Here is a 71,646-nt window from a genome sequence, read left to right on the forward strand (position 1 = left end):
GTGTTCCCTAACTTCTAACTCTCTGCCAGGCCAGGCCCTGTTTCTTTTACTGCCAACCCCCCTGACCCCTCGTCTTCGACCGACTTCCCGCTCTATTATGCCTTCTCCTTTTTTGCTCTCTTCTATGGCCCTTTGAAAAGGAATGCAGGCCGAGCTAAGCCTCATGAAGGAAATCTACCAACAAAAGATGCACTCTTCACTTATGGGTTGAGCTGTGAGACGAGTAAGAAGGGCCGAAGGGGTGATTGGGTTGTTCAGCTGGGAGGCACCAGAGGCGTAGCCAGTATTGCCTACCAAATGGGGGCCAAAGCTAATGTAGTTGGGCCCACTGCACTGACAAAAATATCTGTAAATGACCACACAGCGCTGCTGATTGGGTATTTGCAGAATTTGGGTGGGCCTTGCCCCTCAAGCCCTACCCTGCCTCTGCTCTCACCCCCAGGGCAAAGTGTGGGAAAGGCTCGTTGCAGCAAGAGTCTTTCAAATCTTTCACTTTTGAGAACAGAGTGTTTACATTTAAAAATCATGAACAAGCAGCAATAAGAAGGCATGCAGTAACCTAGGACAGGAGACTGCCCTGTGCATATCAATACACCCCAATGAGAAAGGCAAAGATTTAACTGACCTGCTTAGCTATTAGTGGCTCACACCTCTCAATGATTATCATCTCTGCGTGAAGCAAAACATCCTCTGAATTGGGGTGAAAGACAGATCTAATGTGCCAAAGGAAGGCAACATTGAAATTCAGTTTCTTGCTCTCTGAGGAAGGAGGGTCGACAGCCCAATGGGTTAATGCACCTCCTGCAGCCTCCTATGTGTTGCCTGCAGGCGACACATTCAGTGCTGGTGAGATGCTGATACAGGTTGGCTTGCTATGCAGGGGCCGGTGGTCACCTCACAGCGACTCGACAAGGTGTCCTGTTTGAGTCCCAGTGCAAATATCGTATCAACCATGACCCGTAGATTACACTTTTTCCCCCTTGTATTTTCCCCTCAGTTGGGGCCAGAGAGACAAGCTTTTGTATGGGTGTTCCCAAGGCCAGAGTGCAGAAAAAAAAGGGACAACTGTTAGTAGGAATGCAGGCATTGAAGGGGCATTAACTGTTGGCTGATCGCGCAGGGCAATGCATACCTATTTTCAATTAAAAAAAAAAAACACATCTTTTAAATGCCCAGGAGGTTCCAGACATTGGATTAGAACTCTGGTCCCGAGCATCACAAGACCAAGCGCTTAGCAGTTGAGCCACTGATGGCTGTGCTCATGAGAGCTGCTTTTGGGCTTACATATCTTTCTTCTGCACGCCCCTGTGAGCATACCCATTTGCATTGTGAAATATGTTCACTGGAGAAAATGAGGATAGAACATCTGGCTCCCCGCTCCCCGCTCCCCGCTCCACCAAATACCAGCTAACTGCAGTGGCCTAGAGGTTAAGTGCTTGCCTTACAGCGCTGGGGGCCTGGGTTCAAGTCCTGCTTTCGGCACATAAACGCAATAGTGGGTGCCCACTCTCCTTCTAAAAGGTTCAGTGGGTATGAAAAGAGTTCCTTGGTAAAGGGAGAGTGGAAGAAAGCGAGAGGTGGGACTGAGGAAGTGCAGGGTAAAGGAGGAGGCGGGGCAGGCTAAAAGGGGAGGTAGGGCTGAATGAATGAGTCCCTGTGGAGAGAAGATGGGGCTGGGTGAGTGGGGGTAGGTCTAGGGAGGGTGGCAGAGAGGTGGGACTGTGGAAGTGCAGGGTAAGGAGGAGGAGGGGCAGGTAGAACTGGATGAAAAAAAAAATGTCAGCCCATGCTCTGGTCCCTTTTTCCTTCTCAATGCACCCTTTCCCCCACATTAGGGCCCTCCTACACACCCCCCTCTATAATGCAGGGCCCTCCTCCACCATCACACTATCACTAGGCCCCCCCCTTTATCCTACATCCCCAGGCCTACCTACCCCCACTCACTCAGCCCCACCTCCTCTCCACAAAGACCCGTTCATCCGGCCCTGCCTCCTCCTTCACACTGCACTTCCACAGTCCCGCCTCTCTGCTTTCTTCCACCCTCTACCAGTGAACTCTTTTCATACCCACTGAACCTTCTGCTTTCTTCCACCGTCTACCAGTGAACTCTTTTCATACCCACTGAACCTTTTAGAAGGAGTGCTGGCACCCACTATTCCGTTTATGTGCCGAAAGCAGGATTCGAACCCAGACCCCCAGCGCTGTAACGCAAGCACTTAACCTCTAGGCCACTGCAGTTAGCTGGTATTTGGTGGAGCGGGGGGCCAGATGTTCTGTCCACATTTTCTTCAGTGAACATGTTTCACAATGCAAATGGGTATGCTCACAGGACCATGCAGAAGAATGATAAATACGCCCAAAAGGTGCTCTCAGAAAAACAGCCACCAGAGGCTCAAGCAGGTAAGTGCTTGGTCTTGGAATGCTGGGGGCCTGAGTTCTAATCCAATGTCTGGAATCTCTGGGCATGTTTTTTAAAAAAATTGTAAAAAGTTTTTTTATTGAAAATGGGTATGCATTGCCGGCGCGATCAGCCAACAATTAATGCCCCTTCAATACCTGCATTCCTACTAACAGTTGTGCCTTTTTTTCCTGCACTCTGGCCTTCGTAACACCCATACAAAAGCTTGTCCCTCTGGCCCCAACAGACTGGAAAAAAAGCAGGGGTAAAAGTGTAATCTACAGGTCATGGTGTATTTGATAATTGCACTGGGACTCAAACAGGACACCTTCTCGAGGCGCTGTGAGGCGACCACCGGCCCCTGCATAGCAAGCCAACCTGTATCAGCATCTCACCAGCAGCTGAACGTGTCGCCTGCAGGTTACACATAGGAGGCTGCAGTAGGTGCATTAACCCATTGGGCTGTCGACCCTCCTTCCTCAGAGAGCAGGAAACTGAATTTCCATGTTGCCTTCCTTTGGCACATTAGATCTATCTTTCACCCCAATTCAGAGCATGTGTTGCTTCACGGAGAGCTGATAATCATTGTGAGTTGTGAGCCACTAAAAGCTAAGCAGGTCAGTTAAATCTTTGCCTTTGTCATTGAAGTGTATTGATATGTGCAGGTGAGTCTTCTGTCCTGTGCTACTGTTTGTTTTCTTATTGCTGCTTGGTCATGATTCTTAAATGTAAACACTCTGCTCTCAAAAGTGAAAGCTTTGAAAGACTCTTGATATAACAAGCCTTTCCCACTCTTTGCCCTGGGGGTGAGAGGGCTGCTTTCTGCCTTTAACTTCCTCAATGTTGGGGTGTCTGGCTCCACCACTGACAACCAGGGGTAAATCCTGGAGGGAAACGGGCAGAGGTCTGCACCCTGCGTCCTCCACGCGTCCCTAACGCTCCCAAACGCGACCACAGCCCTTACGGGCACAGCCCTATGTCCTATGCAGCCCCTCTGGTGCAGCCACCCACACAACTTAGGGTTAGGATCTGTGCTCTTCCACGTAGGCCTGGCCACCTAGGCCCCAGAAAGTGTCACAGCCTGTTTTTGAAACCTTAGTGATGGTGGCCTAGGTGAAGATGATCTTGGTGGAATATTGATGCCTTTTTCCTCCCAGAAGCCACCCCGGGAGCATATTAAAATGAAGGGGTGTGCCTGCTCAGCTGCCCTCTCTTTAACCTCTCTGCCTAAGTGACATTAGTTCTGGGCTCTCCAGGCAAATGTGTCCATCCGGGAGAGAGCTAGGAATAGGACGTCTCTTTCTGCAGGTACAGTGGGGAAGACTCAGGGAGCTGCATGCCTGAGACATCTTTCCTTGTCCCTCGCTCATTGTTGTGTTCCCTAACTTCTAACTCTCTGCCAGGCCAGGCCCTGTTTCTTTTACTGCCAACCCCCCTGACCCCTCGTCTTCGATCGACTTCCCGCTCTATTATGCCTTCTCCTTTTTTGCTCTCTTCTATGGCCCTTTGAAAAGGAATGCAGGCCGAGCTAAGCCTCATGAAGGAAATCTACCAACAAAAGATGCACTCTTCACTTATGGGTTGAGCTGTGAGACGAGTAAGAAGGGCCGAAGGGGTGATTGGGTTGTTCAGCTGGGAGGCACCAGAGGCGTAGCCAGTATTGCCTACCAAATGGGGGCCAAAGCTAATGTAGTTGGGCCCACTGCACTGACAAAAATATCTGTAAATGACCACACAGCGCTGCTGATTGGGTATTTGCAGAATTTGGGTGGGCCTTGCCCCTCAAGCCCTACCCTGCCTCTGCTCTCACCCCCAGGGCAAAGTGTGGGAAAGGCTCGTTGCAGCAAGAGTCTTTCAAATCTTTCACTTTTGAGAACAGAGTGTTTACATTTAAAAATCATGAACAAGCAGCAATAAGAAGGCATGCAGTAACCTAGGACAGGAGACTGCCCTGTGCATATCAATACACCCCAATGAGAAAGGCAAAGATTTAACTGACCTGCTTAGCTATTAGTGGCTCACACCTCTCAATGATTATCATCTCTACGTGAAGCAAAACATCCTCTGAATTGGGGTGAAAGACAGATCTAATGTGCCAAAGGAAGGCAACATTGAAATTCAGTTTCTTGCTCTCTGAGGAAGGAGGGTCGACAGCCCAATGGGTTAATGAACCTCCTGCAGCCTCCTATGTGTTGCCTGCAGGCGACACATTCAGTGCTGGTGAGATGCTGATACAGGTTGGCTTGCTATGCAGGGGCCGGTGGTCACCTCACAGCGACTCGACAAGGTGTCCTGTTTGAGTCCCAGTGCAAATATCGTATCAACCATGACCCGTAGATTACACTTTTTCCCCCTTGTATTTTCCCCTCAGTTGGGGCCAGAGAGACAAGCTTTTGTATGGGTGTTCCCAAGGCCAGAGTGCAGAAAACAAAGGGACAACTGTTAGTAGGAATGCAGGTATTGAAGGGGCATTAACTGTTGGCTGATCGCGCAGGGCAATGCATACCTATTTTCAATTAAAAAAAAAAAAACACATCTTTTAAATGCCCAGGAGGTTCCAGACATTGGATTAGAACTCTGGTCCCGAGCATCACAAGACCAAGCGCTTAGCAGTTGAGCCACTGATGGCTGCGCTCATGAGAGCTGCTTTTGGGCTTACATATCTTTCTTCTGCACGCCCCTGTGAGCATACCCATTTGCATTGTGAAATATGTTCACTGGAGAAAATGAGGATAGAACATCTGGCTCCCCGCTCCCCGCTCCCCGCTCCACCAAATACCAGCTAACTGCAGTGGCCTAGAGGTTAAGTGCTTGCCTTACAGCGCTGGGGGCCTGGGTTCAAGTCCTGCTTTCGGCACATAAACGCAATAGTGGGTGCCCACTCTCCTTCTAAAAGGTTCAGTGGGTATGAAAAGAGTTCCTTGGTAAAGGGAGAGTGGAAGAAAGCGAGAGGTGGGACTGAGGAAGTGCAGGGTAAAGGAGGAGGCGGGGCAGGCTAAAAGGGGAGGTAGGGCTGAATGAATGAGTCCCTGTGGAGAGAAGATGGGGCTGGGTGAGTGGGGGTAGGTCTAGGGAGGGTGGCAGAGAGGTGGGACTGTGGAAGTGCAGGGTAAGGAGGAGGAGGGGCAGGTAGAACTGGATGAAAAAAAAAATGTCAGCCCATGCTCTGGTCCCTTTTTCCTTCTCAATGCACCCTTTCCCCCACATTAGGGCCCTCCTACACACCCCCCTCTATAATGCAGGGCCCTCCTCCACCATCACACTATCACTAGGCCCCCCCCTTTATCCTACATCCCCAGGCCTACCTACCCCCACTCACTCAGCCCCACCTCCTCTCCACAAAGACCCGTTCATCCGGCCCTGCCTCCTCCTTCACACTGCACTTCCACAGTCCCTCCTCTCTGCTTTCTTCCACCCTCTACCAGTGAACTCTTTTCATACCCACTGAACCTTCTGCTTTCTTCCACCGTCTACCAGTGAACTCTTTTCAAACCCACTGAACCTTTTAGAAGGAGTGCTGGCACCCACTATTCCGTTTATGTGCCGAAAGCAGGATTCGAACCCAGACCCCCAGCGCTGTAACGCAAGCACTTAACCTCTAGGCCACTGCAGTTAGCTGGTATTTGGTGGAGCGGGGGGCCAGATGTTCTGTCCACATTTTCTTCAGTGAACATGTTTCACAATGCAAATGGGTATGCTCACAGGACCATGCAGAAGAATGATAAATACGCCCAAAAGGTGCTCTCAGAAAAACAGCCACCAGAGGCTCAAGCAGGTAAGTGCTTGGTCTTGGAATGCTGGGGGCCTGAGTTCTAATCCAATGTCTGGAATCTCTGGGCATGTTTTTTAAAAAAATTGTAAAAAGTTTTTTTATTGAAAATGGGTATGCATTGCCGGCGCGATCAGCCAACAATTAATGCCCCTTCAATACCTGCATTCCTACTAACAGTTGTGCCTTTTTTTCCTGCACTCTGGCCTTCGTAACACCCATACAAAAGCTTGTCCCTCTGGCCCCAACAGACTGGAAAAAAAGCAGGGGTAAAAGTGTAATCTACAGGTCATGGTGTATTTGATAATTGCACTGGGACTCAAACAGGACACCTTCTCGAGGCGCTGTGAGGCGACCACCGGCCCCTGCATAGCAAGCCAACCTGTATCAGCATCTCACCAGCAGCTGAACGTGTCGCCTGCAGGTTACACATAGGAGGCTGCAGTAGGTGCATTAACCCATTGGGCTGTCGACCCTCCTTCCTCAGAGAGCAGGAAACTGAATTTCCATGTTGCCTTCCTTTGGCACATTAGATCTATCTTTCACCCCAATTCAGAGCATGTGTTGCTTCACGGAGAGCTGATAATCATTGTGAGTTGTGAGCCACTAAAAGCTAAGCAGGTCAGTTAAATCTTTGCCTTTGTCATTGAAGTGTATTGATATGTGCAGGTGAGTCTTCTGTCCTGTGCTACTGTTTGTTTTCTTATTGCTGCTTGGTCATGATTCTTAAATGTAAACACTCTGCTCTCAAAAGTGAAAGCTTTGAAAGACTCTTGATATAACAAGCCTTTCCCACTCTTTGCCCTGGGGGTGAGAGGGCTGCTTTCTGCCTTTAACTTCCTCAATGTTGGGGTGTCTGGCTCCACCACTGACAACCAGGGGTAAATCCTGGAGGGAAACGGGCAGAGGTCTGCGCCCTGCGTCCTCCACGCGTCCCTAACGCTCCCAAACGCGACCACAGCCCTTACGGGCACAGCCCTATGTCCTATGCAGCCCCTCTGGTGCAGCCACCCACACAACTTAGGGTTAGGATCTGTGCTCTTCCACGTAGGCCTGGCCACCTAGGCCCCAGAAAGTGTCACAGCCTGTTTTTGAAACCTTAGTGATGGTGGCCTAGGTGAAGATGATCTTGGTGGAATATTGATGCCTTTTTCCTCCCAGAAGCCACCCCGGGAGCATATTAAAATGAAGGGGTGTGCCTGCTCAGCTGCCCTCTCTTTAACCTCTCTGCCTAAGTGACATTAGTTCTGGGCTCTCCAGGCAAATGTGTCCATCCGGGAGAGAGCTAGGAATAGGACGTCTCTTTCTGCAGGTACAGTGGGGAAGACTCAGAGAGCTGCATGCCTGAGACATCTTTCCTTGTCCCTCGCTCATTGTTGTGTTCCCTAACTTCTAACTCTCTGCCAGGCCAGGCCCTGTTTCTTTTACTGCCAACCCCCCTGACCCCTCGTCTTCGACCGACTTCCCGCTCTATTATGCCTTCTCCTTTTTTGCTCTCTTCTATGGCCCTTTGAAAAGGAATGCAGGCCGAGCTAAGCCTCATGAAGGAAATCTACCAACAAAAGATGCACTCTTCACTTATGGGTTGAGCTGTGAGACGAGTAAGAAGGGCCGAAGGGGTGATTGGGTTGTTCAGCTGGGAGGCACCAGAGGCGTAGCCAGTATTGCCTACCAAATGGGGGCCAAAGCTAATGTAGTTGGGCCCACTGCACTGACAAAAATATCTGTAAATGACCACACAGCGCTGCTGATTGGGTATTTGCAGAATTTGGGTGGGCCTTGCCCCTCAAGCCCTACCCTGCCTCTGCTCTCACCCCCAGGGCAAAGTGTGGGAAAGGCTCGTTGCAGCAAGCGTCTTTCAAATCTTTCACTTTTGAGAACAGAGTGTTTACATTTAAAAATCATGAACAAGCAGCAATAAGAAGGCATGCAGTAACCTAGGACAGGAGACTGCCCTGTGCATATCAATACACCCCAATGAGAAAGGCAAAGATTTAACTGACCTGCTTAGCTATTAGTGGCTCACACCTCTCAATGATTATCATCTCTGCCTGAAGCAAAACATCCTCTGAATTGGGGTGAAAGACAGATCTAATGTGCCAAAGGAAGGCAACATTGAAATTCAGTTTCTTGCTCTCTGAGGAAGGAGGGTCGACAGCCCAATGGGTTAATGCACCTCCTGCAGCCTCCTATGTGTTGCCTGCAGGCGACACATTCAGTGCTGGTGAGATGCTGATACAGGTTGGCTTGCTATGCAGGGGCCGGTGGTCACCTCACAGCGACTCGACAAGGTGTCCTGTTTGAGTCCCAGTGCAAATATCGTATCAACCATGACCCGTAGATTACACTTTTTCCCCCTTGTATTTTCCCCTCAGTTGGGGCCAGAGAGACAAGCTTTTGTATGGGTGTTCCCAAGGCCAGAGTGCAGAAAACAAAGGGACAACTGTTAGTAGGAATGCAGGTATTGAAGGGGCATTAACTGTTGGCTGATCGCGCAGGGCAATGCATACCTATTTTCAATTAAAAAAAATAAAACACATCTTTTAAATGCCCAGGAGGTTCCAGACATTGGATTAGAACTCTGGTCCCGAGCATCACAAGACCAAGCGCTTAGCAGTTGAGCCACTGATGGCTGTGCTCATGAGAGCTGCTTTTGGGCTTACATATCTTTCTTCTGCACGCCCCTGTGAGCATACCCATTTGCATTGTGAAATATGTTCACTGGAGAAAATGAGGATAGAACATCTGGCTCCCCGCTCCCCGCTCCACCAAATACCAGCTAACTGCAGTGGCCTAGAGGTTAAGTGCTTGCGTTACAGCGCTGGGGGCCTGGGTTCAAGTCCTGCTTTCGGCACATAAACGCAATAGTGGGTGCCCACTCTCCTTCTAAAAGGTTCAGTGGGTATGAAAAGAGTTCCTTGGTAAAGGGAGAGTGGAAGAAAGCGAGAGGTGGGACTGAGGAAGTGCAGGGTAAAGGAGGAGGCGGGGCAGGCTAAAAGGGGAGGTAGGGCTGAATGAATGAGTCCCTGTGGAGAGAAGATGGGGCTGGGTGAGTGGGGGTAGGTCTAGGGAGGGTGGCAGAGAGGTGGGACTGTGGAAGTGCAGGGTAAGGAGGAGGAGGGGCAGGTAGAACAGGATGAAAAAAAAAATGTCAGCCCATGCTCTGGTCCCTTTTTCCTTCTCAATGCACCCTTTCCCCCACATTAGGGCCCTCCTACACACCCCCCTCTATAATGCAGGGCCCTCCTCCACCATCACACTATCACTAGGCCCCCCCCTTTATCCTACATCCCCAGGCCTACCTACCCCCACTCACTCAGCCCCACCTCCTCTCCACAAAGACCCGTTCATCCAGCCCTGCCTCCTCCTTCACACTGCACTTCCACAGTCCCGCCTCTCTGCTTTCTTCCACCGTCTACCAGTGAACTCTTTTCATACCCACTGAACCTTTTAGAAGGAGTGCTGGCACCCACTATTCCGTTTATGTGCCGAAAGCAGGATTCGAACCCAGACCCCCAGCGCTGTAACGCAAGCACTTAACCTCTAGGCCACTGCAGTTAGCTGGTATTTGGTGGAGCGGGGGGCCAGATGTTCTGTCCACATTTTCTTCAGTGAACATGTTTCACAATGCAAATGGGTATGCTCACAGGACCATGCAGAAGAATGATAAATAAGCCCAAAAGGTGCTCTCAGAAAAACAGCCACCAGAGGCTCAAGCAGGTAAGTGCTTGGTCTTGGAATGCTGGGGGCCTGAGTTCTAATCCAATGTCTGGAATCTCTGGGCATGTTTTTTAAAAAAATTGTAAAAAGTTTTTTTATTGAAAATGGGTATGCATTGCCGGCGCGATCAGCCAACAATTAATGCCCCTTCAATACCTGCATTCCTACTAACAGTTGTGCCTTTTTTTCCTGCACTCTGGCCTTCGTAACACCCATACAAAAGCTTGTCCCTCTGGCCCCAACAGACTGGAAAAAAAGCAGGGGTAAAAGTGTAATCTACAGGTCATGGTGTATTTGATAATTGCACTGGGACTCAAACAGGACACCTTCTCGAGGCGCTGTGAGGCGACCACCGGCCCCTGCATAGCAAGCCAACCTGTATCAGCATCTCACCAGCAGCTGAACGTGTCGCCTGCAGGTTACACATAGGAGGCTGCAGTAGGTGCATTAACCCATTGGGCTGTCGACCCTCCTTCCTCAGAGAGCAGGAAACTGAATTTCCATGTTGCCTTCCTTTGGCACATTAGATCTATCTTTCACCCCAATTCAGAGCATGTGTTGCTTCACGGAGAGCTGATAATCATTGTGAGTTGTGAGCCACTAAAAGCTAAGCAGGTCAGTTAAATCTTTGCCTTTGTCATTGAAGTGTATTGATATGTGCAGGTGAGTCTTCTGTCCTGTGCTACTGTTTGTTTTCTTATTGCTGCTTGGTCATGATTCTTAAATGTAAACACTCTGCTCTCAAAAGTGAAAGCTTTGAAAGACTCTTGATATAACAAGCCTTTCCCACTCTTTGCCCTGGGGGTGAGAGGGCTGCTTTCTGCCTTTAACTTCCTCAATGTTGGGGTGTCTGGCTCCACCACTGACAACCAGGGGTAAATCCTGGAGGGAAACGGGCAGAGGTCTGCGCCCTGCGTCCTCGACGCGTCCCTGACGCGTCCCAAACGCGACCACAGCCCTTACGGGCACAGCCCTATGTCCTATGCAGCCCCTCTGGTGCAGCCACCCACACAACTTAGGGTTAGGATCTGTGCTCTTCCACGTAGGCCTGGCCACCTAGGCCCCAGAAAGTGTCACAGCCTGTTTTTGAAACCTTAGTGATGGTGGCCTAGGTGAAGATGATCTTGGTGGAATATTGATGCCTTTTTCCTCCCAGAAGCCACCCCGGGAGCATATTAAAATGAAGGGGTGTGCCTGCTCAGCTGCCCTCTCTTTAACCTCTCTGCCTAAGTGACATTAGTTCTGGGCTCTCCAGGCAAATGTGTCCATCCGGGAGAGAGCTAGGAATAGGACGTCTCTTTCTGCAGGTACAGTGGGGAAGACTCAGAGAGCTGCATGCCTGAGACATCTTTCCTTGTCCCTCGCTCATTGTTGTGTTCCCTAACTTCTAACTCTCTGCCAGGCCAGGCCCTGTTTCTTTTACTGCCAACCCCCCTGACCCCTCGTCTTCGACCGACTTCCCGCTCTATTATGCCTTCTCCTTTTTTGCTCTCTTCTATGGCCCTTTGAAAAGGAATGCAGGCCGAGCTAAGCCTCATGAAGGAAATCTACCAACAAAAGATGCACTCTTCACTTATGGGTTGAGCTGTGAGACGAGTAAGAAGGGCCGAAGGGGTGATTGGGTTGTTCAGCTGGGAGGCACCAGAGGCGTAGCCAGTATTGCCTACCAAATGGGGGCCAAAGCTAATGTAGTTGGGCCCACTGCACTGACAAAAATATCTGTAAATGACCACACAGCGCTGCTGATTGGGTATTTGCAGAATTTGGGTGGGCCTTGCCCCTCAAGCCCTACCCTGCCTCTGCTCTCACCCCCAGGGCAAAGTGTGGGAAAGGCTCGTTGCAGCAAGAGTCTTTCAAATCTTTCACTTTTGAGAACAGAGTGTTTACATTTAAAAATCATGAACAAGCAGCAATAAGAAGGCATGCAGTAACCTAGGACAGGAGACTGCCCTGTGCATATCAATACACCCCAATGAGAAAGGCAAAGATTTAACTGACCTGCTTAGCTATTAGTGGCTCACACCTCTCAATGATTATCATCTCTGCGTGAAGCAAAACATCCTCTGAATTGGGGTGAAAGACAGATCTAATGTGCCAAAGGAAGGCAACATTGAAATTCAGTTTCTTGCTCTCTGAGGAAGGAGGGTCGACAGCCCAATGGGTTAATGCACCTCCTGCAGCCTCCTATGTGTTGCCTGCAGGCGACACATTCAGTGCTGGTGAGATGCTGATACAGGTTGGCTTGCTATGCAGGGGCCGGTGGTCACCTCACAGCGACTCGACAAGGTGTCCTGTTTGAGTCCCAGTGCAAATATCGTATCAACCATGACCCGTAGATTACACTTTTTCCCCCTTGTATTTTCCCCTCAGTTGGGGCCAGAGAGACAAGCTTTTGTATGGGTGTTCCCAAGGCCAGAGTGCAGAAAACAAAGGCACAACTGTTAGTAGGAATGCAGGTATTGAAGGGGCATTAACTGTTGGCTGATCGCGCAAGGCAATGCATACCTATTTTCAATTAAAAAAAAAAACACATTTTTTAAATGCCCAGGAGGTTCCAGACATTGGATTAGAACTCTGGTCCCCAGCATCACAAGACCCACTGATGGCTGTGCTCATGAGAGCTGCTTTTGGGCGTATATATCTTTCTTCTGCACGCCCCTGTGAGCATACCCATTTGCATTGTGAAATATGTTCACTGGAGAAAATGAGGATAGAACATCTGGCTCCCCGCTCCCCGCTCCACCAAATACCAGCTAACTGCAGTGGCCTAGAGGTTAAGTGCTTGCCTTACGGCGCTGGGGGCCTGGGTTCGAGTCCTGCTTTCGGCACATAAACGCAATAGTGGGTGCCCACTCTCCTTCTAAAAGGTTCAGTGGGTATGAAAAGAGTTCCTTGGTAAAGGGAGAGTGGAAGAAAGCGAGAGGTGGGACTGAGGAAGTGCAGGGTAAAGGAGGAGGCGGGGCAGGCTAAAAGGGGAGGTAGGGCTGATTGAATGAGTCCCTGGGGAGAGAAGATGGGGCTGGGTGAGTGGGGATAGGTCTAGGGAGGGTGGCAGAGAGGTGGGACCGTGGAAGTGCAGGGTAAGGAGGAGGAGGGGGAGGTAGAACTGGATGAAAAAAAAAATGTCAGCCCATGCTCTGGTCCCTTTTTCCTTCTCAATGCACCCTTTCCCCCACATTAGGGCCCTCCTACACACCCCCCTCTATAATGCAGGGCCCTCCTCCACCATCACACTATCACTAGGGCCCCCCCTTTATCCTACATCCTAGGGCCCCCCCTTTATCCTACATCCCCAGGCCTACCTACCCCCACTCACTCAGCCCCACCTCCTCTCCACAAAGACCCGTTCATCCAGCCCTACCTCCCCCGCCTCCTCCTTCACCCTGCACTTCCACAGTCCCGCCTCTCTGCTTTCTTCCACCCTCTACCAGTGAACTCTTTTCATACCCACTGAACCTTCTGCTTTCTTCCACCCTCTACCAGTTAACTCTTTTCATACCCACTGAACCTTTTAGAAGGAGTGCTGGCACCCACTATTCCGTTTATGTGCCGAAAGCAGGATTCGACCCAGACCCCCAGCGCTGTAACGCAAGCACTTAACCTCTAGGCCACTGCAGTTAGCTGGTATTTGGTGGAGCGGGGGGCCAGATGTTCTGTCCACATTTTCTTCAGTGAACATGTTTCACAATGCAAATGGGTATGCTCACAGGACCATGCAGAAGAATGATAAATACGCCCAAAAGGTGCTCTCAGAAAAACAGCCACCAGAGGCTCAAGCAGGTAAGTGCTTGGTCTTGGAATGCTGGGGGCCTGAGTTCTAATCCAATGTCTGGAATCTCTGGGCATGTTTTTTAAAAAAATTGTAAAAAGTTTTTTTATTGAAAATGGGTATGCATTGCCGGCGCGATCAGCCAACAATTAATGCCCCTTCAATACCTGCATTCCTACTAACAGTTGTGCCTTTTTTTCCTGCACTCTGGCCTTCGTAACACCCATACAAAAGCTTGTCCCTCTGGCCCCAACAGACTGGAAAAAAAGCAGGGGTAAAAGTGTAATCTACAGGTCATGGTGTATTTGATAATTGCACTGGGACTCAAACAGGACACCTTCTCGAGGCGCTGTGAGGCGACCACCGGCCCCTGCATAGCAAGCCAACCTGTATCAGCATCTCACCAGCAGCTGAACGTGTCGCCTGCAGGTTACACATAGGAGGCTGCAGTAGGTGCATTAACCCATTGGGCTGTCGACCATCCTTCCTCAGAGAGCAGGAAACTGAATTTCCATGTTGCCTTCCTTTGGCAGATTAGATCTATCTTTCACCCCAATTCAGAGCATGTGTTGCTTCACGGAGAGCTGATAATCATTGTGAGTTGTGAGCCACTAAAAGCTAAGCAGGTCAGTTAAATCTTTGCCTTTGTCATTGAAGTGTATTGATATGTGCAGGTGAGTCTTCTGTCCTGTGCTACTGTTTGTTTTCTTATTGCTGCTTGGTCATGATTCTTAAATGTAAACACTCTGCTCTCAAAAGTGAAAGCTTTGAAAGACTCTTGATATAACAAGCCTTTCCCACTCTTTGCCCTGGGGGTGAGAGGGCTGCTTTCTGCCTTTAACTTCCTCAATGTTGGGGTGTCTGGCTCCACCACTGACAACCAGGGGTAAATCCTGGAGGGAAACGGGCAGAGGTCTGCGCCCTGCGTCCCAAACGCTCCCAAACGCGACCACAGCCCTTACGGGCACAGCCCTATGTCCTATGCAGCCCCTCTGGTGCAGCCACCCACACAACTTAGGGTTAGGATCTGTGCTCTTCCACGTAGGCCTGGCCACCTAGGCCCCAGAAAGTGTCACAGCCTGTTTTTGAAACCTTAGTGATGGTGGCCTAGGTGAAGATGATCTTGGTGGAATATTGATGCCTTTTTCCTCCCAGAAGCCACCCCGGGAGCATATTAAAATGAAGGGGTGTGCCTGCTCAGCTGCCCTCTCTTTAACCTCTCTGCCTAAGTGACATTAGTTCTGGGCTCTCCAGGCAAATGTGTCCATCCGGGAGAGAGCTAGGAATAGGACGTCTCTTTCTGCAGGTACAGTGGGGAAGACTCAGAGAGCTGCATGCCTGAGACATCTTTCCTTGTCCCTCGCTCATTGTTGTGTTCCCTAACTTCTAACTCTCTGCCAGGCCAGGCCCTGTTTCTTTTACTGCCAACCCCCCTGACCCCTCGTCTTCGACCGACTTCCCGCTCTATTATGCCTTCTCCTTTTTTGCTCTCTTCTATGGCCCTTTGAAAAGGAATGCAGGCCGAGCTAAGCCTCATGAAGGAAATCTACCACAAAAGATGCACTCTTCACTTATGGGTTGAGCTGTGAGACGAGTAAGAAGGGCCGAAGGGGTGATTGGGTTGTTCAGCTGGGAGGCACCAGAGGCGTAGCCAGTATTGCCTACCAAATGGGGGCCAAAGCTAATGTAGTTGGGCCCACTGCACTGACAAAAATATCTGTAAATGACCACACAGCGCTGCTGATTGGGTATTTGCAGAATTTGGGTGGGCCTTGCCCCTCAAGCCCTACCCTGCCTCTGCTCTCACCCCCAGGGCAAAGTGTGGGAAAGGCTCGTTGCAGCAAGAGTCTTTCAAATCTTTCACTTTTGAGAACAGAGTGTTTACATTTAAAAATCATGAACAAGCAGCAATAAGAAGGCATGCAGTAACCTAGGACAGGAGACTGCCCTGTGCATATCAATACACCCCAATGAGAAAGGCAAAGATTTAACTGACCTGCTTAGCTATTAGTGGCTCACACCTCTCAATGATTATCATCTCTGCGTGAAGCAAAACATCCTCTGAATTGGGGTGAAAGACAGATCTAATGTGCCAAAGGAAGGCAACATTGAAATTCAGTTTCTTGCTCTCTGAGGAAGGAGGGTCGACAGCCCAATGGGTTAATGCACCTCCTGCAGCCTCCTATGTGTTGCCTGCAGGCGACACATTCAGTGCTGGTGAGATGCTGATACAGGTTGGCTTGCTATGCAGGGGCCGGTGGTCACCTCACAGCGACTCGACAAGGTGTCCTGTTTGAGTCCCAGTGCAAATATCGTATCAACCATGACCCGTAGATTACACTTTTTCCCCCTTGTATTTTCCCCTCAGTTGGGGCCAGAGAGACAAGCTTTTGTATGGGTGTTCCCAAGGCCAGAGTGCAGAAAACAAAGGCACAACTGTTAGTAGGAATGCAGGTATTGAAGGGGCATTAACTGTTGGCTGATCGCGCAAGGCAATGCATACCTATTTTCAATTAAAAAAAAAAAACACATTTTTTAAATGCCCAGGAGGTTCCAGACATTGGATTAGAACTCTGGTCCCCAGCATCACAAGACCCACTGATGGCTGTGCTCATGAGAGCTGCTTTTGGGCGTATATATCTTTCTTCTGCACGCCCCTGTGAGCATACCCATTTGCATTGTGAAATATGTTCACTGGAGAAAATGAGGATAGAACATCTGGCTCCCCGCTCCCCGCTCCCCGCTCCACCAAATACCAGCTAACTGCAGTGGCCTAGAGGTTAAGTGCTTGCCTTACAGCGCTGGGGGCCTGGGTTCGAGTCCTGCTTTCGGCACATAAACGCAATAGTGGGTGCCCACTCTCCTTCTAAAAGGTTCAGTGGGTATGAAAAGAGTTCCTTGGTAAAGGGAGAGTGGAAGAAAGCGAGAGGTGGGACTGAGGAAGTGCAGGGTAAAGGAGGAGGCGGGGCAGGCTAAAAGGGGAGGTAGGGCTGATTGAATGAGTCCCTGTGGAGAGAAGATGGGGCTGGGTGAGTGGGGATAGGTCTAGGGAGGGTGGCAGAGAGGTGGGACCGTGGAAGTGCAGGGTAAGGAGGAGGAGGGGGAGGTAGAACTGGATGAAAAAAAAAATGTCAGCCCATGCTCTGGTCCCTTTTTCCTTCTCAATGCACCCTTTCCCCCACATTAGGGCCCTCCTACACACCCCCCTCTATAATGCAGGGCCCTCCTCCACCATCACACTATCACTAGGGCCCCCCCTTTATCCTACATCCTAGGGCCCCCCCTTTATCCTACATCCCCAGGCCTACCTACCCCCACTCACTCAGCCCCACCTCCTCTCCACAAAGACCCGTTCATCCAGCCCTACCTCCCCCGCCTCCTCCTTCACCCTGCACTTCCACAGTCCCGCCTCTCTGCTTTCTTCCACCCTCTACCAGTGAACTCTTTTCATACCCACTGAACCTTCTGCTTTCTTCCACCCTCTACCAGTTAACTCTTTTCATACCCACTGAACCTTTTAGAAGGAGTGCTGGCACCCACTATTCCGTTTATGTGCCGAAAGCAGGATTCGACCCAGACCCCCAGCGCTGTAACGCAAGCACTTAACCTCTAGGCCACTGCAGTTAGCTGGTATTTGGTGGAGCGGGGGGCCAGATGTTCTGTCCACATTTTCTTCAGTGAACATGTTTCACAATGCAAATGGGTATGCTCACAGGACCATGCAGAAGAATGATAAATACGCCCAAAAGGTGCTCTCAGAAAAACAGCCACCAGAGGCTCAAGCAGGTAAGTGCTTGGTCTTGGAATGCTGGGGGCCTGAGTTCTAATCCAATGTCTGGAATCTCTGGGCATGTTTTTTAAAAAAATTGTAAAAAGTTTTTTTATTGAAAATGGGTATGCATTGCCGGCGCGATCAGCCAACAATTAATGCCCCTTCAATACCTGCATTCCTACTAACAGTTGTGCCTTTTTTTCCTGCACTCTGGCCTTCGTAACACCCATACAAAAGCTTGTCCCTCTGGCCCCAACAGACTGGAAAAAAAGCAGGGGTAAAAGTGTAATCTACAGGTCATGGTGTATTTGATAATTGCACTGGGACTCAAACAGGACACCTTCTCGAGGCGCTGTGAGGCGACCACCGGCCCCTGCATAGCAAGCCAACCTGTATCAGCATCTCACCAGCAGCTGAACGTGTCGCCTGCAGGTTACACATAGGAGGCTGCAGTAGGTGCATTAACCCATTGGGCTGTCGACCCTCCTTCCTCAGAGAGCAGGAAACTGAATTTCCATGTTGCCTTCCTTTGGCACATTAGATCTATCTTTCACCCCAATTCAGAGCATGTGTTGCTTCACGGAGAGCTGATAATCATTGTGAGTTGTGAGCCACTAAAAGCTAAGCAGGTCAGTTAAATCTTTGCCTTTGTCATTGAAGTGTATTGATATGTGCAGGTGAGTCTTCTGTCCTGTGCTACTGTTTGTTTTCTTATTGCTGCTTGGTCATGATTCTTAAATGTAAACACTCTGCTCTCAAAAGTGAAAGCTTTGAAAGACTCTTGATATAACAAGCCTTTCCCACTCTTTGCCCTGGGGGTGAGAGGGCTGCTTTCTGCCTTTAACTTCCTCAATATTGGGGTGTCTGGCTCCACCACTGACAACCAGGGGTAAATCCTGGAGGGAAACGGGCAGAGGTCTGCGCCCTGCGTCCTTAACGCGTCCCAAACGCGACCACAGCCCTTACGGGCACAGCCCTATGTCCTATGCAGCCCCTCTGGTGCAGCCACCCACACAACTTAGGGTTAGGATCTGTGCTCTTCCACGTAGGCCTGGCCACCTAGGCCCCAGAAAGTGTCACAGCCTGTTTTTGAAACCTTAGTGATGGTGGCCTAGGTGAAGATGATCTTGGTGGAATATTGATGCCTTTTTCCTCCCAGAAGCCACCCCGGGAGCATATTAAAATGAAGGGGTGTGCCTGCTCAGCTGCCCTCTCTTTAACCTCTCTGCCTAAGTGACATTAGTTCTGGGCTCTCCAGGCAAATGTGTCCATCCGGGAGAGAGCTAGGAATAGGACGTCTCTTTCTGCAGGTACAGTGGGGAAGACTCAGAGAGCTGCATGCCTGAGACATCTTTCCTTGTCCCTCGCTCATTGTTGTGTTCCCTAACTTCTAACTCTCTGCCAGGCCAGGCCCTGTTTCTTTTACTGCCAACCCCCCTGACCCCTCGTCTTCGACCGACTTCCCGCTCTATTATGCCTTCTCCTTTTTTGCTCTCTTCTATGGCCCTTTGAAAAGGAATGCAGGCCGAGCTAAGCCTCATGAAGGAAATCTACCAACAAAAGATGCACTCTTCACTTATGGGTTGAGCTGTGAGACGAGTAAGAAGGGCCGAAGGGGTGATTGGGTTGTTCAGCTGGGAGGCACCAGAGGCGTAGCCAGTATTGCCTACCAAATGGGGGCCAAAGCTAATGTAGTTGGGCCCACTGCACTGACAAAAATATCTGTAAATGACCACACAGCGCTGCTGATTGGGTATTTGCAGAATTTGGGTGGGCCTTGCCCCTCAAGCCCTACCCTGCCTCTGCTCTCACCCCCAGGGCAAAGTGTGGGAAAGGCTCGTTGCAGCAAGAGTCTTTCAAATCTTTCACTTTTGAGAACAGAGTGTTTACATTTAAAAATCATGAACAAGCAGCAATAAGAAGGCATGCAGTAACCTAGGACAGGAGACTGCCCTGTGCATATCAATACACCTCAATGAGAAAGGCAAAGATTTAACTGACCTGCTTAGCTATTAGTGGCTCACACCTCTCAATGATTATCATCTCTGCGTGAAGCAAAACATCCTCTGAATTGGGGTGAAAGACAGATCTAATGTGCCAAAGGAAGGCAACATTGAAATTCAGTTTCTTGCTCTCTGAGGAAGGAGGGTCGACAGCCCAATGGGTTAATGCACCTCCTGCAGCCTCCTATGTGTTGCCTGCAGGCGACACATTCAGTGCTGGTGAGATGCTGATACAGGTTGGCTTGCTATGCAGGGGCCGGTGGTCACCTCACAGCGACTCGACAAGGTGTCCTGTTTGAGTCCCAGTGCAAATATCGTATCAACCATGACCCGTAGATTACACTTTTTCCCCCTTGTATTTTCCCCTCAGTTGGGGCCAGAGAGACAAGCTTTTGTATGGGTGTTCCCAAGGCCAGAGTGCAGAAAACAAAGGCACAACTGTTAGTAGGAATGCAGGTATTGAAGGGGCATTAACTGTTGGCTGATCGCGCAAGGCAATGCATACCTATTTTCAATTAAAAAAAAAAAAACACATTTTTTAAATGCCCAGGAGGTTCCAGACATTGGATTAGAACTCTGGTCCCCAGCATCACAAGACCCACTGATGGCTGTGCTCATGAGAGCTGCTTTTGGGCGTATATATCTTTCTTCTGCACGCCCCTGTGAGCATACCCATTTGCATTGTGAAATATGTTCACTGGAGAAAATGAGGATAGAACATCTGGCTCCCCGCTCCCCGCTCCCCGCTCCACCAAATACCAGCTAACTGCAGTGGCCTAGAGGTTAAGTGCTTGCCTTACAGCGCTGGGGGCCTGGGTTCGAGTCCTGCTTTCGGCACATAAACGCAATAGTGGGTGCCCACTCTCCTTCTAAAAGGTTCAGTGGGTATGAAAAGAGTTCCTTGGTAAAGGGAGAGTGGAAGAAAGCGAGAGGTGGGACTGAGGAAGTGCAGGGTAAAGGAGGAGGCGGGGCAGGCTAAAAGGGGAGGTAGGGCTGATTGAATGAGTCCCTGTGGAGAGAAGATGGGGCTGGGTGAGTGGGGATAGGTCTAGGGAGGGTGGCAGAGAGGTGGGACCGTGGAAGTGCAGGGTAAGGAGGAGGAGGGGGAGGTAGAACTGGATGAAAAAAAAAATGTCAGCCCATGCTCTGGTCCCTTTTTCCTTCTCAATGCACCCTTTCCCCCACATTAGGGCCCTCCTACACACCCCCCTCTATAATGCAGGGCCCTCCTCCACCATCACACTATCACTAGGGCCCCCCCTTTATCCTACATCCTAGGGCCCCCCCTTTATCCTACATCCCCAGGCCTACCTACCCCCACTCACTCAGCCCCACCTCCTCTCCACAAAGACCCGTTCATCCAGCCCTACCTCCCCCGCCTCCTCCTTCACCCTGCACTTCCACAGTCCCGCCTCTCTGCTTTCTTCCACCCTCTACCAGTGAACTCTTTTCATACCCACTGAACCTTCTGCTTTCTTCCACCCTCTACCAGTTAACTCTTTTCATACCCACTGAACCTTTTAGAAGGAGTGCTGGCACCCACTATTCCGTTTATGTGCCGAAAGCAGGATTCGACCCAGACCCCCAGCGCTGTAACGCAAGCACTTAACCTCTAGGCCACTGCAGTTAGCTGGTATTTGGTGGAGCGGGGGGCCAGATGTTCTGTCCACATTTTCTTCAGTGAACATGTTTCACAATGCAAATGGGTATGCTCACAGGACCATGCAGAAGAATGATAAATACGCCCAAAAGGTGCTCTCAGAAAAACAGCCACCAGAGGCTCAAGCAGGTAAGTGCTTGGTCTTGGAATGCTGGGGGCCTGAGTTCTAATCCAATGTCTGGAATCTCTGGGCATGTTTTTTAAAAAAATTGTAAAAAGTTTTTTTATTGAAAATGGGTATGCATTGCCGGCGCGATCAGCCAACAATTAATGCCCCTTCAATACCTGCATTCCTACTAACAGTTGTGCCTTTTTTTCCTGCACTCTGGCCTTCGTAACACCCATACAAAAGCTTGTCCCTCTGGCCCCAACAGACTGGAAAAAAAGCAGGGGTAAAAGTGTAATCTACAGGTCATGGTGTATTTGATAATTGCACTGGGACTCAAACAGGACACCTTCTCGAGGCGCTGTGAGGCGACCACCGGCCCCTGCATAGCAAGCCAACCTGTATCAGCATCTCACCAGCAGCTGAACGTGTCGCCTGCAGGTTACACATAGGAGGCTGCAGTAGGTGCATTAACCCATTGGGCTGTCGACCCTCCTTCCTCAGAGAGCAGGAAACTGAATTTCCATGTTGCCTTCCTTTGGCACATTAGATCTATCTTTCACCCCAATTCAGAGCATGTGTTGCTTCACGGAGAGCTGATAATCATTGTGAGTTGTGAGCCACTAAAAGCTAAGCAGGTCAGTTAAATCTTTGCCTTTGTCATTGAAGTGTATTGATATGTGCAGGTGAGTCTTCTGTCCTGTGCTACTGTTTGTTTTCTTATTGCTGCTTGGTCATGATTCTTAAATGTAAACACTCTGCTCTCAAAAGTGAAAGCTTTGAAAGACTCTTGATATAACAAGCCTTTCCCACTCTTTGCCCTGGGGGTGAGAGGGCTGCTTTCTGCCTTTAACTTCCTCAATATTGGGGTGTCTGGCTCCACCACTGACAACCAGGGGTAAATCCTGGAGGGAAACGGGCAGAGGTCTGCGCCCTGCGTCCTCCACGCGTCCCTAACGCGTCCCAAACGCGACCACAGCCCTTACGGGCACAGCCCTATGTCCTATGCAGCCCCTCTGGTGCAGCCACCCACACAACTTAGGGTTAGGATCTGTGCTCTTCCACGTAGGCCTGGCCACCTAGGCCCCAGAAAGTGTCACAGCCTGTTTTTGAAACCTTAGTGATGGTGGCCTAGGTGAAGATGATCTTGGTGGAATATTGATGCCTTTTTCCTCCCAGAAGCCACCCCGGGAGCATATTAAAATGAAGGGGTGTGCCTGCTCAGCTGCCCTCTCTTTAACCTCTCTGCCTAAGTGACATTAGTTCTGGGCTCTCCAGGCAAATGTGTCCATCCGGGAGAGAGCTAGGAATAGGACGTCTCTTTCTGCAGGTACAGTGGGGAAGACTCAGAGAGCTGCATGCCTGAGACATCTTTCCTTGTCCCTCGCTCATTGTTGTGTTCCCTAACTTCTAACTCTCTGCCAGGCCAGGCCCTGTTTCTTTTACTGCCAACCCCCCTGACCCCTCGTCTTCGACCGACTTCCCGCTCTATTATGCCTTCTCCTTTTTTGCTCTCTTCTATGGCCCTTTGAAAAGGAATGCAGGCCGAGCTAAGCCTCATGAAGGAAATCTACCAACAAAAGATGCACTCTTCACTTATGGGTTGAGCTGTGAGACGAGTAAGAAGGGCCGAAGGGGTGATTGGGTTGTTCAGCTGGGAGGCACCAGAGGCGTAGCCAGTATTGCCTACCAAATGGGGGCCAAAGCTAATGTAGTTGGGCCCACTGCACTGACAAAAATATCTGTAAATGACCACACAGCGCTGCTGATTGGGTATTTGCAGAATTTGGGTGGGCCTTGCCCCTCAAGCCCTACCCTGCCTCTGCTCTCACCCCCAGGGCAAAGTGTGGGAAAGGCTCGTTGCAGCAAGAGTCTTTCAAATCTTTCACTTTTGAGAACAGAGTGTTTACATTTAAAAATCATGAACAAGCAGCAATAAGAAGGCATGCAGTAACCTAGGACAGGAGACTGCCCTGTGCATATCAATACACCCCAATGAGAAAGGCAAAGATTTAACTGACCTGCTTAGCTATTAGTGGCTCACACCTCTCAATGATTATCATCTCTGCGTGAAGCAAAACATCCTCTGAATTGGGGTGAAAGACAGATCTAATGTGCCAAAGGAAGGCAACATTGAAATTCAGTTTCTTGCTCTCTGAGGAAGGAGGGTCGACAGCCCAATGGGTTAATGCACCTCCTGCAGCCTCCTATGTGTTGCCTGCAGGCGACACATTCAGTGCTGGTGAGATGCTGATACAGGTTGGCTTGCTATGCAGGGGCCGGTGGTCACCTCACAGCGACTCGACAAGGTGTCCTGTTTGAGTCCCAGTGCAAATATCGTATCAACCATGACCCGTAGATTACACTTTTTCCCCCTTGTATTTTCCCCTCAGTTGGGGCCAGAGAGACAAGCTCTTGTATGGGTGTTCCCAAGGCCAGAGTGCAGAAAACAAAGGCACAACAGTTAGTAGGAATGCAGGTATTGAAGGCGCATTAACTGTTGGCTGATCGCGCAGGGCAATGCATACCTATTTTCAATTAAAAAAAAAAAAAACACATTTTTTAAATGCCCAGGAGGTTCCAGACATTGGATTAGAACTCTGGTCCCCAGCATCACAAGACCCACTGATGGCTGTGCTCATGAGAGCTGCTTTTGGGCGTATATATCTTTCTTCTGCACGCCCCTGTGAGCATACCCATTTGCATTGTGAAATATGTTCACTGGAGAAAATGAGGATAGAACATCTGGCTCCCCGCTCCCCGCTCCCCGCTCCACCAAATACCAGCTAACTGCAGTGGCCTAGAGGTTAAGTGCTTGCCTTACAGCGCTGGGGGCCTGGGTTCGAGTCCTGCTTTCGGCACATAAACGCAATAGTGGGTGCCCACTCTCCTTCTAAAAGGTTCAGTGGGTATGAAAAGAGTTCCTTGGTAAAGGGAGAGTGGAAGAAAGCGAGAGGTGGGACTGAGGAAGTGCAGGGTAAAGGAGGAGGCGGGGCAGGCTAAAAGGGGAGGTAGGGCTGATTGAATGAGTCCCTGTGGAGAGAAGATGGGGCTGGGTGAGTGGGGATAGGTCTAGGGAGGGTGGCAGAGAGGTGGGACCGTGGAAGTGCAGGGTAAGGAGGAGGAGGGGGAGGTAGAACTGGATGAAAAAAAAAATGTCAGCCCATGCTCTGGTCCCTTTTTCCTTCTCAATGCACCCTTTCCCCCACATTAGGGCCCTCCTACACACCCCCCTCTATAATGCAGGGCCCTCCTCCACCATCACACTATCACTAGGGCCCCCCCTTTATCCTACATCCTAGGGCCCCCCCTTTATCCTACATCCCCAGGCCTACCTACCCCCACTCACTCAGCCCCACCTCCTCTCCACAAAGACCCGTTCATCCAGCCCTACCTCCCCCGCCTCCTCCTTCACCCTGCACTTCCACAGTCCCGCCTCTCTGCTTTCTTCCACCCTCTACCAGTGAACTCTTTTCATACCCACTGAACCTTCTGCTTTCTTCCACCCTCTACCAGTTAACTCTTTTCATACCCACTGAACCTTTTAGAAGGAGTGCTGGCACCCACTATTCCGTTTATGTGCCGAAAGCAGGATTCGACCCAGACCCCCAGCGCTGTAACGCAAGCACTTAACCTCTAGGCCACTGCAGTTAGCTGGTATTTGGTGGAGCGGGGGGCCAGATGTTCTGTCCACATTTTCTTCAGTGAACATGTTTCACAATGCAAATGGGTATGCTCACAGGACCATGCAGAAGAATGATAAATACGCCCAAAAGGTGCTCTCAGAAAAACAGCCACCAGAGGCTCAAGCAGGTAAGTGCTTGGTCTTGGAATGCTGGGGGCCTGAGTTCTAATCCAATGTCTGGAATCTCTGGGCATGTTTTTTAAAAAAATTGTAAAAAGTTTTTTTATTGAAAATGGGTATGCATTGCCGGCGCGATCAGCCAACAATTAATGCCCCTTCAATACCTGCATTCCTACTAACAGTTGTGCCTTTTTTTCCTGCACTCTGGCCTTCGTAACACCCATACAAAAGCTTGTCCCTCTGGCCCCAACAGACTGGAAAAAAAGCAGGGGTAAAAGTGTAATCTACAGGTCATGGTGTATTTGATAATTGCACTGGGACTCAAACAGGACACCTTCTCGAGGCGCTGTGAGGCGACCACCGGCCCCTGCATAGCAAGCCAACCTGTATCAGCATCTCACCAGCAGCTGAACGTGTCGCCTGCAGGTTACACATAGGAGGCTGCAGTAGGTGCATTAACCCATTGGGCTGTCGACCCTCCTTCCTCAGAGAGCAGGAAACTGAATTTCCATGTTGCCTTCCTTTGGCACATTAGATCTATCTTTCACCCCAATTCAGAGCATGTGTTGCTTCACGGAGAGCTGATAATCATTGTGAGTTGTGAGCCACTAAAAGCTAAGCAGGTCAGTTAAATCTTTGCCTTTGTCATTGAAGTGTATTGATATGTGCAGGTGAGTCTTCTGTCCTGTGCTACTGTTTGTTTTCTTATTGCTGCTTGGTCATGATTCTTAAATGTAAACACTCTGCTCTCAAAAGTGAAAGCTTTGAAAGACTCTTGATATAACAAGCCTTTCCCACTCTTTGCCCTGGGGGTGAGAGGGCTGCTTTCTGCCCTTAACTTCCTCAATGTTGGGGTGTCTGGCTCCACCACTGACAACCAGGGGTAAATCCTGGAGGGAAACGGGCAGAGGTCTGCGCCCTGCGTCCTCCACGCGTCCCTAACGCTCCCAAACGCGACCACAGCCCTTACGGGCACAGCCCTATGTCCTATGCAGCCCCTCTGGTGCAGCCACCCACACAACTTAGGGTTAGGATCTGTGCTCTTCCACGTAGGCCTGGCCACCTAGGCCCCAGAAAGTGTCACAGCCTGTTTTTGAAACCTTAGTGATGGTGGCCTAGGTGAAGATGATCTTGGTGGAATATTGATGCCTTTTTCCTCCCAGAAGCCACCCCGGGAGCATATTAAAATGAAGGGGTGTGCCTGCTCAGCTGCCCTCTCTTTAACCTCTCTGCCTAAGTGACATTAGTTCTGGGCTCTCCAGGCAAATGTGTCCATCCGGGAGAGAGCTAGGAATAGGACGTCTCTTTCTGCAGGTACAGTGGGGAAGACTCAGAGAGCTGCATGCCTGAGACATCTTTCCTTGTCCCTCGCTCATTGTTGTGTTCCCTAACTTCTAACTCTCTGCCAGGCCAGGCCCTGTTTCTTTTACTGCCAACCCCCCTGACCCCTCGTCTTCGACCGACTTCCCGCTCTATTATGCCTTCTCCTTTTTTGCTCTCTTCTATGGCCCTTTGAAAAGGAATGCAGGCCGAGCTAAGCCTCATGAAGGAAATCTACCAACAAAAGATGCACTCTTCACTTATGGGTTGAGCTGTGATACGAGTAAGAAGGGCCGAAGGGGTGATTGGGTTGTTCAGCTGGGAGGCACCAGAGGCGTAGCCAGTATTGCCTACCAAATGGGGGCCGAAGCTAATGTAGTTGGGCCCACTGCACTGACAAAAATATCTGTAAATGACCACACAGCGCTGCTGATTGGGTATTTGCAGAATTTGGGTGGGCCTTGCCCCTCAAGCCCTACCCTGCCTCTGCTCTCACCCCCAGGGCAAAGTGTGGGAAAGGCTCGCTGCAGCAAGAGTCTTTCAAATCTTTCACTTTTGAGAACAGAGTGTTTACATTTAAAAATCATGAACAAGCAGCAATAAGAAGGCATGCAGTAACCTAGGACAGGAGACTGCCCTGTGCATATCAATACACCCCAATGAGAAAGGCAAAGATTTAACTGACCTGCTTAGCTATTAGTGGCTCACACCTCTCAATGATTATCATCTCTGCGTGAAGCAAAACATCCTCCGAATTGGGTTGAAAGACAGATCTAATGTGCCAAAGGAAGGCAACATTGAAATTCAGTTTCTTGCTCTCTGAGGAAGGAGGGTCAACAGCCCAATGGGTTAATGCACCTCCTGCAGCCTCCTATGTGTTGCCTGCAGGCGACACATTCAGTGCTGGTGAGATGCTGATACAGGTTGGCTTGCTATGCAGGGGCCGGTGGTCACCTCACAGCGACTCGACAAGGTGTCCTGTTTGAGTCCCAGTGCAAATATCGTATCAACCATGACCCGTAGATTACACTTTTTCCCCCTTGTATTTTCCCCTCAGTTGGGGCCAGAGAGACAAGCTTTTGTATGGGTGTTCCCAAGGCCAGAGTGCAGAAAACAAAGGCACAACTGTTAGTAGGAATGCAGGTATTGAAGGGGCATTAACTGTTGGCTGATCGCGCAAGGCAATGCATACCTATTTTCAATTAAAAAAAAAAAAACACATTTTTTAAATGCCCAGGAGGTTCCAGACATTGGATTAGAACTCTGGTCCCCAGCATCACAAGACCCACTGATGGCTGTGCTCATGAGAGCTGCTTTTGGGCGTATATATCTTTCTTCTGCACGCCCCTGTGAGCATACCCATTTGCATTGTGAAATATGTTCACTGGAGAAAATGAGGATAGAACATCTGGCTCCCCGCTCCCCGCTCCCCGCTCCACCAAATACCAGCTAACTGCAGTGGCCTAGAGGTTAAGTGCTTGCCTTACAGCGCTGGGGGCCTGGGTTCGAGTCCTGCTTTCGGCACATAAACGCAATAGTGGGTGCCCACTCTCCTTCTAAAAGGTTCAGTGGGTATGAAAAGAGTTCCTTGGTAAAGGGAGAGTGGAAGAAAGCGAGAGGTGGGACTGAGGAAGTGCAGGGTAAAGGAGGAGGCGGGGCAGGCTAAAAGGGGAGGTAGGGCTGATTGAATGAGTCCCTGTGGAGAGAAGATGGGGCTGGGTGAGTGGGGATAGGTCTAGGGAGGGTGGCAGAGAGGTGGGACCGTGGAAGTGCAGGGTAAGGAGGAGGAGGGGGAGGTAGAACTGGATGAAAAAAAAAATGTCAGCCCATGCTCTGGTCCCTTTTTCCTTCTCAATGCACCCTTTCCCCCACATTAGGGCCCTCCTACACACCCCCCTCTATAATGCAGGGCCCTCCTCCACCATCACACTATCACTAGGGCCCCCCCTTTATCCTACATCCTAGGGCCCCCCCTTTATCCTACATCCCCAGGCCTACCTACCCCCACTCACTCAGCCCCACCTCCTCTCCACAAAGACCCGTTCATCCAGCCCTACCTCCCCCGCCTCCTCCTTCACCCTGCACTTCCACAGTCCCGCCTCTCTGCTTTCTTCCACCCTCTACCAGTGAACTCTTTTCATACCCACTGAACCTTCTGCTTTCTTCCACCCTCTACCAGTTAACTCTTTTCATACCCACTGAACCTTTTAGAAGGAGTGCTGGCACCCACTATTCCGTTTATGTGCCGAAAGCAGGATTCGACCCAGACCCCCAGCGCTGTAACGCAAGCACTTAACCTCTAGGCCACTGCAGTTAGCTGGTATTTGGTGGAGCGGGGGGCCAGATGTTCTGTCCACATTTTCTTCAGTGAACATGTTTCACAATGCAAATGGGTATGCTCACAGGACCATGCAGAAGAATGATAAATACGCCCAAAAGGTGCTCTCAGAAAAACAGCCACCAGAGGCTCAAGCAGGTAAGTGCTTGGTCTTGGAATGCTGGGGGCCTGAGTTCTAATCCAATGTCTGGAATCTCTGGGCATGTTTTTTAAAAAAATTGTAAAAAGTTTTTTTATTGAAAATGGGTATGCATTGCCGGCGCGATCAGCCAACAATTAATGCCCCTTCAATACCTGCATTCCTACTAACAGTTGTGCCTTTTTTTCCTGCACTCTGGCCTTCGTAACACCCATACAAAAGCTTGTCCCTCTGGCCCCAACAGACTGGAAAAAAAGCAGGGGTAAAAGTGTAATCTACAGGTCATGGTGTATTTGATAATTGCACTGGGACTCAAACAGGACACCTTCTCGAGGCGCTGTGAGGCGACCACCGGCCCCTGCATAGCAAGCCAACCTGTATCAGCATCTCACCAGCAGCTGAACGTGTCGCCTGCAGGTTACACATAGGAGGCTGCAGTAGGTGCATTAACCCATTGGGCTGTCGACCCTCCTTCCTCAGAGAGCAGGAAACTGAATTTCCATGTTGCCTTCCTTTGGCACATTAGATCTATCTTTCACCCCAATTCAGAGCATGTGTTGCTTCACGGAGAGCTGATAATCATTGTGAGTTGTGAGCCACTAAAAGCTAAGCAGGTCAGTTAAATCTTTGCCTTTGTCATTGAAGTGTATTGATATGTGCAGGTGAGTCTTCTGTCCTGTGCTACTGTTTGTTTTCTTATTGCTGCTTGGTCATGATTCTTAAATGTAAACACTCTGCTCTCAAAAGTGAAAGCTTTGAAAGACTCTTGATATAACAAGCCTTTCCCACTCTTTGCCCTGGGGGTGAGAGGGCTGCTTTCTGCCTTTAACTTCCTCAATATTGGGGTGTCTGGCTCCACCACTGACAACCAGGGGTAAATCCTGGAGGGAAACGGGCAGAGGTCTGCGCCCTGCGTCCTCCACGCGTCCCTAACGCGTCCCAAACGCGACCACAGCCCTTACGGGCACAGCCCTATGTCCTATGCAGCCCCTCTGGTGCAGCCACCCACACAACTTAGGGTTAGGATCTGTGCTCTTCCACGTAGGCCTGGCCACCTAGGCCCCAGAAAGTGTCACAGCCTGTTTTTGAAACCTTAGTGATGGTGGCCTAGGTGAAGATGATCTTGGTGGAATATTGATGCCTTTTTCCTCCCAGAAGCCACCCCGGGAGCATATTAAAATGAAGGGGTGTGCCTGCTCAGCTGCCCTCTCTTTAACCTCTCTGCCTAAGTGACATTAGTTCTGGGCTCTCCAGGCAAATGTGTCCATCCGGGAGAGAGCTAGGAATAGGACGTCTCTTTCTGCAGGTACAGTGGGGAAGACTCAGAGAGCTGCATGCCTGAGACATCTTTCCTTGTCCCTCGCTCATTGTTGTGTTCCCTAACTTCTAACTCTCTGCCAGGCCAGGCCCTGTTTCTTTTACTGCCAACCCCCCTGACCCCTCGTCTTCGACCGACTTCCCGCTCTATTATGCCTTCTCCTTTTTTGCTCTCTTCTATGGCCCTTTGAAAAGGAATGCAGGCCGAGCTAAGCCTCATGAAGGAAATCTACCAACAAAAGATGCACTCTTCACTTATGGGTTGAGCTGTGAGACGAGTAAGAAGGGCCGAAGGGGTGATTGGGTTGTTCAGCTGGGAGGCACCAGAGGCGTAGCCAGTATTGCCTACCAAATGGGGGCCAAAGCTAATGTAGTTGGGCCCACTGCACTGACAAAAATATCTGTAAATGACCACACAGCGCTGCTGATTGGGTATTTGCAGAATTTGGGTGGGCCTTGCCCCTCAAGCCCTACCCTGCCTCTGCTCTCACCCCCAGGGCAAAGTGTGGGAAAGGCTCGTTGCAGCAAGAGTCTTTCAAATCTTTCACTTTTGAGAACAGAGTGTTTACATTTAAAAATCATGAACAAGCAGCAATAAGAAGGCATGCAGTAACCTAGGACAGGAGACTGCCCTGTGCATATCAATACACCCCAATGAGAAAGGCAAAGATTTAACTGACCTGCTTAGCTATTAGTGGCTCACACCTCTCAATGATTATCATCTCTGCGTGAAGCAAAACATCCTCTGAATTGGGGTGAAAGACAGATCTAATGTGCCAAAGGAAGGCAACATTGAAATTCAGTTTCTTGCTCTCTGAGGAAGGAGGGTCGACAGCCCAATGGGTTAATGCACCTCCTGCAGCCTCCTATGTGTTGCCTGCAGGCGACACATTCAGTGCTGGTGAGATGCTGATACAGGTTGGCTTGCTATGCAGGGGCCGGTGGTCACCTCACAGCGACTCGACAAGGTGTCCTGTTTGAGTCCCAGTGCAAATATCGTATCAACCATGACCCGTAGATTACACTTTTTCCCCCTTGTATTTTCCCCTCAGTTGGGGCCAGAGAGACAAGCTCTTGTATGGGTGTTCCCAAGGCCAGAGTGCAGAAAACAAAGGCACAACTGTTAGTAGGAATGCAGGTATTGAAGGGGCATTAACTGTTGGCTGATCGCGCAGGGCAATGCATACCTATTTTCAATTAAAAAAAAAAAAAACACATTTTTTAAATGCCCAGGAGGTTCCAGACATTGGATTAGAACTCTGGTCCCCAGCATCACAAGACCCACTGATGGCTGTGCTCATGAGAGCTGCTTTTGGGCGTATATATCTTTCTTCTGCACGCCCCTGTGAGCATACCCATTTGCATTGTGAAATATGTTCACTGGAGAAAATGAGGATAGAACATCTGGCTCCCCGCTCCCCGCTCCCCGCTCCACCAAATACCAGCTAACTGCAGTGGCCTAGAGGTTAAGTGCTTGCCTTACAGCGCTGGGGGCCTGGGTTCGAGTCCTGCTTTCGGCACATAAACGCAATAGTGGGTGCCCACTCTCCTTCTAAAAGGTTCAGTGGGTATGAAAAGAGTTCCTTGGTAAAGGGAGAGTGGAAGAAAGCGAGAGGTGGGACTGAGGAAGTGCAGGGTAAAGGAGGAGGCGGGGCAGGCTAAAAGGGGAGGTAGGGCTGATTGAATGAGTCCCTGTGGAGAGAAGATGGGGCTGGGTGAGTGGGGATAGGTCTAGGGAGGGTGGCAGAGAGGTGGGACCGTGGAAGTGCAGGGTAAGGAGGAGGAGGGGGAGGTAGAACTGGATGAAAAAAAAAATGTCAGCCCATGCTCTGGTCCCTTTTTCCTTCTCAATGCACCCTTTCCCCCACATTAGGGCCCTCCTACACACCCCCCTCTATAATGCAGGGCCCTCCTCCACCATCACACTATCACTAGGGCCCCCCCTTTATCCTACATCCTAGGGCCCCCCCTTTATCCTACATCCCCAGGCCTACCTACCCCCACTCACTCAGCCCCACCTCCTCTCCACAAAGACCCGTTCATCCAGCCCTACCTCCCCCGCCTCCTCCTTCACCCTGCACTTCCACAGTCCCGCCTCTCTGCTTTCTTCCACCCTCTACCAGTGAACTCTTTTCATACCCACTGAACCTTCTGCTTTCTTCCACCCTCTACCAGTTAACTCTTTTCATACCCACTGAACCTTTTAGAAGGAGTGCTGGCACCCACTATTCCGTTTATGTGCCGAAAGCAGGATTCGACCCAGACCCCCAGCGCTGTAACGCAAGCACTTAACCTCTAGGCCACTGCAGTTAGCTGGTATTTGGTGGAGCGGGGGGCCAGATGTTCTGTCCACATTTTCTTCAGTGAACATGTTTCACAATGCAAATGGGTATGCTCACAGGACCATGCAGAAGAATGATAAATACGCCCAAAAGGTGCTCTCAGAAAAACAGCCACCAGAGGCTCAAGCAGGTAAGTGCTTGGTCTTGGAATGCTGGGGGCCTGAGTTCTAATCCAATGTCTGGAATCTCTGGGCATGTTTTTTAAAAAAATTGTAAAAAGTTTTTTTATTGAAAATGGGTATGCATTGCCGGCGCGATCAGCCAACAATTAATGCCCCTTCAATACCTGCATTCCTACTAACAGTTGTGCCTTTTTTTCCTGCACTCTGGCCTTCGTAACACCCATACAAAAGCTTGTCCCTCTGGCCCCAACAGACTGGAAAAAAAGCAGGGGTAAAAGTGTAATCTACAGGTCATGGTGTATTTGATAATTGCACTGGGACTCAAACAGGACACCTTCTCGAGGCGCTGTGAGGCGACCACCGGCCCCTGCATAGCAAGCCAACCTGTATCAGCATCTCACCAGCAGCTGAACGTGTCGCCTGCAGGTTACACATAGGAGGCTGCAGTAGGTGCATTAACCCATTGGGCTGTCGACCCTCCTTCCTCAGAGAGCAGGAAACTGAATTTCCATGTTGCCTTCCTTTGGCACATTAGATCTATCTTTCACCCCAATTCAGAGCATGTGTTGCTTCACGGAGAGCTGATAATCATTGTGAGTTGTGAGCCACTAAAAGCTAAGCAGGTCAGTTAAATCTTTGCCTTTGTCATTGAAGTGTATTGATATGTGCAGGTGAGTCTTCTGTCCTGTGCTACTGTTTGTTTTCTTATTGCTGCTTGGTCATGATTCTTAAATGTAAACACTCTGCTCTCAAAAGTGAAAGCTTTGAAAGACTCTTGATATAACAAGCCTTTCCCACTCTTTGCCCTGGGGGTGAGAGGGCTGCTTTCTGCCCTTAACTTCCTCAATGTTGGGGTGTCTGGCTCCACCACTGACAACCAGGGGTAAATCCTGGAGGGAAACGGGCAGAGGTCTGCGCCCTGCGTCCTCCACGCGTCCCTAACGCTCCCAAACGCGACCACAGCCCTTACGGGCACAGCCCTATGTCCTATGCAGCCCCTCTGGTGCAGCCACCCACACAACTTAGGGTTAGGATCTGTGCTCTTCCACGTAGGCCTGGCCACCTAGGCCCCAGAAAGTGTCACAGCCTGTTTTTGAAACCTTAGTGATGGTGGCCTAGGTGAAGATGATCTTGGTGGAATATTGATGCCTTTTTCCTCCCAGAAGCCACCCCGGGAGCATATTAAAATGAAGGGGTGTGCCTGCTCAGCTGCCCTCTCTTTAACCTCTCTGCCTAAGTGACATTAGTTCTGGGCTCTCCAGGCAAATGTGTCCATCCGGGAGAGAGCTAGGAATAGGACGTCTCTTTCTGCAGGTACAGTGGGGAAGACTCAGAGAGCTGCATGCCTGAGACATCTTTCCTTGTCCCTCGCTCATTGTTGTGTTCCCTAACTTCTAACTCTCTGCCAGGCCAGGCCCTGTTTCTTTTACTGCCAACCCCCCTGACCCCTCGTCTTCGACCGACTTCCCGCTCTATTATGCCTTCTCCTTTTTTGCTCTCTTCTATGGCCCTTTGAAAAGGAATGCAGGCCGAGCTAAGCCTCATGAAGGAAATCTACCAACAAAAGATGCACTCTTCACTTATGGGTTGAGCTGTGATACGAGTTAGAAGGGCCGAAGGGGTGATTGGGTTGTTCAGCTGGGAGGCACCAGAGGCGTAGCCAGTATTGCCTACCAAATGGGGGCCGAAGCTAATGTAGTTGGGCCCACTGCACTGACAAAAATATCTGTAAATGACCACACAGCGCTGCTGATTGGGTATTTGCAGAATTTGGGTGGGCCTTGCCCCTCAAGCCCTACCCTGCCTCTGCTCTCACCCCCAGGGCAAAGTGTGGGAAAGGCTCGCTGCAGCAAGAGTCTTTCAAATCTTTCACTTTTGAGAACAGAGTGTTTACATTTAAAAATCATGAACAAGCAGCAATAAGAAGGCATGCAGTAACCTAGGACAGGAGACTGCCCTGTGCATATCAATACACCCCAATGAGAAAGGCAAAGATTTAACTGACCTGCTTAGCTATTAGTGGCTCACACCTCTCAATGATTATCATCTCTGCGTGAAGCAAAACATCCTCCGAATTGGGTTGAAAGACAGATCTAATGTGCCAAAGGAAGGCAACATTGAAATTCAGTTTCTTGCTCTCTGAGGAAGGAGGGTCAACAGCCCAATGGGTTAATGCACCTCCTGCAGCCTCCTATGTGTTGCCTGCAGGCGACACATTCAGTGCTGGTGAGATGCTGATACAGGTTGGCTTGCTATGCAGGGGCCGGTGGTCACCTCACAGCGACTCGACAAGGTGTCCTGTTTGAGTCCCAGTGCAAATATCGTATCAACCATGACCCGTAGATTACACTTTTTCCCCCTTGTATTTTCCCCTCAGTTGGGGCCAGAGAGACAAGCTTTTGTATGGGTGTTCCCAAGGCCAGAGTGCAGAAAACAAAGGGACAACTGTTAGTAGGAATGCAGGTATTGAAGGGGCATTAACTGTTGGCTGATCGCGCAGGGCAATGCATACCTATTTTCAATTAAAAAAAAAAAAACACATCTTTTAAATGCCCAGGAGGTTCCAGACATTGGATTAGAACTCTGGTCCCGAGCATCACAAGACCAAGCGCTTAGCAGTTGAGCCACTGATGGCTGTGCTCATGAGAGCTGCTTTTGGGCGTATATATCTTTCTTCTGCACGCCCCTGTGAGCATACCCATTTGCATTGTGAAATATGTTCACTGGAGAAAATGAGGATAGAACATCTGGCTCCCCGCTCCCCGCTCCACCAAATACCAGCTAACTGCAGTGGCCTAGAGGTTAAGTGCTTGCCTTACAGCGCTGGGGGCCTGGGTTCGAGTCCTGCTTTCGGCACATAAACGCAATAGTGGGTGCCCACTCTCCTTCTAAAAGGTTCAGTGGGTATGAAAAGAGTTCCTTGGTAAAGGGAGAGTGGAAGAAAGCGAGAGGTGGGACTGAGGAAGTGCAGGGTAAAGGAGGAGGCGGGGCAGGCTAAAAGGGGAGGTAGGGCTGATTGAATGAGTCCCTGTGGAGAGAAGATGGGGCTGGGTGAGTGGGGATAGGTCTAGGGAGGGTGGCAGAGAGGTGGGACCGTGGAAGTGCAGGGTAAGGAGGAGGAGGGGGAGGTAGAACTGGATGAAAAAAAAAATGTCAGCCCATGCTCTGGTCCCTTTTTCCTTCTCAATGCACCCTTTCCCCCACATTAGGGCCCTCCTACACACACCCCTCTATAATGCAGGGCCCTCCTCCACCATCACACTATCACTAGGGCCCCCCCTTTATCCTACATCCTAGGGCCCCCCCTTTATCCTACATCCCCAGGCCTACCTACCCCCACTCACTCAGCCCCACCTCCTCTCCACAAAGACCCGTTCATCCAGCCCTGCCTCCTCCTTCACACTGCACTTCCACAGTCCCGCCTCTCTGCTTTCTTCCACCCTCTACCAGTGAACTCTTTTCATACCCACTGAACCTTCTGCTTTCTTCCACCGTCTACCAGTGAACTCTTTTCATACCCACTGAACCTTTTAGAAGGAGTGCTGGCACCCACTATTCCGTTTATGTGCCAAAAGCAGGATTCGAACCCAGACCCCCAGCGCTGTAACGCAAGCACTTAACCTCTAGGCCACTGCAGTTAGCTGGTATTTGGTGGAGCGGGGGGCCAGATGTTCTGTCCACATTTTCTTCAGTGAACATGTTTCACAATGCAAATGGGTATGCTCACAGGACCATGCAGAAGAATGATAAATACGCCCAAAAGGTGCTCTCAGAAAAACAGCCACCAGAGGCTCAAGCAGGTAAGTGCTTGGTCTTGGAATGCTGGGGGCCTGAGTTCTAATCCAATGTCTGGAATCTCTGGGCATGTTTTTTAAAAAAATTGTAAAAAGTTTTTTTATTGAAAATGGGTATGCATTGCCGGCGCGATCAGCCAACAATTAATGCCCCTTCAATACCTGCATTCCTACTAACAGTTGTGCCTTTTTTTCCTGCACTCTGGCCTTCGTAACACCCATACAAAAGCTTGTCCCTCTGGCCCCAACAGACTGGAAAAAAAGCAGGGGTAAAAGTGTAATCTACAGGTCATGGTGTATTTGATAATTGCACTGGGACTCAAACAGGACACCTTCTCGAGGCGCTGTGAGGCGACCACCGGCCCCTGCATAGCAAGCCAACCTGTATCAGCATCTCACCAGCAGCTGAACGTGTCGCCTGCAGGTTACACATAGGAGGCTGCAGTAGGTGCATTAACCCATTGGGCTGTCGACCCTCCTTCCTCAGAGAGCAGGAAACTGAATTTCCATGTTGCCTTCCTTTGGCACATTAGATCTATCTTTCACCCCAATTCAGAGCATGTGTTGCTTCACGGAGAGCTGATAATCATTGTGAGTTGTGAGCCACTAAAAGCTAAGCAGGTCAGTTAAATCTTTGCCTTTGTCATTGAAGTGTATTGATATGTGCAGGTGAGTCTTCTGTCCTGTGCTACTGTTTGTTTTCTTATTGCTGCTTGGTCATGATTCTTAAATGTAAACACTCTGCTCTCAAAAGTGAAAGCTTTGAAAGACTCTTGATATAACAAGCCTTTCCCACTCTTTGCCCTGGGGGTGAGAGGGCTGCTTTCTGCCTTTAACTTCCTCAATGTTGGGGTGTCTGGCTCCACCACTGACAACCAGGGGTAAATCCTGGAGGGAAACGGGCAGAGGTCTGCGCCCTGCGTCCTCCACGCGTCCCTAACGCTCCCAAATGCGACCACAGCCCTTACGGGCACAGCCCTATGTCCTATGCAGCCCCTCTGGTGCAGCCACCCACACAACTTAGGGTTAGGATCTGTGCTCTTCCACGTAGGCCTGGCCACCTAGGCCCCAGAAAGTGTCACAGCCTGTTTTTGAAACCTTAGTGATGGTGGCCTAGGTGAAGATGATCTTGGTGGAATATTGATGCCTTTTTCCTCCCAGAAGCCACCCCGGGAGCATATTAAAATGAAGGGGTGTGCCTGCTCAGCTGCCCTCTCTTTAACCTCTCTGCCTAAGTGACATTAGTTCTGGGCTCTCCAGGCAAATGTGTCCATCCGGGAGAGAGCTAGGAATAGGACGTCTCTTTCTGCAGGTACAGTGGGGAAGACTCAGAGAGCTGCATGCCTGAGACATCTTTCCTTGTCCCTCGCTCATTGTTGTGTTCCCTAACTTCTAACTCTCTGCCAGGCCAGGCCCTGTTTCTTTTACTGCCAACCCCCCTGACCCCTCGTCTTCGACCGACTTCCCGCTCTATTATGCCTTCTCCTTTTTTGCTCTCTTCTATGGCCCTTTGAAAAGGAATGCAGGCCGAGCTAAGCCTCATGAAGGAAATCTACCAACAAAAGATGCACTCTTCACTTATGGGTTGAGCTGTGAGACGAGTAAGAAGGGCCGAAGGGGTGATTGGGTTGTTCAGCTGGGAGGCACCAGAGGCGTAGCCAGTATTGCCTACCAAATGGGGGCCAAAGCTAATGTAGTTGGGCCCACTGCACTGACAAAAATATCTGTAAATGACCACACAGCGCTGCTGATTGGGTATTTGCAGAATTTGGGTGGGCCTTGCCCCTCAAGCCCTACCCTGCCTCTGCTCTCACCCCCAGGGCAAAGTGTGGGAAAGGCTCGTTGCAGCAAGAGTCTTTCAAATCTTTCACTTTTGAGAACAGAGTGTTTACATTTAAAAATCATGAACAAGCAGCAATAAGAAGGCATGCAGTAACCTAGGACAGGAGACTGCCCTGTGCATATCAATACACCCAAATGAGAAAGGCAAAGATTTAACTGACCTGCTTAGCTATTAGTGGCTCACACCTCTCAATGATTATCATCTCTGCGTGAAGCAAAACATCCTCTGAATTGGGGTGAAAGACAGATCTAATGTGCCAAAGGAAGGCAACATTGAAATTCAGTTTCTTGCTCTCTGAGGAAGGAGGGTCGACAGCCCAATGGGTTAATGCACCTCCTGCAGCCTCCTATGTGTTGCCTGCAGGCGACACATTCAGTGCTGGTGAGATGCTGATACAGGTTGGCTTGCTATGCAGGGGCCGGTGGTCACCTCACAGCGACTCGACAAGGTGTCCTGTTTGAGTCCCAGTGCAAATATCGTATCAACCATGACCCGTAGATTACACTTTTTCCCCCTTGTATTTTCCCCTCAGTTGGGGCCAGAGAGACAAGCTTTTGTATGGGTGTTCCCAAGGCCAGAGTGCAGAAAACAAAGGCACAACTGTTAGTAGGAATGCAGGTATTGAAGGGGCATTAACTGTTGGCTGATCGCGCAGGGCAATGCATACCTATTTTCAATTAAAAAAAAAAAAAACACATTTTTTAAATGCCCCGGAGGTTCCAGACATTGGATTAGAACTCTGGTCCCCAGCATCACAAGACCCACTGATGGCTGTGCTCATGAGAGCTGCTTTTGGGCGTATATATCTTTCTTCTGCACGCCCCTGTGAGCATACCCATTTGCATTGTGAAATATGTTCACTGGAGAAAATGAGGATAGAACATCTGGCTCCCCGCTCCCCGCTCCACCAAATACCAGCTAACTGCAGTGGCCTAGAGGTTAAGTGCTTGCCTTACAGCGCTGGGGGCCTGGGTTCGAGTCCTGCTTTCGGCACATAAACGCAATAGTGGGTGCCCACTCTCCTTCTAAAAGGTTCAGTGGGTATGAAAAGAGTTCCTTGGTAAAGGGAGAGTGGAAGAAAGCGAGAGGTGGGACTGAGGAAGTGCAGGGTAAAGGAGGAGGCGGGGCAGGCTAAAAGGGGAGGTAGGGCTGATTGAATGAGTCCCTGTGGAGAGAAGATGGGGCTGGGTGAGTGGGGATAGGTCTAGGGAGGGTGGCAGAGAGGTGGGACCGTGGAAGTGCAGGGTAAGGAGGAGGAGGGGGAGGTAGAACTGGATGAAAAAAAAAATGTCAGCCCATGCTCTGGTCCCTTTTTCCTTCTCAATGCACCCTTTCCCCCACATTAGGGCCCTCCTACACACCCCCCTCTATAATGCAGGGCCCTCCTCCACCATCACACTATCACTAGGGCCCCCCCTTTATCCTACATCCTAGGGCCCCCCCTTTATCCTACATCCCCAGGCCTACCTACCCCCACTCACTCAGCCCCACCTCCTCTCCACAAAGACCCGTTCATCCAGCCCTGCCTCCTCCTTCACCCTGCACTTCCACAGTCCCGCCTCTCTGCTTTCTTCCACCCTCTACCAGTGAACTCTTTTCATACCCACTGAACCTTCTGCTTTCTTCCACCCTCTACCAGTTAACTCTTTTCATACCCACTGAACCTTTTAGAAGGAGTGCTGGCACCCACTATTCCGTTTATGTGCCGAAAGCAGGATTCGACCCAGACCCCCAGCGCTGTAACGCAAGCACTTAACCTCTAGGCCACTGCAGTTAGCTGGTATTTGGTGGAGCGGGGGCCAGATGTTCTGTCCACATTTTCTTCAGTGAACATGTTTCACAATGCAAATGGGTATGCTCACAGGACCATGCAGAAGAATGATAAATACGCCCAAAAGGTGCTCTCAGAAAAACAGCCACCAGAGGCTCAAGCAGGTAAGTGCTTGGTCTTGGAATGCTGGGGGCCTGAGTTCTAATCCAATGTCTGGAATCTCTGGGCATGTTTTTTAAAAAAATTGTAAAAAGTTTTTTTATTGAAAATGGGTATGCATTGCCGGCACGATCAGCCAACAATTAATGCCCCTTCAATACCTGCATTCCTACTAACAGTTGTGCCTTTTTTTCCTGCACTCTGGCCTTCGTAACACCCATACAAAAGCTTGTCCCTCTGGCCCCAACAGACTGGAAAAAAAGCAGGGGTAAAAGTGTAATCTACAGGTCATGGTGTATTTGATAATTGCACTGGGACTCAAACAGGACACCTTCTCGAGGCGCTGTGAGGCGACCACCGGCCCCTGCATAGCAAGCCAACCTGTATCAGCATCTCACCAGCAGCTGAACGTGTCGCCTGCAGGTTACACATAGGAGGCTGCAGTAGGTGCATTAACCCATTGGGCTGTCGACCCTCCTTCCTCAGAGAGCAGGAAACTGAATTTCCATGTTGCCTTCCTTTGGCACATTAGATCTATCTTTCACCCCAATTCAGAGCATGTGTTGCTTCACGGAGAGCTGATAATCATTGTGAGTTGTGAGCCACTAAAAGCTAAGCAGGTCAGTTAAATCTTTGCCTTTGTCATTGAAGTGTATTGATATGTACAGGTGAGTCTTCTGTCCTGTGCTACTGTTTGTTTTCTTATTGCTGCTTGGTCATGATTCTTAAATGTAAACACTCTGCTCTCAAAAGTGAAAGCTTTGAAAGACTCTTGATATAACAAGCCTTTCCCACTCTTTGCCCTGGGGGTGAGAGGGCTGCTTTCTGCCTTTAACTTCCTCAATGTTGGGGTGTCTGGCTCCACCACTGACAACCAGGGGTAAATCCTGGAGGGAAACGGGCAGAGGTCTGCGCCCTGCGTCCTCCACGCGTCCCTAACGCTCCCAAACGCGACCACAGCCCTTACGGGCACAGCCCTATGTCCTATGCAGCCCCTCTGGTGCAGCCACCCACACAACTTAGGGTTAGGATCTGTGCTCTTCCACGTAGGCCTGGCCACCTAGGCCCCAGAAAGTGTCACAGCCTGTTTTTGAAACCTTAGTGATGGTGGCCTAGGTGAAGATGATCTTGGTGGAATATTGATGCCTTTTTCCTCCCAGAAGCCACCCCGGGAGCATATTAAAATGAAGGGGTGTGCCTGCTCAGCTGCCCTCTCTTTAACCTCTCTGCCTAAGTGACATTAGTTCTGGGCTCTCCAGGCAAATGTGTCCATCCGGGAGAGAGCTAGGAATAGGACGTCTCTTTCTGCAGGTACAGTGGGGAAGACTCAGAGAGCTGCATGCCTGAGACATCTTTCCTTGTCCCTCGCTCATTGTTGTGTTCCCTAACTTCTAACTCTCTGCCAGGCCAGGCCCTGTTTCTTTTACTGCCAACCCCCCTGACCCCTCGTCTTCGACCGACTTCCCGCTCTATTATGCCTTCTTATTTTTTTCTCTCTTCTATGGCCCTTTGAAAAGGAATGCAGGCCGAGCTAAGCCTCATGAAGGAAATCTACCAACAAAAGATGCACTCTTCACTTATGGGTTGAGCTGTGATACGAGTAAGAAGGGCCGAAGGGGTGATTGGGTTGTTCAGCTGGGAGGCACCAGAGGCGTAGCCAGTATTGCCTACCAAATGGGGCCGAAGCTAATGTAGTTGGGCCCACTGCACTGACAAAAATATCTGTAAATGACCACACAGCGCTGCTGATTGGGTATTTGCAGAATTTGGGTGGGCCTTGCCCCTCAAGCCCTACCCTGCCTCTGCTCTCACCCCCAGGGCAAAGTGTGGGAAAGGCTCGCTGCAGCAAGAGTCTTTCAAATCTTTCACTTTTGAGAACAGAGTGTTTACATTTAAAAATTATGAACAAGCAGCAATAAGAAGGCATGCAGTAACCTAGGACAGGAGACTGCCCTGTGCATATCAATACACCCCAATGAGAAAGGCAAAGATTTAACTGACCTGCTTAGCTATTAGTGGCTCACACCTCTCAATGATTATCATCTCTGCGTGAAGCAAAACATCCTCTGAATTGGGTTGAAAGACAGATCTAATGTGCCAAAGGAAGGCAACATTGAAATTCAGTTTCTTGCTCTCTGAGGAAGGAGGGTCAACAGCCCAATGGGTTAATGCACCTCCTGCAGCCTCCTATGTGTTGCCTGCAGGCGACACATTCAGTGCTGGTGAGATGCTGATACAGGTTGGCTTGCTATGCAGGGGCCGGTGGTCACCTCACAGCGACTCGACAAGGTGTCCTGTTTGAGTCCCAGTGCAAATATCGTATCAACCATGACCCGTAGATTACACTTTTTCCCCCTTGTATTTTCCCCTCAGTTGGGGCCAGAGAGACAAGCTTTTGTATGGGTGTTCCCAAGGCCAGAGTGCAGAAAACAAAGGCACAACTGTTAGTAGGAATGCAGGTATTGAAGGGGCATTAACTGTTGGCTGATCGCGCAAGGCAATGCATACCTATTTTCAATTAAAAAAAAAAAAACACATCTTTTAAATGCCCAGGAGGTTCCAGACATTGGATTAGAACTCTGGTCCCGAGCATCACAAGACCAAGCGCTTAGCAGTTGAGCCACTGATGGCTGTGCTCATGAGAGCTGCTTTTGGGCGTATATATCTTTCTTCTGCACGCCCCTGTGAGCATACCCATTTGCATTGTGAAATATGTTCACTGGAGAAAATGAGGATAGAACATCTGGCTCCCCGCTCCCCGCTCCACCAAATACCAGCTAACTGCAGTGGCCTAGAGGTTAAGTGCTTGCCTTACAGCGCTGGGGGCCTGGGTTCAAGTCCTGCTTTCGGCACATAAACGCAATAGTGGGTGCCCACTCTCCTTCTAAAAGGTTCAGTGGGTATGAAAAGAGTTCCTTGGTAAAGGGAGAGTGGAAGAAAGCGAGAGGTGGGACTGAGGAAGTGCAGGGTAAAGGAGGAGGCGGGGCAGGCTAAAAGGGGAGGTAGGGCTGAATGAATGAGTCCCTGTGGAGAGAAGATGGGGCTGGGTGAGTGGGGGTAGGTCTAGGGAGGGTGGCAGAGAGGTGGGACTGTGGAAGTGCAGGGTAAGGAGGAGGAGGGGCAGGTAGAACTGGATGAAAAAAAAAATGTCAGCCCATGCTCTGGTCCCTTTTTCCTTCTCAATGCACCCTTGCCCCCACATTAGGGCCCTCCTACACACCCCCCTCTATAATGCAGGGCCCTCCTCCACCATCACACTATCACTAGGCCCCCCCCTTTATCCTACATCCCCAGGCCTACCTACCCCCACTCACTCAGCCCCACCTCCTCTCCACAAAGACCCGTTCATCCAGTCCTGCCTCCTCCTTCACACTGCACTTCCACAGTCCCGCCTCTCTGCTTTCTTCCACCCTCTACCAGTGAACTCTTTTCATACCCACTGAACCTTCTGCTTTCTTCCACCGTCTACCAGTGAACTCTTTTCATACCCACTGAACCTTTTAGAAGGAGTGCTGGCACCCACTATTCCGTTTATGTGCCGAAAGCAGGATTCGAACCCAGACCCCCAGCGCTGTAACGCAAGCACTTAACCTCTAGGCCACTGCAGTTAGCTGGTATTTGATGGAGCGGGGGGCCAGATGTTCTGTCCACATTTTCTTCAGTGAACATGTTTCACAATGCAAATGGGTATGCTCACAGGACCATGCAGAAGAATGATAAATACGCCCAAAAGGTGCTCTCAGAAAAACAGCCACCAGAGGCTCAAGCAGGTAAGTGCTTGGTCTTGGAATGCTGGGGGCCTGAGTTCTAATCCAATGTCTGGAATCTCTGGGCATGTTTTTTAAAAAAATTGTAAAAAGTTTTTTTATTGAAAATGGGTATGCATTGCCGGCGCGATCAGCCAACAATTAATGCCCCTTCAATACCTGCATTCCTACTAACAGTTGTGCCTTTTTTTCCTGCACTCTGGCCTTCGTAACACCCATACAAAAGCTTGTCCCTCTGGCCCCAACAGACTGGAAAAAAAGCAGGGGTAAAAGTGTAATCTACAGGTCATGGTGTATTTGATAATTGCACTGGGACTCAAACAGGACACCTTCTCGAGGCGCTGTGAGGCGACCACCGGCCCCTGCATAGCAAGCCAACCTGTATCAGCATCTCACCAGCAGCTGAACGTGTCGCCTGCAGGTTACACATAGGAGGCTGCAGTAGGTGCATTAACCCATTGGGCTGTCGACCCTCCTGCCTCAGAGAGCAGGAAACTGAATTTCCATGTTGCCTTCCTTTGGCACATTAGATCTATCTTTCACCCCAATTCAGAGCATGTGTTGCTTCACAGAGAGCTGATAATCATTGTGAGTTGTGAGCCACTAAAAGCTAAGCAGGTCAGTTAAATCTTTGCCTTTGTCATTGAAGTGTATTGATATGTGCAGGTGAGTCTTCTGTCCTGTGCTACTGTTTGTTTTCTTATTGCTGCTTGGTCATGATTCTTAAATGTAAACACTCTGCTCTCAAAAGTGAAAGCTTTGAAAGACTCTTGATATAACAAGCCTTTCCCACTCTTTGCCCTGGGGGTGAGAGGGCTGCTTTCTGCCTTTAACTTCCTCAATGTTGGGGTGTCTGGCTCCACCACTGACAACCAGGGGTAAATCCTGGAGGGAAACGGGCAGAGGTCTGCGCCCTGCGTCCTCCACGCGTCCCTAACGCTCCCAAACGCGACCACAGCCCTTACGGGCACAGCCCTATGTCCTATGCAGCCCCTCTGGTGCAGCCACCCACACAACTTAGGGTTAGGATCTGTGCTCTTCCACGTAGGCCTGGCCACCTAGGCCCCAGAAAGTGTCACAGCCTGTTTTTGAAACCTTAGTGATGGTGGCCTAGGTGAAGATGATCTTGGTGGAATATTGATGCCTTTTTCCTCCCAGAAGCCACCCCGGGAGCATATTAAAATGAAGGGGTGTGCCTGCTCAGCTGCCCTCTCTTTAACCTCTCTGCCTAAGTGACATTAGTTCTGGGCTCTCCAGGCAAATGTGTCCATCCGGGAGAGAGCTAGGAATAGGACGTCTCTTTCTGCAGGTACAGTGGGGAAGACTCAGAGAGCTGCATGCCTGAGACATCTTTCCTTGTCCCTCGCTCATTGTTGTGTTCCCTAACTTCTAACTCTCTGCCAGGCCAGGCCCTGTTTCTTTTACTGCCAACCCCCCTGACCCCTCGTCTTCGACCGACTTCCCGCTCTATTATGCCTTCTCCTTTTTTGCTCTCTTCTATGGCCCTTTGAAAAGGAATGCAGGCCGAGCTAAGCCTCATGAAGGAAATCTACCAACAAAAGATGCACTCTTCACTTATGGGTTGAGCTGTGAGACGAGTAAGAAGGGCCGAAGGGGTGATTGGGTTGTTCAGCTGGGAGGCACCAGAGGCGTAGCCAGTATTGCCTACCAAATGGGGGCCAAAGCTAATGTAGTTGGGCCCACTGCACTGACAAAAATATCTGTAAATGACCACACAGCGCTGCTGATTGGGTATTTGCAGAATTTGGGTGGGCCTTGCCCCTCAAGCCCTACCCTGCCTCTGCTCTCACCCCCAGGGCAAAGTGTGGGAAAGGCTCGTTGCAGCAAGAGTCTTTCAAATCTTTCACTTTTGAGAACAGAGTGTTTACATTTAAAAATCATGAACAAGCAGCAATAAGAAGGCATGCAGTAACCTAGGACAGGAGACTGCACTGTGCATATCAATACACCCCAATGAGAAAGGCAAAGATTTAACTGACCTGCTTAGCTATTAGTGGCTCACACCTCTCAATGATTATCATCTCTGCGTGAAGCAAAACATCCTCTGAATTGGGGTGAAAGACAGATCTAATGTGCCAAAGGAAGGCAACATTGAAATTCAGTTTCTTGCTCTCTGAGGAAGGAGGGTCGACAGCCCAATGGGTTAATGCACCTCCTGCAGCCTCCTATGTGTTGCCTGCAGGCGACACATTCAGTGCTGGTGAGATGCTGATACAGGTTGGCTTGCTATGCAGGGGCCGGTGGTCACCTCACAGCGACTCGACAAGGTGTCCTGTTTGAGTCCCAGTGCAAATATCGTATCAACCATGACCCGTAGATTACACTTTTTCCCCCTTGTATTTTCCCCTCAGTTGGGGCCAGAGAGACAAGCTTTTGTATGGGTGTTCCCAAGGCCAGAGTGCAGAAAACAAAGGCACAACTGTTAGTAGGAATGCAGGTATTGAAGGGGCATTAACTGTTGGCTGATCGCGCAGGGCAATGCATACCTATTTTCAATTAAAAAAAAAAAAAAAACACATTTTTTAAATGCCCAGGAGGTTCCAGACATTGGATTAGAACTCTGGTCCCCAGCATCACAAGACCCACTGATGGCTGTGCTCATGAGAGCTGCTTTTGGGCGTATATATCTTTCTTCTGCACGCCCCTGTGAGCATACCCATTTGCATTGTGAAATATGTTCACTGGAGAAAATGAGGATAGAACATCTGGCTCCCCGCTCCCCGCTCCACCAAATACCAGCTAACTGCAGTGGCCTAGAGGTTAAGTGCTTGCCTTACAGCGCTGGGGGCCTGGGTTCGAGTCCTGCTTTCAGCACATAAACGCAATAGTGGGTGCCCACTCTCCTTCTAAAAGGTTCAGTGGGTATGAAAAGAGTTCCTTGGTAAAGGGAGAGTGGAAGAAAGCGAGAGGTGGGACTGAGGAAGTGCAGGGTAAAGGAGGAGGCGGGGCAGGCTAAAAGGGGAGGTAGGGCTGATTGAATGAGTCCCTGTGGAGAGAAGATGGGGCTGAGTGAGTGGGGATAGGTCTAGGGAGGGTGGCAGAGAGGTGGGACCGTGGAAGTGCAGGGTAAGGAGGAGGAGGGGAGGTAGAACTGGATGAAAAAAAAAATGTCAGCCCATGCTCTGGTCCCTTTTTCCTTCTCAATGCACCCTTTCCCCCACATTAGGGCCCTCCTACACACCCCCCTCTATAATGCAGGGCCCTCCTCCACCATCACACTATCACTAGGGCCCCCCCTTTATCCTACATCCTAGGGCCCCCCCTTTATCCTACATCCCCAGGCCTACCTACCCCCACTCACTCAGCCCCACCTCCTCTCCACAAAGACCCGTTCATCCAGCCCTACCTCCCCCGCCTCCTCCTTCACCCTGCACTTCCACAGTCCCGCCTCTCTGCTTTCTTCCACCCTCTACCAGTGAACTCTTTTCATACCCACTGAACCTTCTGCTTTCTTCCACCCTCTACCAGTTAACTCTTTTCATACCCACTGAACCTTTTAGAAGGAGTGCTGGCACCCACTATTCCGTTTATGTGCCGAAAGCAGGATTCGACCCAGACCCCCAGCGCTGTAACGCAAGCACTTAACCTCTAGGCCACTGCAGTTAGCTGGTATTTGGTGGAGCGGGGGGCCAGATGTTCTGTCCACATTTTCTTCAGTGAACATGTTTCACAATGCAAATGGGTATGCTCACAGGACCATGCAGAAGAATGATAAATACGCCCAAAAGGTGCGCTCAGAAAAACAGCCACCAGAGGCTCAAGCAGGTAAGTGCTTGGTCTTGGAATGCTGGGGGCCTGAGTTCTAATCCAATGTCTGGAATCTCTGGGCATGTTTTTTAAAAAAATTGTAAAAAGTTTTTTTATTGAAAATGGGTATGCATTGCCGGCGCGATCAGCCAACAATTAATGCCCCTTCAATACCTGCATTCCTACTAACAGTTGTGCCTTTTTTTCCTGCACTCTGGCCTTCGTAACACCCATACAAAAGCTTGTCCCTCTGGCCCCAACAGACTGGAAAAAAAGCAGGGGTAAAAGTGTAATCTACAGGTCATGGTGTATTTGATAATTGCACTGGGACTCAAACAGGACACCTTCTCGAGGCGCTGTGAGGCGACCACCGGCCCCTGCATAGCAAGCCAACCTGTATCAGCATCTCACCAGCAGCTGAACGTGTCGCCTGCAGGTTACACATAGGAGGCTGCAGTAGGTGCATTAACCCATTGGGCTGTCGACCCTCCTTCCTCAGAGAGCAGGAAACTGAATTTCCATGTTGCCTTCCTTTGGCACATTAGATCTATCTTTCACCCCAATTCAGAGCATGTGTTGCTTCACGGAGAGCTGATAATCATTGTGAGTTGTGAGCCACTAAAAGCTAAGCAGGTCAGTTAAATCTTTGCCTTTGTCATTGAAGTGTATTGATATGTGCAGGTGAGTCTTCTGTCCTGTGCTACTGTTTGTTTTCTTATTGCTGCTTGGTCATGATTCTTAAATGTAAACACTCTGCTCTCAAAAGTGAAAGCTTTGAAAGACTCTTGATATAACAAGCCTTTCCCACTCTTTGCCCTGGGGGTGAGAGGGCTGCTTTCTGCCTTTAACTTCCTCAATGTTGGGGTGTCTGGCTCCACCACTGACAACCAGGGGTAAATCCTGGAGGGAAACGGGCAGAGGTCTGCGCCCTGCGTCCTCCACGCGTCCCTAACGCTCCCAAACGCGACCACAGCCCTTACGGGCACAGCCCTATGTCCTATGCAGCCCCTCTGGTGCAGCCACCCACACAACTTAGGGTTAGGATCTGTGCTCTTCCACGTAGGCCTGGCCACCTAGGCCCCAGAAAGTGTCACAGCCTGTTTTTGAAACCTTAGTGATGGTGGCCTAGGTGAAGATGATCTTGGTGGAATATTGATGCCTTTTTCCTCCCAGAAGCCACCCCGGGAGCATATTAAAATGAAGGGGTGTGCCTGCTCAGCTGCCCTCTCTTTAACCTCTCTGCCTAAGTGACATTAGTTCTGGGCTCTCCAGGCAAATGTGTCCATCCGGGAGAGAGCTAGGAATAGGACGTCTCTTTCTGCAGGTACAGTGGGGAAGACTCAGAGAGCTGCATGCCTGAGACATCTTTCCTTGTCCCTCGCTCATTGTTGTGTTCCCTAACTTCTAACTCTCTGCCAGGCCAGGCCCTGTTTCTTTTACTGCCAACCCCCCTGACCCCTCGTCTTCGACCGACTTCCCGCTCTATTATGCCTTCTCCTTTTTTGCTCTCTTCTATGGCCCTTTGAAAAGGAATGCAGGCCGAGCTAAGCCTCATGAAGGAAATCTACCAACAAAAGATGCACTCTTCACTTATGGGTTGAGCTGTGAGACGAGTAAGAAGGGCCGAAGGGGTGATTGGGTTGTTCAGCTGGGAGGCACCAGAGGCGTAGCCAGTATTGCCTACCAAATGGGGGCCAAAGCTAATGTAGTTGGGCCCACTGCACTGACAAAAATATCTGTAAATGACCACACAGCGCTGCTGATTGGGTATTTGCAGAATTTGGGTGGGCCTTGCCCCTCAAGCCCTACCCTGCCTCTGCTCTCACCCCCAGGGCAAAGTGTGGGAAAGGCTCGTTGCAGCAAGAGTCTTTCAAATCTTTCACTTTTGAGAACAGAGTGTTTACATTTAAAAATCATGAACAAGCAGCAATAAGAAGGCATGCAGTAACCTAGGACAGGAGACTGCACTGTGCATATCAATACACCCCAATGAGAAAGGCAAAGATTTAACTGACCTGCTTAGCTATTAGTGGCTCACACCTCTCAATGATTATCATCTCTGCGTGAAGCAAAACATCCTCTGAATTGGGGTGAAAGACAGATCTAATGTGCCAAAGGAAGGCAACATTGAAATTCAGTTTCTTGCTCTCTGAGGAAGGAGGGTCGACAGCCCAATGGGTTAATGCACCTCCTGCAGCCTCCTATGTGTTGCCTGCAGGCGACACATTCAGTGCTGGTGAGATGCTGATACAGGTTGGCTTGCTATGCAGGGGCCGGTGGTCACCTCACAGCGACTCGACAAGGTGTCCTGTTTGAGTCCCAGTGCAAATATCGTATCAACCATGACCCGTAGATTACACTTTTTCCCCCTTGTATTTTCCCCTCAGTTGGGGCCAGAGAGACAAGCTTTTGTATGGGTGTTCCCAAGGCCAGAGTGCAGAAAACAAAGGCACAACTGTTAGTAGGAATGCAGGTATTGAAGGGGCATTAACTGTTGGCTGATCGCGCAGGGCAATGCATACCTATTTTCAATTAAAAAAAAAAAAAACACATTTTTTAAATGCCCAGGAGGTTCCAGACATTGGATTAGAACTCTGGTCCCCAGCATCACAAGACCCACTGATGGCTGTGCTCATGAGAGCTGCTTTTGGGCGTATATATCTTTCTTCTGCACGCCCCTGTGAGCATACCCATTTGCATTGTGAAATATGTTCACTGGAGAAAATGAGGATAGAACATCTGGCTCCCCGCTCCCCGCTCCACCAAATACCAGCTAACTGCAGTGGCCTAGAGGTTAAGTGCTTGCCTTACAGCGCTGGGGGCCTGGGTTCGAGTCCTGCTTTCAGCACATAAACGCAATAGTGGGTGCCCACTCTCCTTCTAAAAGGTTCAGTGGGTATGAAAAGAGTTCCTTGGTAAAGGGAGAGTGGAAGAAAGCGAGAGGTGGGACTGAGGAAGTGCAGGGTAAAGGAGGAGGCGGGGCAGGCTAAAAGGGGAGGTAGGGCTGATTGAATGAGTCCCTGTGGAGAGAAGATGGGGCTGAGTGAGTGGGGATAGGTCTAGGGAGGGTGGCAGAGAGGTGGGACCGTGGAAGTGCAGGGTAAGGAGGAGGAGGGGAGGTAGAACTGGATGAAAAAAAAAATGTCAGCCCATGCTCTGGTCCCTTTTTCCTTCTCAATGCACCCTTTCCCCCACATTAGGGCCCTCCTACACACCCCCCTCTATAATGCAGGGCCCTCCTCCACCATCACACTATCACTAGGGCCCCCCCTTTATCCTACATCCTAGGGCCCCCCCTTTATCCTACATCCCCAGGCCTACCTACCCCCACTCACTCAGCCCCACCTCCTCTCCACAAAGACCCGTTCATCCAGCCCTACCTCCCCCGCCTCCTCCTTCACCCTGCACTTCCACAGTCCCGCCTCTCTGCTTTCTTCCACCCTCTACCAGTGAACTCTTTTCATACCCACTGAACCTTCTGCTTTCTTCCACCCTCTACCAGTTAACTCTTTTCATACCCACTGAACCTTTTAGAAGGAGTGCTGGCACCCACTATTCCGTTTATGTGCCGAAAGCAGGATTCGACCCAGACCCCCAGCGCTGTAACGCAAGCACTTAACCTCTAGGCCACTGCAGTTAGCTGGTATTTGGTGGAGCGGGGGGCCAGATGTTCTGTCCACATTTTCTTCAGTGAACATGTTTCACAATGCAAATGGGTATGCTCACAGGACCATGCAGAAGAATGATAAATACGCCCAAAAGGTGCGCTCAGAAAAACAGCCACCAGAGGCTCAAGCAGGTAAGTGCTTGGTCTTGGAATGCTGGGGGCCTGAGTTCTAATCCAATGTCTGGAATCTCTGGGCATGTTTTTTAAAAAAATTGTAAAAAGTTTTTTTATTGAAAATGGGTATGCATTGCCGGCGCGATCAGCCAACAATTAATGCCCCTTCAATACCTGCATTCCTACTAACAGTTGTGCCTTTTTTTCCTGCACTCTGGCCTTCGTAACACCCATACAAAAGCTTGTCCCTCTGGCCCCAACAGACTGGAAAAAAAGCAGGGGTAAAAGTGTAATCTACAGGTCATGGTGTATTTGATAATTGCACTGGGACTCAAACAGGACACCTTCTCGAGGCGCTGTGAGGCGACCACCGGCCCCTGCATAGCAAGCCAACCTGTATCAGCATCTCACCAGCAGCTGAACGTGTCGCCTGCAGGTTACACATAGGAGGCTGCAGTAGGTGCATTAACCCATTGGGCTGTCGACCCTCCTTCCTCAGAGAGCAGGAAACTGAATTTCCATGTTGCCTTCCTTTGGCACATTAGATCTATCTTTCACCCCAATTCAGAGCATGTGTTGCTTCACGGAGAGCTGATAATCATTGTGAGTTGTGAGCCACTAAAAGCTAAGCAGGTCAGTTAAATCTTTGCCTTTGTCATTGAAGTGTATTGATATGTGCAGGTGAGTCTTCTGTCCTGTGCTACTGTTTGTTTTCTTATTGCTGCTTGGTCATGATTCTTAAATGTAAACACTCTGCTCTCAAAAGTGAAAGCTTTGAAAGACTCTTGATATAACAAGCCTTTCCCACTCTTTGCCCTGGGGGTGAGAGGGCTGCTTTCTGCCTTTAACTTCCTCAATGTTGGGGTGTCTGGCTCCACCACTGACAACCAGGGGTAAATCCTGGAGGGAAACGGGCAGAGGTCTGCGCCCTGCGTCCTCCACGCGTCCCTAACGCTCCCAAACGCGACCACAGCCCTTACGGGCACAGCCCTATGTCCTATGCAGCCCCTCTGGTGCAGCCACCCACACAACTTAGGGTTAGGATCTGTGCTCTTCCACGTAGGCCTGGCCACCTAGGCCCCAGAAAGTGTCACAGCCTGTTTTTGAAACCTTAGTGATGGTGGCCTAGGTGAAGATGATCTTGGTGGAATATTGATGCCTTTTTCCTCCCAGAAGCCACCCCGGGAGCATATTAAAATGAAGGGGTGTGCCTGCTCAGCTGCCCTCTCTTTAACCTCTCTGCCTAAGTGACATTAGTTCTGGGCTCTCCAGGCAAATGTGTCCATCCGGGAGAGAGCTAGGAATAGGACGTCTCTTTCTGCAGGTACAGTGGGGAAGACTCAGAGAGCTGCATGCCTGAGACATCTTTCCTTGTCCCTCGCTCATTGTTGTGTTCCCTAACTTCTAACTCTCTGCCAGGCCAGGCCCTGTTTCTTTTACTGCCAACCCCCCTGACCCCTCGTCTTCGACCGACTTCCCGCTCTATTATGCCTTCTCCTTTTTTGCTCTCTTCTATGGCCCTTTGAAAAGGAATGCAGGCCGAGCTAAGCCTCATGAAGGAAATCTACCAACAAAAGATGCACTCTTCACTTATGGGTTGAGCTGTGAGACGAGTAAGAAGGGCCGAAGGGGTGATTGGGTTGTTCAGCTGGGAGGCACCAGAGGCGTAGCCAGTATTGCCTACCAAATGGGGGCCAAAGCTAATGTAGTTGGGCCCACTGCACTGACAAAAATATCTGTAAATGACCACACAGCGCTGCTGATTGGGTATTTGCAGAATTTGGGTGGGCCTTGCCCCTCAAGCCCTACCCTGCCTCTGCTCTCACCCCCAGGGCAAAGTGTGGGAAAGGCTCGTTGCAGCAAGAGTCTTTCAAATCTTTCACTTTTGAGAACAGAGTGTTTACATTTAAAAATCATGAACAAGCAGCAATAAGAAGGCATGCAGTAACCTAGGACAGGAGACTGCCCTGTGCATATCAATACACCCAAATGAGAAAGGCAAAGATTTAACTGACCTGCTTAGCTATTAGTGGCTCACACCTCTCAATGATTATCATCTCTGCGTGAAGCAAAACATCCTCTGAATTGGGGTGAAAGACAGATCTAATGTGCCAAAGGAAGGCAACATTGAAATTCAGTTTCTTGCTCTCTGAGGAAGGAGGGTCGACAGCCCAATGGGTTAATGCACCTCCTGCAGCCTCCTATGTGTTGCCTGCAGGCGACACATTCAGTGCTGGTGAGATGCTGATACAGGTTGGCTTGCTATGCAGGGGCCGGTGGTCACCTCACAGCGACTCGACAAGGTGTCCTGTTTGAGTCCCAGTGCAAATATCGTATCAACCATGACCCGTAGATTACACTTTTTCCCCCTTGTATTTTCCCCTCAGTTGGGGCCAGAGAGACAAGCTTTTGTATGGGTGTTCCCAAGGCCAGAGTGCAGAAAACAAAGGCACAACTGTTAGTAGGAATGCAGGTATTGAAGGGGCATTAACTGTTGGCTGATCGCGCAGGGCAATGCATACCTATTTTCAATTAAAAAAAAAAAAAACACATTTTTTAAATGCCCCGGAGGTTCCAGACATTGGATTAGAACTCTGGTCCCCAGCATCACAAGACCCACTGATGGCTGTGCTCATGAGAGCTGCTTTTGGGCGTATATATCTTTCTTCTGCACGCCCCTGTGAGCATACCCATTTGCATTGTGAAATATGTTCACTGGAGAAAATGAGGATAGAACATCTGGCTCCCCGCTCCCCGCTCCACCAAATACCAGCTAACTGCAGTGGCCTAGAGGTTAAGTGCTTGCCTTACAGCGCTGGGGGCCTGGGTTCGAGTCCTGCTTTCGGCACATAAACGCAATAGTGGGTGCCCACTCTCCTTCTAAAAGGTTCAGTGGGTATGAAAAGAGTTCCTTGGTAAAGGGAGAGTGGAAGAAAGCGAGAGGTGGGACTGAGGAAGTGCAGGGTAAAGGAGGAGGCGGGGCAGGCTAAAAGGGGAGGTAGGGCTGATTGAATGAGTCCCTGTGGAGAGAAGATGGGGCTGGGTGAGTGGGGATAGGTCTAGGGAGGGTGGCAGAGAGGTGGGACCGTGGAAGTGCAGGGTAAGGAGGAGGAGGGGGAGGTAGAACTGGATGAAAAAAAAAATGTCAGCCCATGCTCTGGTCCCTTTTTCCTTCTCAATGCACCCTTTCCCCCACATTAGGGCCCTCCTACACACCCCCCTCTATAATGCAGGGCCCTCCTCCACCATCACACTATCACTAGGGCCCCCCCTTTATCCTACATCCTAGGGCCCCCCCTTTATCCTACATCCCCAGGCCTACCTACCCCCACTCACTCAGCCCCACCTCCTCTCCACAAAGACCCGTTCATCCAGCCCTGCCTCCTCCTTCACACTGCACTTCCACAGTCCCGCCTCTCTGCTTTCTTCCACCCTCTACCAGTGAACTCTTTTCATACCCACTGAACCTTCTGCTTTCTTCCACCGTCTACCAGTGAACTCTTTTCATACCCACTGAACCTTTTAGAAGGAGTGCTGGCACCCACTATTCCGTTTATGTGCCGAAAGCAGGATTCGAACCCAGACCCCCAGCGCTGTAACGCAAGCACTTAACCTCTAGGCCACTGCAGTTAGCTGGTATTTGGTGGAGCGGGGGGCCAGATGTTCTGTCCACATTTTCTTCAGTGAACATGTTTCACAATGCAAATGGGTATGCTCACAGGACCATGCAGAAGAATGATAAATACGCCCAAAAGGTGCTCTCAGAAAAACAGCCACCAGAGGCTCAAGCAGGTAAGTGCTTGGTCTTGGAATGCTGGGGGCCTGAGTTCTAATCCAATGTCTGGAATCTCTGGGCATGTTTTTTAAAAAAATTGTAAAAAGTTTTTTTATTGAAAATGGGTATGCATTGCCGGCGCGATCAGCCAACAATTAATGCCCCTTCAATACCTGCATTCCTACTAACAGTTGTGCCTTTTTTTCCTGCACTCTGGCCTTCGTAACACCCATACAAAAGCTTGTCCCTCTGGCCCCAACAGACTGGAAAAAAAGCAGGGGTAAAAGTGTAATCTACAGGTCATGGTGTATTTGATAATTGCACTGGGACTCAAACAGGACACCTTCTCGAGGCGCTGTGAGGCGACCACCGGCCCCTGCATAGCAAGCCAACCTGTATCAGCATCTCACCAGCAGCTGAACGTGTCGCCTGCAGGTTACACATAGGAGGCTGCAGTAGGTGCATTAACCCATTGGGCTGTCGACCCTCCTTCCTCAGAGAGCAGGAAACTGAATTTCCATGTTGCCTTCCTTTGGCACATTAGATCTATCTTTCACCCCAATTCAGAGCATGTGTTGCTTCACGGAGAGCTGATAATCATTGTGAGTTGTGAGCCACTAAAAGCTAAGCAGGTCAGTTAAATCTTTGCCTTTGTCATTGAAGTGTATTGATATGTGCAGGTGAGTCTTCTGTCCTGTGCTACTGTTTGTTTTCTTATTGCTGCTTGGTCATGATTCTTAAATGTAAACACTCTGCTCTCAAAAGTGAAAGCTTTGAAAGACTCTTGATATAACAAGCCTTTCCCACTCTTTGCCCTGGGGGTGAGAGGGCTGCTTTCTGCCTTTAACTTCCTCAATGTTGGGGTGTCTGGCTCCACCACTGACAACCAGGGGTAAATCCTGGAGGGAAACGGGCAGAGGTCTGCGCCCTGCGTCCTCCACGCGTCCCTAACGCTCCCAAACGCGACCACAGCCCTTACGGGCACAGCCCTATGTCCTATGCAGCCCCTCTGGTGCAGCCACCCACACAACTTAGGGTTAGGATCTGTGCTCTTCCACGTAGGCCTGGCCACCTAGGCCCCAGAAAGTGTCACAGCCTGTTTTTGAAACCTTAGTGATGGTGGCCTAGGTGAAGATGATCTTGGTGGAATATTGATGCCTTTTTCCTCCCAGAAGCCACCCCGGGAGCATATTAAAATGAAGGGGTGTGCCTGCTCAGCTGCCCTCTCTTTAACCTCTCTGCCTAAGTGACATTAGTTCTGGGCTCTCCAGGCAAATGTGTCCATCCGGGAGAGAGCTAGGAATAGGACGTCTCTTTCTGCAGGTACAGTGGGGAAGACTCAGAGAGCTGCATGCCTGAGACATCTTTCCTTGTCCCTCGCTCATTGTTGTGTTCCCTAACTTCTAACTCTCTGCCAGGCCAGGCCCTGTTTCTTTTACTGCCAACCCCCCTGACCCCTCGTCTTCGACCGACTTCCCGCTCTATTATGCCTTCTCCTTTTTTGCTCTCTTCTATGGCCCTTTGAAAAGGAATGCAGGCCGAGCTAAGCCTCATGAAGGAAATCTACCAACAAAAGATGCACTCTTCACTTATGGGTTGAGCTGTGATACGAGTAAGAAGGGCCGAAGGGGTGATTGGGTTGTTCAGCTGGGAGGCACCAGAGGCGTAGCCAGTATTGCCTACCAAATGGGGGCCGAAGCTAATGTAGTTGGGCCCACTGCACTGACAAAAATATCTGTAAATGACCACACAGCGCTGCTGATTGGGTATTTGCAGAATTTGGGTGGGCCTTGCCCCTCAAGCCCTACCCTGCCTCTGCTCTCACCCCCAGGGCAAAGTGTGGGAAAGGCTCGCTGCAGCAAGAGTCTTTCAAATCTTTCACTTTTGAGAACAGAGTGTTTACATTTAAAAATTATGAACAAGCAGCAATAAGAAGGCATGCAGTAACCTAGGACAGGAGACTGCCCTGTGCATATCAATACACCCCAATGAGAAAGGCAAAGATTTAACTGACCTGCTTAGCTATTAGTGGCTCACACCTCTCAATGATTATCATCTCTGCGTGAAGCAAAACATCCTCTGAATTGGGTTGAAAGACAGATCTAATGTGCCAAAGGAAGGCAACATTGAAATTCAGTTTCTTGCTCTCTGAGGAAGGAGGGTCAACAGCCCAATGGGTTAATGCACCTCCTGCAGCCTCCTATGTGTTGCCTGCAGGCGACACATTCAGTGCTGGTGAGATGCTGATACAGGTTGGCTTGCTATGCAGGGGCCGGTGGTCACCTCACAGCGACTCGACAAGGTGTCCTGTTTGAGTCCCAGTGCAAATATCGTATCAACCATGACCCGTAGATTACACTTTTTCCCCCTTGTATTTTCCCCTCAGTTGGGGCCAGAGAGACAAGCTTTTGTATGGGTGTTCCCAAGGCCAGAGTGCAGAAAACAAAGGGACAACTGTTAGTAGGAATGCAGGTATTGAAGGGGCATTAACTGTTGGCTGATCGCGCAGGGCAATGCATACCTATTTTCAATTAAAAAAAAAAAACACATCTTTTAAATGCCCAGGAGGTTCCAGACATTGGATTAGAACTCTGGTCCCGAGCATCACAAGACCAAGCGCTTAGCAGTTGAGCCACTGATGGCTGTGCTCATGAGAGCTGCTTTTGGGCGTATATATCTTTCTTCTGCACGCCCCTGTGAGCATACCCATTTGCATTGTGAAATATGTTCACTGGAGAAAATGAGGATAGAACATCTGGCTCCCCGCTCCCCGCTCCCCGCTCCACCAAATACCAGCTAACTGCAGTGGCCTAGAGGTTAAGTGCTTGCCTTACAGCGCTGGGGGCCTGGGTTCAAGTCCTGCTTTCGGCACATAAACGCAATAGTGGGTGCCCACTCTCCTTCTAAAAGGTTCAGTGGGTATGAAAAGAGTTCCTTGGTAAAGGGAGAGTGGAAGAAAGCGAGAGGTGGGACTGAGGAAGTGCAGGGTAAAGGAGGAGGCGGGGCAGGCTAAAAGGGGAGGTAGGGCTGAATGAATGAGTCCCTGTGGAGAGAAGATGGGGCTGGGTGAGTGGGGGTAGGTCTAGGGAGGGTGGCAGAGAGGTGGGACTGTGGAAGTGCAGGGTAAGGAGGAGGAGGGGCAGGTAGAACTGGATGAAAAAAAAAATGTCAGCCCATGCTCTGGTCCCTTTTTCCTTCTCAATGCACCCTTGCCCCCACATTAGGGCCCTCCTACACACCCCCCTCTATAATGCAGGGCCCTCCTCCACCATCACACTATCACTAGGCCCCCCCCTTTATCCTACATCCCCAGGCCTACCTACCCCCACTCACTCAGCCCCACCTCCTCTCCACAAAGACCCGTTCATCCAGTCCTGCCTCCTCCTTCACACTGCACTTCCACAGTCCCGCCTCTCTGCTTTCTTCCACCCTCTACCAGTGAACTCTTTTCATACCCACTGAACCTTCTGCTTTCTTCCACCGTCTACCAGTGAACTCTTTTCATACCCACTGAACCTTTTAGAAGGAGTGCTGGCACCCACTATTCCGTTTATGTGCCGAAAGCAGGATTCGAACCCAGACCCCCAGCGCTGTAACGCAAGCACTTAACCTCTAGGCCACTGCAGTTAGCTGGTATTTGATGGAGCGGGGGGCCAGATGTTCTGTCCACATTTTCTTCAGTGAACATGTTTCACAATGCAAATGGGTATGCTCACAGGACCATGCAGAAGAATGATAAATACGCCCAAAAGGTGCTCTCAGAAAAACAGCCACCAGAGGCTCAAGCAGGTAAGTGCTTGGTCTTGGAATGCTGGGGGCCTGAGTTCTAATCCAATGTCTGGAATCTCTGGGCATGTTTTTTAAAAAAATTGTAAAAAGTTTTTTTATTGAAAATGGGTATGCATTGCCGGCGCGATCAGCCAACAATTAATGCCCCTTCAATACCTGCATTCCTACTAACAGTTGTGCCTTTTTTTTCCTGCACTCTGGCCTTCGTAACACCCATACAAAAGCTTGTCCCTCTGGCCCCAACAGACTGGAAAAAAAGCAGGGGTAAAAGTGTAATCTACAGGTCATGGTGTATTTGATAATTGCACTGGGACTCAAACAGGACACCTTCTCGAGGCGCTGTGAGGCGACCACCGGCCCCTGCATAGCAAGCCAACCTGTATCAGCATCTCACCAGCAGCTGAACGTGTCGCCTGCAGGTTACACATAGGAGGCTGCAGTAGGTGCATTAACCCATTGGGCTGTCGACCCTCCTGCCTCAGAGAGCAGGAAACTGAATTTCCATGTTGCCTTCCTTTGGCACATTAGATCTATCTTTCACCCCAATTCAGAGCATGTGTTGCTTCACAGAGAGCTGATAATCATTGTGAGTTGTGAGCCACTAAAAGCTAAGCAGGTCAGTTAAATCTTTGCCTTTGTCATTGAAGTGTATTGATATGTGCAGGTGAGTCTTCTGTCCTGTGCTACTGTTTGTTTTCTTATTGCTGCTTGGTCATGATTCTTAAATGTAAACACTCTGCTCTCAAAAGTGAAAGCTTTGAAAGACTCTTGATATAACAAGCCTTTCCCACTCTTTGCCCTGGGGGTGAGAGGGCTGCTTTCTGCCTTTAACTTCCTCAATGTTGGGGTGTCTGGCTCCACCACTGACAACCAGGGGTAAATCCTGGAGGGAAACGGGCAGAGGTCTGCGCCCTGCGTCCTCCACGCGTCCCTAACGCTCCCAAACGCGACCACAGCCCTTACGGGCACAGCCCTATGTCCTATGCAGCCCCTCTGGTGCAGCCACCCACACAACTTAGGGTTAGGATCTGTGCTCTTCCACGTAGGCCTGGCCACCTAGGCCCCAGAAAGTGTCACAGCCTGTTTTTGAAACCTTAGTGATGGTGGCCTAGGTGAAGATGATCTTGGTGGAATATTGATGCCTTTTTCCTCCCAGAAGCCACCCCGGGAGCATATTAAAATGAAGGGGTGTGCCTGCTCAGCTGCCCTCTCTTTAACCTCTCTGCCTAAGTGACATTAGTTCTGGGCTCTCCAGGCAAATGTGTCCATCCGGGAGAGAGCTAGGAATAGGACGTCTCTTTCTGCAGGTACAGTGGGGAAGACTCAGAGAGCTGCATGCCTGAGACATCTTTCCTTGTCCCTCGCTCATTGTTGTGTTCCCTAACTTCTAACTCTCTGCCAGGCCAGGCCCTGTTTCTTTTACTGCCAACCCCCCTGACCCCTCGTCTTCGACCGACTTCCCGCTCTATTATGCCTTCTCCTTTTTTGCTCTCTTCTATGGCCCTTTGAAAAGGAATGCAGGCCGAGCTAAGCCTCATGAAGGAAATCTACCAACAAAAGATGCACTCTTCACTTATGGGTTGAGCTGTGAGACGAGTAAGAAGGGCCGAAGGGGTGATTGGGTTGTTCAGCTGGGAGGCACCAGAGGCGTAGCCAGTATTGCCTACCAAATGGGGGCCAAAGCTAATGTAGTTGGGCCCACTGCACTGACAAAAATATCTGTAAATGACCACACAGCGCTGCTGATTGGGTATTTGCAGAATTTGGGTGGGCCTTGCCCCTCAAGCCCTACCCTGCCTCTGCTCTCACCCCCAGGGCAAAGTGTGGGAAAGGCTCGTTGCAGCAAGAGTCTTTCAAATCTTTCACTTTTGAGAACAGAGTGTTTACATTTAAAAATCATGAACAAGCAGCAATAAGAAGGCATGCAGTAACCTAGGACAGGAGACTGCACTGTGCATATCAATACACCCCAATGAGAAAGGCAAAGATTTAACTGACCTGCTTAGCTATTAGTGGCTCACACCTCTCAATGATTATCATCTCTGCGTGAAGCAAAACATCCTCTGAATTGGGGTGAAAGACAGATCTAATGTGCCAAAGGAAGGCAACATTGAAATTCAGTTTCTTGCTCTCTGAGGAAGGAGGGTCGACAGCCCAATGGGTTAATGCACCTCCTGCAGCCTCCTATGTGTTGCCTGCAGGCGACACATTCAGTGCTGGTGAGATGCTGATACAGGTTGGCTTGCTATGCAGGGGCCGGTGGTCACCTCACAGCGACTCGACAAGGTGTCCTGTTTGAGTCCCAGTGCAAATATCGTATCAACCATGACCCGTAGATTACACTTTTTCCCCCTTGTATTTTCCCCTCAGTTGGGGCCAGAGAGACAAGCTTTTGTATGGGTGTTCCCAAGGCCAGAGTGCAGAAAACAAAGGCACAACTGTTAGTAGGAATGCAGGTATTGAAGGGGCATTAACTGTTGGCTGATCGCGCAGGGCAATGCATACCTATTTTCAATTAAAAAAAAAAAAAACACATTTTTTAAATGCCCAGGAGGTTCCAGACATTGGATTAGAACTCTGGTCCCCAGCATCACAAGACCCACTGATGGCTGTGCTCATGAGAGCTGCTTTTGGGCGTATATATCTTTCTTCTGCACGCCCCTGTGAGCATACCCATTTGCATTGTGAAATATGTTCACTGGAGAAAATGAGGATAGAACATCTGGCTCCCCGCTCCCCGCTCCACCAAATACCAGCTAACTGCAGTGGCCTAGAGGTTAAGTGCTTGCCTTACAGCGCTGGGGGCCTGGGTTCGAGTCCTGCTTTCGGCACATAAACGCAATAGTGGGTGCCCACTCTCCTTCTAAAAGGTTCAGTGGGTATGAAAAGAGTTCCTTGGTAAAGGGAGAGTGGAAGAAAGCGAGAGGTGGGACTGAGGAAGTGCAGGGTAAAGGAGGAGGCGGGGCAGGCTAAAAGGGGAGGTAGGGCTGATTGAATGAGTCCCTGTGGAGAGAAGATGGGGCTGGGTGAGTGGGGATAGGTCTAGGGAGGGTGGCAGAGAGGTGGGACCGTGGAAGTGCAGGGTAAGGAGGAGGAGGGGAGGTAGAACTGGATGAAAAAAAAAATGTCAGCCCATGCTCTGGTCCCTTTTTCCTTCTCAATGCACCCTTTCCCCCACATTAGGGCCCTCCTACACACCCCCCTCTATAATGCAGGGCCCTCCTCCACCATCACACTATCACTAGGGCCCCCCCTTTATCCTACATCCTAGGGCCCCCCCTTTATCCTACATCCCCAGGCCTACCTACCCCCACTCACTCAGCCCCACCTCCTCTCCACAAAGACCCGTTCATCCAGCCCTACCTCCCCCGCCTCCTCCTTCACCCTGCACTTCCACAGTCCCGCCTCTCTGCTTTCTTCCACCCTCTACCAGTGAACTCTTTTCATACCCACTGAACCTTCTGCTTTCTTCCACCCTCTACCAGTTAACTCTTTTCATACCCACTGAACCTTTTAGAAGGAGTGCTGGCACCCACTATTCCGTTTATGTGCCGAAAGCAGGATTCGACCCAGACCCCCAGCGCTGTAACGCAAGCACTTAACCTCTAGGCCACTGCAGTTAGCTGGTATTTGGTGGAGCGGGGGGCCAGATGTTCTGTCCACATTTTCTTCAGTGAACATGTTTCACAATGCAAATGGGTATGCTCACAGGACCATGCAGAAGAATGATAAATACGCCCAAAAGGTGCTCTCAGAAAAACAGCCACCAGAGGCTCAAGCAGGTCAGTGCTTGGTCTTGGAATGCTGGGGGCCTGAGTTCTAATCCAATGTCTGGAATCTCTGGGCATGTTTTTTAAAAAAATTGTAAAAAGTTTTTTTATTGAAAATGGGTATGCATTGCCGGCGCGATCAGCCAACAATTAATGCCCCTTCAATACCTGCATTCCTACTAACAGTTGTGCCTTTTTTTCCTGCACTCTGGCCTTCGTAACACCCATACAAAAGCTTGTCCCTCTGGCCCCAACAGACTGGAAAAAAAGCAGGGGTAAAAGTGTAATCTACAGGTCATGGTGTATTTGATAATTGCACTGGGACTCAAACAGGACACCTTCTCGAGGCGCTGTGAGGCGACCACCGGCCCCTGCATAGCAAGCCAACCTGTATCAGCATCTCACCAGCAGCTGAACGTGTCGCCTGCAGGTTACACATAGGAGGCTGCAGTAGGTGCATTAACCCATTGGGCTGTCGACCCTCCTTCCTCAGAGAGCAGGAAACTGAATTTCCATGTTGCCTTCCTTTGGCACATTAGATCTATCTTTCACCCCAATTCAGAGCATGTGTTGCTTCACGGAGAGCTGATAATCATTGTGAGTTGTGAGCCACTAAAAGCTAAGCAGGTCAGTTAAATCTTTGCCTTTGTCATTGAAGTGTATTGATATGTGCAGGTGAGTCTTCTGTCCTGTGCTACTGTTTGTTTTCTTATTGCTGCTTGGTCATGATTCTTAAATGTAAACACTCTGCTCTCAAAAGTGAAAGCTTTGAAAGACTCTTGATATAACAAGCCTTTCCCACTCTTTGCCCTGGGGGTGAGAGGGCTGCTTTCTGCCTTTAACTTCCTCAATGTTGGGGTGTCTGGCTCCACCACTGACAACCAGGGGTAAATCCTGGAGGGAAACGGGCAGAGGTCTGCGCCCTGCGTCCTCCACGCGTCCCTAACGCTCCCAAACGCGACCACAGCCCTTACGGGCACAGCCCTATGTCCTATGCAGCCCCTCTGGTGCAGCCACCCACACAACTTAGGGTTAGGATCTGTGCTCTTCCACGTAGGCCTGGCCACCTAGGCCCCAGAAAGTGTCACAGCCTGTTTTTGAAACCTTAGTGATGGTGGCCTAGGTGAAGATGATCTTGGTGGAATATTGATGCCTTTTTCCTCCCAGAAGCCACCCCGGGAGCATATTAAAATGAAGGGGTGTGCCTGCTCAGCTGCCCTCTCTTTAACCTCTCTGCCTAAGTGACATTAGTTCTGGGCTCTCCAGGCAAATGTGTCCATCCGGGAGAGAGCTAGGAATAGGACGTCCCTTTCTGCAGGTACAGTGGGGAAGACTCAGAGAGCTGCATGCCTGAGACATCTTTCCTTGTCCCTCGCTCATTGTTGTGTTCCCTAACTTCTAACTCTCTGCCAGGCCAGGCCCTGTTTCTTTTACTGCCAACCCCCCTGACCCCTCGTCTTCGACCGACTTCCCGCTCTATTATGCCTTCTCCTTTTTTGCTCTCTTCTATGGCCCTTTGAAAAGGAATGCAGGCCGAGCTAAGCCTCATGAAGGAAATCTACCAACAAAAGATGCACTCTTCACTTATGGGTTGAGCTGTGAGACGAGTAAGAAGGGCCAAAGGGGTGATTGGGTTGTTCAGCTGGGAGGCACCAGAGGCGTAGCCAGTATTGCCTACCAAATGGGGGCCGAAGCTAATGTAGTTGGGCCCACTGCACTGACAAAAATATCTGTAAATGACCACACAGCGCTGCTGATTGGGTATTTGCAGAATTTGGGTGGGCCTTGCCCCTCAAGCCCTACCCTGCCTCTGCTCTCACCCCCAGGGCAAAGTGTGGGAAAGGCTCGCTGCAGCAAGAGTCTTTCAAATCTTTCACTTTTGAGAACAGAGTGTTTACATTTAAAAATCATGAACAAGCAGCAATAAGAAGGCATGCAGTAACCTAGGACAGGAGACTGCCCTGTGCATATCAATACACCCCAATGAGAAAGGCAAAGATTTAACTGACCTGCTTAGCTATTAGTGGCTCACACCTCTCAATGATTATCATCTCTGCGTGAAGCAAAACATCCTCTGAATTGGGTTGAAAGACAGATCTAATGTGCCAAAGGAAGGCAACATTGAAATTCAGTTTCTTGCTCTCTGAGGAAGGAGGGTCAACAGCCCAATGGGTTAATGCACCTCCTGCAGCCTCCTATGTGTTGCCTGCAGGCGACACATTCAGTGCTGGTGAGATGCTGATACAGGTTGGCTTGCTATGCAGGGGCCGGTGGTCACCTCACAGCGACTCGACAAGGTGTCCTGTTTGAGTCCCAGTGCAAATATCGTATCAACCATGACCCGTAGATTACACTTTTTCCCCCTTGTATTTTCCCCTCAGTTGGGGCCAGAGAGACAAGCTTTTGTATGGGTGTTCCCAAGGCCAGAGTGCAGAAAACAAAGGGACAACTGTTAGTAGGAATGCAGGTATTGAAGGGGCATTAACTGTTGGCTGATCGCGCAGGGCAATGCATACCTATTTTCAATTAAAAAAAAAAAACACATCTTTTAAATGCCCAGGAGGTTCCAGACATTGGATTAGAACTCTGGTCCCGAGCATCACAAGACCAAGCGCTTAGCAGTTGAGCCACTGATGGCTGTGCTCATGAGAGCTGCTTTTGGGCGTATATATCTTTCTTCTGCACGCCCCTGTGAGCATACCCATTTGCATTGTGAAATATGTTCACTGGAGAAAATGAGGATAGAACATCTGGCTCCCCGCTCCCCGCTCCACCAAATACCAGCTAACTGCAGTGGCCTAGAGGTTAAGTGCTTGCCTTACAGCGCTGGGGGCCTGGGTTCGAGTCCTGCTTTCGGCACATAAACGCAATAGTGGGTGCCCACTCTCCTTCTAAAAGGTTCAGTGGGTATGAAAAGAGTTCCTTGGTAAAGGGAGAGTGGAAGAAAGCGAGAGGTGGGACTGAGGAAGTGCAGGGTAAAGGAGGAGGCGGGGCAGGCTAAAAGGGGAGGTAGGGCTGATTGAATGAGTCCCTGTGGAGAGAAGATGGGGCTGGGTGAGTGGGGATAGGTCTAGGGAGGGTGGCAGAGAGGTGGGACCGTGGAAGTGCAGGGTAAGGAGGAGGAGGGGGAGGTAGAACTGGATGAAAAAAAAAATGTCAGCCCATGCTCTGGTCCCTTTTTCCTTCTCAATGCACCCTTTCCCCCACATTAGGGCCCTCCTACACACCCCCCTCTATAATGCAGGGCCCTCCTCCACCATCACACTATCACTAGGGCCCCCCCTTTATCCTACATCCTAGGGCCCCCCCTTTATCCTACATCCCCAGGCCTACCTACCCCCACTCACTCAGCCCCACCTCCTCTCCACAAAGACCCGTTCATCCAGCCCTACCTCCCCCGCCTCCTCCTTCACCCTGCACTTCCACAGTCCCGCCTCTCTGCTTTCTTCCACCCTCTACCAGTGAACTCTTTTCATACCCACTGAACCTTCTGCTTTCTTCCACCCTCTACCAGTTAACTCTTTTCATACCCACTGAACCTTTTAGAAGGAGTGCTGGCACCCACTATTCCGTTTATGTGCCGAAAGCAGGATTCGACCCAGACCCCCAGCGCTGTAACGCAAGCACTTAACCTCTAGGCCACTGCAGTTAGCTGGTATTTGGTGGAGCGGGGGGCCAGATGTTCTGTCCACATTTTCTTCAGTGAACATGTTTCACAATGCAAATGGGTATGCTCACAGGACCATGCAGAAGAATGATAAATACGCCCAAAAGGTGCTCTCAGAAAAACAGCCACCAGAGGCTCAAGCAGGTAAGTGCTTGGTCTTGGAATGCTGGGGGCCTGAGTTCTAATCCAATGTCTGGAATCTCTGGGCATGTTTTTTAAAAAAATTGTAAAAAGTTTTTTTATTGAAAATGGGTATGCATTGCCGGCGCGATCAGCCAACAATTAATGCCCCTTCAATACCTGCATTCCTACTAACAGTTGTGCCTTTTTTTCCTGCACTCTGGCCTTCGTAACACCCATACAAAAGCTTGTCCCTCTGGCCCCAACAGACTGGAAAAAAAGCAGGGGTAAAAGTGTAATCTACAGGTCATGGTGTATTTGATAATTGCACTGGGACTCAAACAGGACACCTTCTCGAGGCGCTGTGAGGCGACCACCGGCCCCTGCATAGCAAGCCAACCTGTATCAGCATCTCACCAGCAGCTGAATGTGTCGCCTGCAGGTTACACATAGGAGGCTGCAGTAGGTGCATTAACCCATTGGGCTGTCGACCCTCCTTCCTCAGAGAGCAGGAAACTGAATTTCCATGTTGCCTTCCTTTGGCACATTAGATCTATCTTTCACCCCAATTCAGAGCATGTGTTGCTTCACGGAGAGCTGATAATCATTGTGAGTTGTGAGCCACTAAAAGCTAAGCAGGTCAGTTAAATCTTTGCCTTTGTCATTGAAGTGTATTGATATGTGCAGGTGAGTCTTCTGTCCTGTGCTACTGTTTGTTTTCTTATTGCTGCTTGGTCATGATTCTTAAATGTAAACACTCTGCTCTCAAAAGTGAAAGCTTTGAAAGACTCTTGATATAACAAGCCTTTCCCACTCTTTGCCCTGGGGGTGAGAGGGCTGCTTTCTGCCTTTAACTTCCTCAATGTTGGGGTGTCTGGCTCCACCACTGACAACCAGGGGTAAATCCTGGAGGGAAACGGGCAGAGGTCTGCGCCCTGCGTCCTCCACGCGTCCCTAACGCTCCCAAACGCGACCACAGCCCTTACGGGCACAGCCCTATGTCCTATGCAGCCCCTCTGGTGCAGCCACCCACACAACTTAGGGTTAGGATCTGTGCTCTTCCACGTAGGCCTGGCCACCTAGGCCCCAGAAAGTGTCACAGCCTGTTTTTGAAACCTTAGTGATGGTGGCCTAGGTGAAGATGATCTTGGTGGAATATTGATGCCTTTTTCCTCCCAGAAGCCACCCCGGGAGCATATTAAAATGAAGGGGTGTGCCTGCTCAGCTGCCCTCTCTTTAACCTCTCTGCCTAAGTGACATTAGTTCTGGGCTCTCCAGGCAAATGTGTCCATCCGGGAGAGAGCTAGGAATAGGACGTCTCTTTCTGCAGGTACAGTGGGGAAGACTCAGAGAGCTGCATGCCTGAGACATCTTTCCTCGTCCCTCGCTCATTGTTGTGTTCCCTAACTTCTAACTCTCTGCCAGGCCAGGCCCTGTTTCTTTTACTGCCAACCCCCCTGACCCCTCGTCTTCGACCGACTTCCCGCTCTATTATGCCTTCTCCTTTTTTGCTCTCTTCTATGGCCCTTTGAAAAGGAATGCAGGCCGAGCTAAGCCTCATGAAGGAAATCTACCAACAAAAGATGCACTCTTCACTTATGGGTTGAGCTGTGAGACGAGTAAGAAGGGCCGAAGGGGTGATTGGGTTGTTCAGCTGGGAGGCACCAGAGGCGTAGCCAGTATTGCCTACCAAATGGGGGCCAAAGCTAATGTAGTTGGGCCCACTGCACTGACAAAAATATCTGTAAATGACCACACAGCGCTGCTGATTGGGTATTTGCAGAATTTGGGTGGGCCTTGCCCCTCAAGCCCTACCCTGCCTCTGCTCTCACCCCCAGGGCAAAGTGTGGGAAAGGCTCGTTGCAGCAAGAGTCTTTCAAATCTTTCACTTTTGAGAACAGAGTGTTTACATTTAAAAATCATGAACAAGCAGCAATAAGAAGGCATGCAGTAACCTAGGACAGGAGACTGCCCTGTGCATATCAATACACCCCAATGAGAAAGGCAAAGATTTAACTGACCTGCTTAGCTATTAGTGGCTCACACCTCTCAATGATTATCATCTCTGCGTGAAGCAAAACATCCTCTGAATTGGGGTGAAAGACAGATCTAATGTGCCAAAGGAAGGCAACATTGAAATTCAGTTTCTTGCTCTCTGAGGAAGGAGGGTCGACAGCCCAATGGGTTAATGCACCTCCTGCAGCCTCCTATGTGTTGCCTGCAGGCGACACATTCAGTGCTGGTGAGATGCTGATACAGGTTGGCTTGCTATGCAGGGGCCGGTGGTCACCTCACAGCGACTCGACAAGGTGTCCTGTTTGAGTCCCAGTGCAAATATCGTATCAACCATGACCCGTAGATTACACTTTTTCCCCCTTGTATTTTCCCCTCAGTTGGGGCCAGAGAGACAAGCTTTTGTATGGGTGTTCCCAAGGCCAGAGTGCAGAAAACAAAGGCACAACTGTTAGTAGGAATGCAGGTATTGAAGGGGCATTAACTGTTGGCTGATCGCGCAGGGCAATGCATACCTATTTTCAATTAAAAAAAAAACAACACATTTTTTAAATGCCCAGGAGGTTCCAGACATTGGATTAGAACTCTGGTCCCCAGCATCACAAGACCCACTGATGGCTGTGCTCATGAGAGCTGCTTTTGGGCGTATATATCTTTCTTCTGCACGCCCCTGTGAGCATACCCATTTGCATTGTGAAATATGTTCACTGGAGAAAATGAGGATAGAACATCTGGCTCCCCGCTCCCCGCTCCCCGCTCCACCAAATACCAGCTAACTGCAGTGGCCTAGAGGTTAAGTGCTTGCCTTACAGCGCTGGGGGCCTGGGTTCGAGTCCTGCTTTCGGCACATAAACGCAATAGTGGGTGCCCACTCTCCTTCTAAAAGGTTCAGTGGGTATGAAAAGAGTTCCTTGGTAAAGGGAGAGTGGAAGAAAGCGAGAGGTGGGACTGAGGAAGTGCAGGGTAAAGGAGGAGGCGGGGCAGGCTAAAAGGGGAGGTAGGGCTGATTGAATGAGTCCCTGTGGAGAGAAGATGGGGCTGGGTGAGTGGGGATAGGTCTAGGGAGGGTGGCAGAGAGGTGGGACCGTGGAAGTGCAGGGTAAGGAGGAGGAGGGGGAGGTAGAACTGGATGAAAAAAAAAATGTCAGCCCATGCTCTGGTCCCTTTTTCCTTCTCAATGCACCCTTTCCCCCACATTAGGGCCCTCCTACACACCCCCCTCTATAATGCAGGGCCCTCCTCCACCATCACACTATCACTAGGGCCCCCCCTTTATCCTACATCCTAGGGCCCCCCCTTTATCCTACATCCCCAGGCCTACCTACCCCCACTCACTCAGCCCCACCTCCTCTCCACAAAGACCCGTTCATCCAGCCCTACCTCCCCCGCCTCCTCCTTCACCCTGCACTTCCACAGTCCCGCCTCTCTGCTTTCTTCCACCCTCTACCAGTGAACTCTTTTCATACCCACTGAACCTTCTGCTTTCTTCCACCCTCTACCAGTTAACTCTTTTCATACCCACTGAACCTTTTAGAAGGAGTGCTGGCACCCACTATTCCGTTTATGTGCCGAAAGCAGGATTCGACCCAGACCCCCAGCGCTGTAACGCAAGCACTAAACCTCTAGGCCACTGCAGTTAGCTGGTATTTGGTGGAGCGGGGGGCCAGATGTTCTGTCCACATTTTCTTCAGTGAACATGTTTCACAATGCAAATGGGTATGCTCACAGGACCATGCAGAAGAATGATAAATACGCCCAAAAGGTGCTCTCAGAAAAACAGCCACCAGAGGCTCAAGCAGGTAAGTGCTTGGTCTTGGAATGCTGGGGGCCTGAGTTCTAATCCAATGTCTGGAATCTCTGGGCATGTTTTTTAAAAAAATTGTAAAAAGTTTTTTTATTGAAAATGGGTATGCATTGCCGGCGCGATCAGCCAACAATTAATGCCCCTTCAATACCTGCATTCCTACTAACAGTTGTGCCTTTTTTTCCTGCACTCTGGCCTTCGTAACACCCATACAAAAGCTTGTCCCTCTGGCCCCAACAGACTGGAAAAAAAGCAGGGGTAAAAGTGTAATCTACAGGTCATGGTGTATTTGATAATTGCACTGGGACTCAAACAGGACACCTTCTCGAGGCGCTGTGAGGCGACCACCGGCCCCTGCATAGCAAGCCAACCTGTATCAGCATCTCACCAGCAGCTGAACGTGTCGCCTGCAGGTTACACATAGGAGGCTGCAGTAGGTGCATTAACCCATTGGGCTGTCGACCCTCCTTCCTCAGAGAGCAGGAAACTGAATTTCCATGTTGCCTTCCTTTGGCACATTAGATCTATCTTTCACCCCAATTCAGAGCATGTGTTGCTTCACGGAGAGCTGATAATCATTGTGAGTTGTGAGCCACTAAAAGCTAAGCAGGTCAGTTAAATCTTTGCCTTTGTCATTGAAGTGTATTGATATGTGCAGGTGAGTCTTCTGTCCTGTGCTACTGTTTGTTTTCTTATTGCTGCTTGGTCATGATTCTTAAATGTAAACACTCTGCTCTCAAAAGTGAAAGCTTTGAAAGACTCTTGATATAACAAGCCTTTCCCACTCTTTGCCCTGGGGGTGAGAGGGCTGCTTTCTGCCTTTAACTTCCTCAATGTTGGGGTGTCTGGCTCCACCACTGACAACCAGGTGTAAATCCTGGAGGGAAACGGGCAGAGGTCTGCGCCCTGCGTCCTCCACGCGTCCCTAACGCTCCCAAACGCGACCACAGCCCTTACGGGCACAGCCCTATGTCCTATGCAGCCCCTCTGGTGCAGCCACCCACACAACTTAGGGTTAGGATCTGTGCTCTTCCACGTAGGCCTGGCCACCTAGGCCCCAGAAAGTGTCACAGCCTGTTTTTGAAACCTTAGTGATGGTGGCCTAGGTGAAGATGATCTTGGTGGAATATTGATGCCTTTTTCCTCCCAGAAGCCACCCCGGGAGCATATTAAAATGAAGGGGTGTGCCTGCTCAGCTGCCCTCTCTTTAACCTCTCTGCCTAAGTGACATTAGTTCTGGGCTCT

The sequence above is a fragment of the Ambystoma mexicanum genome, chromosome 4p, assembly GCF_040938575.1.
Source record: "Ambystoma mexicanum isolate Mex_15411 chromosome 4p, UKY_AmexF1_1, whole genome shotgun sequence".
Lineage (NCBI taxonomy): Eukaryota > Metazoa > Chordata > Amphibia > Caudata > Ambystomatidae > Ambystoma > Ambystoma mexicanum.